Source organism: Pinus tabuliformis, chromosome 7, assembly GCF_031772625.1.
Source record: "Pinus tabuliformis cultivar Carrire ecotype Pingquan chromosome 7, CPIR1, whole genome shotgun sequence".
NCBI lineage: Eukaryota > Viridiplantae > Streptophyta > Pinopsida > Pinales > Pinaceae > Pinus > Pinus tabuliformis.
This window is the reverse complement of record NC_142293.1, coordinates 1526344335-1526416423: the sequence shown is the minus strand read 5'-3', so window position 1 is coordinate 1526416423 and position 72089 is coordinate 1526344335. Positions and strand designations below refer to the sequence as shown.

The window sequence follows — 72089 nt, the reverse complement described above, 5'->3', positions numbered from 1 at the left end:
ACACAAGATTGTCCATACAAAGCTGAGCTCAAGAGATTCTTTAAAAGTCCAAAGAACCCAGCTGTGTTGACTGACCCGTTTCCCAACCCAGGTCAAAATATGGTTGATAGTGGAAATGCTTCCCCGTCACAAGTACTGATGTTATCGATCTCTAAGCAACAGAATGATGCTTTGATTTCGACAAGGAACAAAGATTACGGGAATCCGCAACTGTCAAACGAAAAAGGTAAAGATCAACCTAGTAGTTCGACAACGACTTCGACAGAAGTTGTCCCACCCATAATGCCAGAATTAACAATAAAACCACCTAAGGGTGTAGTACACAAGTCGACGTTTAATCCTCGTGCCAGAGCGGCGCAGCATTATAACATAGTAGAAGATTTGGCTCAATCGCCATCCGCTATGTCGACTCTAGAAGTACTACAAAATTGTCCATCCCAAAGGCAGGCATTGTTATCGGCAATAGGGGGGGTTGATCCTAAGGATTCCAATCTTGTGTCCTTTGATCACAAAGGGTATGACCCTCAGTTACCAGCTCAATTAGCTTTCCTTATTCAAGTAAAGGCCCTCAACAAAACTGTTCACAGAACAATTATTGACGAGGGGGCATCGACATGTATTATGTCAATGAGCTGCTGGAAAACACTAGGGTCACCAACCTTGTCGAGATCTTCGACAACACTAAAGGCTTTCGACGGTAGAACATATACCCCTTTCGGTATCCTGAGTAACTTGAACGTTGAACTAGGTGGAAAAACAGTAGAGATTGATGTTGAAGTCATAGATGGAAATCTGGATTACAACATCCTACTGGGAAGACCATGGATATATGCCATGGCAGCTGTCGTGTCGACTTATTTTAGGAAGATCGCTTTCCCGTTTGAAGGAGGGATTACGGTCGTCGACCAACAGAACTTCCTCCTTAATGGTTCACAAGTTACAGGAAGCATTCCCATGATCCATGAAAGCGACCATTCAATTCAAGATATAGGAGTAGGCCTGTTGAAGGACCCCACGATGATGGGGACTTTCTCGCTACCAAATCATATGTACATAGGAAATGTACCATTGGTGGCTACCTGCAACATGATATCTTCCACGAAGGTCGCAAAAGACAAAGTCATCATGGATCGTGCAATGGTTTTGCACCCAAGCCCGATCGAAATATTGTAGCAATCAATGTTTCAGGCATGGGAGGCGAGCCCAAATCAACGCTCGTCAAGCATTTGGGTAGATAGGTCAGGAGAATGTGGAACCCCTTTGGATCCTTGGTCACGAGTGCATGCAAGTGACGAAGGAATCCTGCAGTCAATGATGATTGAGGGGGCACCATGGGATGATAACCACCATCGTTCCCTTCCAAAGGAAGATACTCAAGGCGACCTGTATCACCCTTCAGTATTTGAATTCCTAACAAATACTGTAAATACGGTGGACTCCGAGAGAAACCTATCCAATATAGAAGAGACTATAGCCATAGATATCTCGACAAAAACAGACATTGTAGAGAATATTTATGTCGGCAAAGGTTGTTCCCCTTCAGAACAAGAAATATATAAAGCTCTTTTCCGCGAATTTAGAGATGTCTTTGCTTGGTCATATGATGAAATGCCAGGCATTGACTCGAGTATCGTTGAACATGAAATTAAGATGTATCCTGATGTCAAACCAGTGAGACAACGGCTTCGGCAGGTACACCCCAAGAAAGCCGCTGCTATTAAGGCAGAAGTTGAAAAACTCCTCCATGCTGGTTTCATCTACCCGGTTCCTCTAACCGATTGGGTATCGAATATTGTCCCTGTTATGAAGAAACAAGGAACAATACGAGTGTGCGTCGATTATAGGGATGTAAATCAAGCTTGTCCAAAGGACAACTACCCTACACCCTTCATCGACCAGATAATTGATGAATGCGCCGGATGTGAAATCTTTTCGTTTATGGACGGATTTTCCGGGTATAATCAAATTAATATCCGCCCACAGGACCAGTCAAAGACTGCATTTATTTGTCCGTGGGGCGTATTCGCTTATCGAAAATTACCCTTTGGTTTAAAAAACACAGGGGCGACGTTTCAGAGAGCAATGAATTATGCTTTCCATGACATCAAGAACATCGTTCAACCTTATCTCGACGATCTTCCGGCTCATTCGCAAAAGCGGACTGATCATCCGCAGCATTTAAGAGCGATATTTCTACGTTGCAGACACTACAAGATAAGACTCAATCCGCACAAATGTGTGTTTTGCGTCGGTTCTGGTCGTTTACTTGGCTTTATAGTCTCCAAAGATGGGATTCGTCTCGACCCTTGCAAGGTGCAGGCAATCATTAATTTGCCTCCACCTTCGAACTTGCTTCAGATTCAGAAACTCCAAGGGAAAGCAAACTTTCTGAGGAGGTTCATTCCAAATTACGCAGAACTTGCTAAAGGTTATACCCGTCTCCTAAAAAAGGATGTACCTTTCGTCTGGGACCAGGTTGCACAAGCTTCCTTTGATGCTTTGAAAGAAGTGCTAGTCAAAGCATCATTAATGTACGCCCCAGACTATCTAAGGGATTTTAACCTGTATCTGGCTGCAGCAGATACGACCATTGCAATGGTTTTAGTTCAAGAAGTCGATGGAATTGAACACCCTATATATTATTTAAGTAAAAACTTAAATGATACGGAAAGTAGATATTCTCATGTTGAAAAGCTGGCATTGGCCGCTGTTCAAGCGATTCAAAGATTTCGACATTATGTCCTCTTTAGGAAGACCACTATATTGTCAGATTGCAACCCCATGACTTATATACTGTCGCGACAGTTGCTTGGGGGCAAATATTCAAAGTGGATAGCTATCCTTCAAGAGTTTGATCTGGAATTTGTGAAATCCAAATCAAAGAAAGCTTTAGTTTTCGCAGAATTGTTATGCGATATCCCGTCATCGTCCAACGATGAAACGTCCAGAGAATCGATCGCGGACGAGAGTTTGTTTCTGATATCAGCAAGTGATGAGTGGTATGGAGATATAATAATTTATCTCCAAACCCAAAAATTTCGGCCAGACACCTCCCACTCAGAACAAAAACGTATTCGATACCAAGCTAAAGACTACATGATCGTCGGTGATACGCTTTACCGTCGTGGTGTCGATATGGTTCTGAGAAGGTGTCTAACCCATGAGGAAGCCGAAAAAGCCCTGAATGAATGTCATTCAGGCACCTGTGGGGGGCATCAATCTGGATATGCTACAACACAAAGAATCTTACGAGCAGGATACTTCTGGCCAACCATGTTCAAAGATTGCATAACCGCAGTCAGAAGTTGCCATGCATGTCAAATTTTTGATAGCAAAACCAGAAGACCCCCCGCTCCTTTACAGCCAATAATAGCTGTGGGGCCTTTCGCCAAGTGGGGCATCGATTTCATGCAATGTAACCCCACCTCGACCGGGGGGCATGGGTATATTATAGTCGCAGTTGACTATTTTACCAAATGGGCCGAGGCGATGCCTACATTGGATAATACTGGTGAAACAGCAGCCCTATTCTTTTTTAATCATGTAGTCGCCAGATTCGGCATACCACAGGCCATAGTAACAGATCATGGGTCGCATTTTCGCAATCACATGATGGTTGAATTAACTGCCAAACTAGGATTGTCTCATGACAGCTCTACTCCGTACTATCCGCAAGCTAACGGACAAGTTGAAGCAATCAACAAAGTCCTGAAGCGCATGCTGCAAAGGATGGTGGGGGTTCACAAAAGAAGATGGCATTTGATCCTGTACTCGGCTTTGTGGGCCTACCGAACGTCGGTAAGGAATGCCACTGGGTTCACACCGTTTCAACTGGTGTATGGCCTAGAAGCAATCCTACCAATCCAGTGTGAAATTTCGTCCCTTAAACTCGCAATTGATCTCCTCCTCGGAACCTCAGAAGAAGAAGCTCGTTTCTTGGAGTTAATCCAGTTGGATGAAACCCGTCGTGATGCCGCCTTGGCCAACGAAGCCCATAAGAAACGAGTCAAAGCGCAGTTCGACAAAAATGTCAAACCCCGTGTCTTCTCGGAAGGTGATTTGGTCTTGCTTTATGACCAAGAATCCGATAAATTGGGAGCTGGAAAATTCAAGTCCTTATGGATGGGCCCTTATATTGTTAAAAGTGTGTTAGCAAAAGGCGCTTACGAGTTGGTAGATTATGACGGAATCCCACTGGCGCAACCCCGCAACGGGTTGTACCTTAAGCGTTACTATGCCTAATAGTAACCTGTATGCTTTTGTTACATTTTTGTTTTCGCTAAAGCGTTTTTCCGGTTTAAGTAATCCGCTTTTTACACTTATTGCAGATGTCGAATCCATTGGAACCGTGGGTTGGATATGCTGACGGAGCGAGTCGTAGTTCGAGGAACCTATCCTCTGCAGCATGGGCCATTTTTAACCCAAGCGGCGAGTTAGTGAGTTTCAGGGGGATATGTATTGGTCAATCAACAAATAATATCGCTGAGTATAGCGCGTTGATAGAACTCCTCTCTGATGCCATCACCCATGGCATACGCCGGCTGGTTGTCAGGCTAGACTCACAGCTCGTGGTACTACAGCTCAATGGTACCTACTCTGTCCGAAATCCAGCTATTTATCGCAAGTTCCTAAGAGTTAAAATCTTGGAAAGACAGTTTGATTTTATCCAATATCAACACATTTCCAGAAACTTAAACACATTAACCGACTCATTAGCAAACTATGTGTTAGATAGACATTTGCAAAATTGATAAAAAGAGAAGCATCACCAATGTTTCATACATGGATCACATAAAAACTGGAATAAACCTCGAAAATAAAAAATATATATAACTGTTTACGGTTTACATGTAATGTTCTGTAACCAAGACAAAATCGGTCATATGACCCCAAAACTCAAAAATGGCTGGGGGGCACCCTAGCCTAGTGATGCTCATGATAACATGCCACGGCCTGTGCAATCATGCGCAGAAGACGAGACCATCGTCTAGGAACACCAGCAGTATGTCGCTGCAATCGTAAAGGCAACTCGTCGATCCGTACATCCGGAATCCCAAAGGTAAGACCCTCGACCTGTTCCTGCACAGCTGTAAGAGTCTCGGCCAAGTCAAGGTCACGGAGAATAGCTCTCCCAGGAGCCTCCCCTGCAGGGGCAGCGGCCGGAGCTCTCGGACGAACTGCTGGACGGATGGGACCAACATCTGCATGCATACATGAGTTTGATTAGCGTCTTGATAGAGTAAAGCACAAGAACATTACAAATAAAAACAGTAAAACAGTGATAAGGTCAAGATTTTACCAAGATCACCCCACTGCTCGCCATCCGGTAGCACCAAATCCGGATCACCTCGGAAATCCATGCCAATATATGGATACTCGGAAAAAGCCATATCCTGCCGCTCGAACCACCTAAAGAAGGCATCAGTAAAAGTAATCTGAGATTGACCTGCATGTCTGGACATGTGGTCAACCCACCTCTGCATGCGTGGCTCAGTAGGGGATGGCAAGTCGAGAATGATATACTGAGGTTGCATCAAGGGTATCTTCTCCAAAGCGAAGGCAGTCAAAACTGAACCGAAGCCAAAATTCTTCAGTTTCCCGTCCTTTACTTTGGTCAACTGGTTTTTCATCTGAACCAGTACTGCATCACTCCAGTTGAAAACTTTCGGCTGAAGACACTCAAGAGCGTGCTGCACATAAGACCTGTTGGCAACATGAGGGGATGCGCTGCCAGCCATCCTACAAATCGTGTACAGAATGGACCTGAGGGACCTGTCGGTGATATCACGGATAGAAACCTTGCCGTCTCTGCTCGGCTGGGATCCTTCCCTACAATACTGACGGATATAATCTTTCACAGAATCGCTCCCTCGGGCCGAACCAGATAAGGAAATGGGGGCACCCCGCCTTGACAACCCAGTCAAGAAGTAAATGTCCACTATGGTCAAAGGGATGGACTTGCCCCTAATCTGGAACACTTGGTTAACAGGATCCCAAGCATCAAGCAGGTACTGCAGTAAACGTATATGTGCCCTCATGCTAGATATACGGAAGAATTTTAGCAAGCCACAGTTCCGCAACGCACTCACGGTAACAGGATCATGGAGGGCAATCATGTCCTCCTCTTCATGCTCTCGTTCTCGCCACGTAAGAGTCATTCTGCTCCAATAAACTCTGCAAAACAAACAAGAGGAGGAGTAAGATCCCTGACTCAGCAAAGAAAATGGCAAAAATCTCATGAAAAAGAGTGCAACCAAGAAGTTTTCTGCGCCCAACGCAAGTAGAGAAGGGTCTACCTGCGTTGGGGGACAAACTGCCTTTGAAAATGAAGGCCCCAACGCAGGTTTCGATATAGGGCACCTGCGTTGATGGCAGAGCACCCTAGACAAACCCCAGGGGCTCATGGGGGCAGGAAAACAAGCATAAAACTGAGAAATAAGACCATAAAAAGATAGAGCTAGGGTTTAGCTCCTACCTGGTGGAAACGGCGCCAAAAATCGTCCGCAGAATCTCCCGGAATCAGCTGGTGAAAATCAAGGGTAAGAGGCACCTCCAAAGCTCCAACAAACCAAATGCACATGAAATGGTAAAATGAGAGGTAAAAACATCTTTTAAATTGCTTTTTACGTAGTTCAAAGTAAAATATTAGTATTTTTACTTCATGGTATCCGTTTCTAACAAGTTTGTTGCAGCAATTGATGAAAACAGTACTATCTCTGGAAAGGAAAAACTAGTCATGGTAAAATATGAATTTGACCTTATCAAACGAGCAGTTTTGGCATAGTTCATGCTCGTTAAAAAATAAACGCAAAACCGAGCAGTTTTAACGCGGACTTCATGCTCGTTAAAAAATAAACATAAGCAAGTGAGCAAGCTTCCCCCCAGAGTTCAAGCTCATCCAGAAAAAATGAACTGGTAAATAACCATTTGAGACCGTAAATTCATCAGCCATAAAAGCCTTGGTCGTGTTTGTGCACCGTCACCTCCACTTTTCATTTGGCCGATCATTCACATCCACTTGATTGTTTACCTATTTTGAGGAACAGCTGCGAAGAGTGATCTCACCTAGCCATCCTTGTAATACTGCCGTGATTGGAAAATTCCAACCTGTACCTGGAATCTGCAGCTATCCCTGTTTATCACTCGTTCCTCAAAATACGAGTCTTCTTTGAGCTCTTTTCACTGACTCGTAAAATATGAAAAGTTTGCCGAGTTTTGGCCTTCCAGCTCGTTAAAAGGACCGGAAGAGCTATCCCTCCTCTAGATTTTAATCTTTTTGGACCTGAGGGATTATTGCACAAAAAGATCGAGCGCTTGTCTAGTTCGGCTCGATAAAGCTATCGAACATTCATCCCTTCTGTATTGTTTTATACTTTTTCGGACTTAAGGGATTAGGTGACGAAAAAAGGGCCTTTGGAGTTAACTTTATGTACCTTTTTAGACTCTCTAAAAATGAAAAGGACCGAGTTGTCTTTGTCGCTAGCCTCGTTAAAAAATATTAAATAGCGACAAACTTGTCTTTAGACGAGAACGAGTTTCCCTATCGCTAGGCTCGTTAAAACATAGCGATGGGCTTGCCCGAAGGGCAGGTTATAGAACAAGCAGATGTTATCCTCCTCAAGCTTGACAAAAATAAAGAGGTACTGGTCAGAAATGACTGGGGAAAAATTGGGAGAACCTCAAAGCTTAATGGTAGCAAGTCGCTCTTGAACATGACACTTTTGCCTCCGTAAATATCGGGTTGGGTTATTATCATTCACTGGTCCCTTCACCATGGTCTCGCCATACCATCCATACATGGGGTAATGCTACCAATCCATCACATCAATGTCGTTATATGTTCAAGAGATGTCATTCAGAAAGTGTCAACCGGGTCCCATCCACTACCATACATCATCTTTCATCCTTCCATGACCGCCACCCTGAATCATATTTCACAGATCGTTTTCACCATCATCACTAGCTCCGTTCCGTGTCAATGATGTGGGATTCATTAAGGCCCTCCTTTGACGGATCACTTCTTGTCGACATCAGCTCATTATCCAAGAAGTTGATCTAGGAACACCCCCTCAGTACTTTGAAGCTTGCATGCCTCAATGGAAAGTTTCTCACTTCCGGCGATAGGTATACATTAATGACCTTCGACCAGGAGACTTTGCGTGGTGTTCGACGTCAGATCCTATATTCACGCCACATGAATTGTGCTGCAGTACCTTGAGGGTCATCATCATTATCGGTGATTCCTCTCGCACTTGTTAACAGTTTACATTATTGACTGGTAATCAAGCGATGTCTTTCCATGTTCGACTTCAAGAAATTCTCACATGGATCGACCTGTACTTAGAGTGAAGATCGGACAAGTTTGAAGACCCCGGATCTAGTTTCATCCATCCGGGCTGCGACATATATTCAGGAGATAAAGACATAGACATGTGCAACAGATGATCATCCTACTAAAAGGATGATAATTAAAAGCAGAGAATTATCGGTCTATTATCAGACAATCGTCTGTTTATGTACAACAAATGTATTTATAAAGCTGAGCGTGGGAAATGCCCGCATCAGCTAGATCATGAAAAGAAAGTATGAAAAGATAATGTATTGTACTGTATTTTGTTACAGGTCACCTCCCGACGATTGAATGAACTTCGGATCCTCCTAATAAAGCATTTCACCCGATAAACGACCTCATACTTTAGGGGGCAACTGTTATAGACATTTTTGTGCCTTACAGCATGGAGCATGAAATGTCAATAATCTGAGGGATCCAAAGTCCCTAAAAATGTTGTTCTTACCCTTGGAGGAACAAGGTCAACAAACCACAGCACTGCAAATCAGTTCTCCACTGAAAAACACTCAAAAACTGGTCAATTTTGGATCAAAGCAGCTGCTCCACTAAGCATCTGCGCTGCATAGCAAGTGCAACAAAGGCTACCTACGTTGCATAGCAGGTACAACAAGGGCTACCTGCGTTGGGCGTACTTTGACATGTGGAGGAATCTTTTCTCAATGTGCCAGTGCCCAGGAAGCTTCCAAAATGACACTTGGATCAAAAGATTCGCCTAATGATGAGTTAAGAGCTTCTAAAACTTCAAATGAAAGGTAGAAACTCCGAGTGGACTCAAGGACTGAAGAACAACTGGAGTTGAAGAGGACAACAAGTCACACATCAAGATGACTTACCTTCACTCCAAAACTCTATATAAGGATCTCATCCCATGGGATCTAGAGGCCGGAATTGAGTGCAAAGGATTGTTGTTGGTTTACAGTTGTGAGCATTGGGTGATTGCTTGAGGGAGGTGAAGAAGAGATTTCTCTCCGTCGGGAAGGTGATGCTGGATTGGACCTCTCATGGTTGTATCACCGCCTGAACCTTACTTCCATATATTAATAAAGCATTTGAGGTTCTTCTATTCGCATGTGTTTCAATGGTGAATTGTCTTACTTGCGTCTTTGATTTATGCTAATCCTTGAATTGATTATGAATGCATGCTTCTTGTAGTTTCCTTTTCTTGTCTTATTTGCAGGATCTCGTGTAGCTGGGCCCGTGAAAAGACTTGGAGCTGGGAGCAAGCGACAAACAAAGGAGATTGGATCGACCATTTGCGCAAGACATCGGTAAGTGGATCTCTCCCTTTTATCTCTTTGCATGTCATAAAGAAGAAACTTTAGATAGCTTTGCTTTCAGCTGTTGCTAAGGAACTGTCACCCTTAGAGTGGGTTAGGGTCATTCCGAGTTGGATACTTTCCCCCACAACAAGTATCCAACCATTTACAAGAAACTTGAAGACAAAAAACATAAGTACTGTTAATTACATACGAGGTGAGGTGAGTAAGCTGCTTCACCCAGCAAGAAAATTACTTTCTGTATGGCTGATAAGAGAAAAAAAACAGAAAGAGAACAATGATATGAAAATTGTGGGAATTTATGCTCTTGCTACCCCAAAAGGAATGTCCCTGTAAGGCCTGTGAAAGAATTCATAGGCCTGTCCATTATTTTGCTCCATTATACCCACAGTCCTTGGTCCATATCAAGGCCCTCTTTTGGGAGGCGATTGGTTTCCTCTAGAATAGGCATGAATAATATGTTCCTGCATACTTGTGTTTTGTTGAGACAATTGATTGTGAACATAGAGTCCCTGAAAACATGAATCTGAGTGCATCCCTTTTCAAGAGTGAAAAGCATCAAGTTTTTATAGGACAGAAGCTCTTCCTGATTGTTGGTCCCTTGGCCAAAGCCCATTTTAACTTGAAAATCGTGAGCATCAGAAAGAAAGAGGATGGAACCTCCTCCACTTTGCTGTCCATCTTTCAAGAGCATCTTGAAATTTAATAATCAATTTTTTGCAACTTGATAGGGCATAACTTTTTGTCAGTAGTTGCAATTTGTATTCCTCCAAATGCTTCTATACAAATGTAAGTTTGATCTAGGAGCAACCATATTAAGGTATTATATCAATCAACTAAGGAAGTTAGCAGCTCACAGAGGCGGGGGGGAATCTGTTTTATCAATCAAACTTGGCCAAGGATCATCTTGCAATGCGGTCACGGTTGTTTGTTGTATTGCTTAGATGGTGCTATGCAACTTGGCTTTTAGTTTTACTTATATCTCCCAGTTTTGCATTATGAGGTTGTTAGTTTCCAGTGCCTTTTCCATCCCATCCCTTTTGTTTAATATTTTGGTTTCACGTTTTTGTCCTTTCATGAAAAGCCTTTGTTTTTCTCAATGTAAATACTAAATAGATGCAATGTGTGTTAAATGCCTAGGATGTTGGTAGCCCAATCTTGCTGAATGGATGTTGTGAAAAACTCTAATATACATAAGCAAAATTATATAAATAAGCAAAATTATACAATGGATTTGTGTTGATTTATATGTGCAGTGGCAATGTCTATCCGCTTGTGATTGCTGCACATCCATCAGAACCTAATCAGTTTGCCATTGGGTTGACTGGCCGTTGTCTCAACACCAGCTTGTAGAAGTTCTTCCATGTTCACATTGTCAACATTGTTATGCCATCCATGTTTGAATAAAAAATCACTTGATTCAGATGTAATTGTTAATTATGATTTAGTTGTAACTTGTTTCTTAATACTAGATGCCCAGCTTGAAACTTAACAGATGCTTTGGTGAACATAATGCTCACTGCTTTCTCGAACTTGGGCGAAATCCAACACATCATCATATTCAAAGATTGGGCTAATTCTAGAGAGAGCACAGAGTCATCTACAAAGTGGATTTTAAAACATCTTGTAGGCACCTGATAATGATCATTCCTTCGATTTGCACTTGACTCTAGCTAACCTAGAGCATTAGCTGCGATGAAATGTTTTATTGGACAAAGAAAACCCTTTCTGATGAACCATTGCAGAATAACTTGATTGGTTAGCTTCTCAACGTTGTACCTCATTGATTTTTTGACCTTAGGATACCAATCCATGTCATCATATCTGAAGTAATATACCATTTTAATTTGTGTATGACTTTATCAAAATCAATCTTGAGGAGTAGATCTTCTTGATGAATTTCTCCAGCCCACTAGATAGTTTTCAAGATTAATGTTTTTGTGGTTAATGCTTCTGCAGGAGTCTTGTAAGCCACGTAAAGTAGAATGATTAGCCTGGGATCATTAATTGAGTTCCTGTTGGCCGAGTTGTGGTTTATATTGATGATGCCTGCATTAGTTTGTTTTGCAAGTGGTTCTAGATGAAGAGCTTCCAAGCACACATTTAAAAGGTTTCCCAATGGTGTCTCAGAAACCCTTATAGAATTTTAAGGGGAGACCATCATTCCTTGGATGATGTGCACATTCCCAACACAAATTCCACTCAACACAGCCAATAGAACAGGGAAGTAAGTTACACATTTTCTAAGTAATTTTTCCTGCACTCCAATGGCTTGTGGCTACAACTCTCAACCTTACAAAAATATTGACTGTGACAGAAGAACTGAAAAACTGACTAAATACCTCCATGCATACCAGGTATTGATGATATAGCCATGAATGAGTAGACACTAAATTGAGAGCTTCCATGAATGAGTAGACACTAAATTGAGAGCTTCTATAATTTGTCTCTTAATTTCTTGATTAGAAGAGGCATGGTTTTCTGTCAACCACTTGGCCATCTTTCATCCACTGTTCATAAATAATATAGTGTATATTACAGCCGATGTAATTGAACACCGAAAACCTAAAATATGATAACTGAGATTCAACTTCAAAAAGAAATTAATGACCGTCACCAACTTAGAGAAAACATCAGATAGGCAGAGAATTTAATAAATACAGAAATCCTATAGTCATTGCACGTTTTTCCAAATGAAATGTACAAAACACCCAGCTGGGGACTAATGCTATACTAACTACAACATTTTTGAATAAAGGACAGGTGCTTGAGCCCTTCCAAATAGGATCTACTATGTTCTTGTAAGCTTCAAGCCATTTTGACTCCAGAATAAGTTATTCGTTCCATTTTTGCTCCGATTCATAAAAAATTACCCTACTCTCTATTGGAGAGACTTGTGCCAATTGAAACACATTCATCCTCACTGTTTGGGCACTGAAGATGAACAGTGCTGAAGTAATCCTGAATTACGAATGAAATACTACTGTTGGTTCCATATGGTCTTGGCAGTTTCCATTAAGATTTCTCTGTGAAGTTTTTTTAAAGCAATTTCTGTCTTGTTTTCCTATATGTACCATTTTATTTCCTAAAGGAATAGTGATGGTACTGTTTTTTATTTTTGAAAAAAAAAACAACTGATATACGAGGTTGTGGGCAGGTAGCATAAGAACTATTACAAAATACAAGGGAGCTTTCCCATCATCACCTCACGAATCAAGAAGAAGGTTGAGAACCCTCTAGAAGACCAAAGAGGTAAGTACAATTTCAGTCTAGCAGAAGAACCCATAACTCTTGGAAAGAATTCAGAATGGAACCAACCCAGGTTACAGCATCTCTTCCGTCTCTCAACTGATTGTCCTCTATCACACTAGCATATCTTGCAAAAAAACAATTACCTTTAAATGGTCTTTTTTATATTCCTTAGCCTCTGTTACCTTAGCATTTCTTGCAAAAAAACAATTATATTAAGTGGTCCTTTTAATAGTCCTTATGAATATTGTAATATTACTTAATACTTTCATAGTATAGATGTACAGTATGCCAATAATTTTTAACTTCTCTTCCCACATGCTCTGTTATATGCACTACTCCATCAAAACACTGCATCTTATTACAAATTTTAGGAAAAATAAGGAGATAAACAAACCTAATACCAAGTGGAAGCAAATCTCAACGCACAAGACCAACTAAAATTTAAATTGAAGAAACCAACAGCTAACACTTCACTGGAATTAGCTCAGTCATCGCCTTGCAAAGGCCAATTTTCATCACTCTTTTGCTGCTACACTGGAGAGAAAGAACAAGTGTAAAAATTTGTTTTCAAAATTTGACTGAGGACAGCTGGAGGCAAACCTTCACTGATGGCTGAATCATAATCTGTTTGTGCTTTTCAGATAGTGTTATCTCCTTTCAAAAGGCAGGGCATTTTGATTTACTTGTTGGACTGTCTCAGAAACCCTTGTAGAATTTTAATTTCATTCATTTGAGAAATTTAACTTTGTTTTACTTGTTGGACCAAGTGTAGTGCCTGTCATGGATCATGTGCTTTTGCTTCCACTTTATGTCTACAATATGAAGAGATTAGAAAAGGGCATTCGAGGAATTTTTTGCCTGCCATCAATGAGAGGAAAGAACCTCATCTTTAACACCTTCCCAGTTGATTGTATTCAAACCAGCTCCTAAAAGCCAACTAATAGCAGGTGGGGAGTTATCAGCTATCCATAACCACAAATGGCTCCTTTCAAGGTGTGTTAGGAGAATATCAATGGAGCTGAAATCCAAAACACTAGCTGAAATAGTAGTAATTATATAAGCATACCTGTTTTCTGGATCACAAAAGGTGATAATGCCCATCATAGTACTAACACTAAGGTATGCCATTGATAATCGTTGAGTAATACAACCCTATAATATCTTGAATACAGCTCGACTATGATGCAAAGAATATAGTGAAAAAATCTTCCGGCCATATACCAATTGTTATGAGAATAAGAACAGCCAATAAAGCTGGTGGATTTCTGGAAAAGCTCAAAATTTTTGACTGTATTATTTTTCCAAGAAAATGTTACGACATCCCCAATCCAATAAATCATTCATGGGAGTTTAAACACCCTAAGTAGCTAGAAGCTTCCATCTTTGACAGGCTTCTCCAATCCATGAATGCCTTGATAAGCATTTCTTCTAGGGCTTCATCTTCCTCAACTTCTTTGGGGAAACTCTATGTTCCGCTCCTTATTACTCACATAATGAATATATGTTGCATCACCAATTCCCTACATCCAAAAGCTTCTTTCAATGGTGCATGCAGAATTGCTACCAAAGGACAGGTTAGATATGTGTTCAACAAAATAGCAACAAAGACTTCATTGGCATGTATGCAGAGGATCTTTAATACAGAATAATGTTGCTTTGGGATCGGGTTGGAGTTAATGGAGCCGCACCTTTGGGACATGTTAATCGGATTGGGTTTGGAGTTAATGGAACTGCATTCCTAGGGCATGTTGCTCTGGCATTAAGTTGGATTGGGCCTAGAGTTAATGGAACTGCACCTTGGGACATGTTGCTCTGTCGCAGGGGCATCAGGTCGGATAGGGGCCAGGACATGTTGCTCTATTGCAAGGGCATCAGGTTAGATTGGCGCTGGGAGTTGCTCTGTTGTAGTGGCATCAGGTCAGATTGGGGTCGGAGTTGAGGAAACTGCACTGCTGGGACATGTCGCTCCAAGGACTCCTAAGTTGTTTCCTCACTTTTAGAAGCAAGTTGTTAGGATGCCTAGATTCCAGTTTCTTGTTCAGTGTTGGTTAGATTACCTCCTCATCTTAGGAATTCGACCCCTGAGGATGGGAGGAGGTTGAAACAATGCCTATATATTCTTCTTCTTTCTCATTGTAAAGGGTTGGACTCAGCTGGATGCTCAGACCTTGATTGTACATCATTTTGTAGCTGTTTAGCAGGAGATTAATAAGAATTGCAACTATTTTTATGGGATCCATGTGGTATGGAGTTTAATACAGTTTTTCCTCTTGTGATCATATGTTAGTATGTTTTGTTTATTCCATTAATCATTCCATTGCTTCTAAGTGAATGCTTTCAAGTTGATAGGCAAAATTCATTACATCAGTGCTCTATTTTGGGAAAATATTCACCATTTCATGTTTTTTACAGTTTGGGAAGGATCCATGATAATCACATGCTCTTCCTAGCCTCTCACCAGTCTTAAACACCTCACCCATCAAGCCCTAGAGTGCTAAAACTTATGCCTACCTTGCCCCAACACCCTGCAATTTTGACCTAATTCCCTAGACCTAAACTGTCCAACTCCTCCTCATCCAACAAAATCCCTTCAAAATCCAAATCAAAACTTCGTGCTACTATACCTAGCCTAAAATCCTTTTCCCAATCCAGTCATCTTGGCTGAGATCCTTATGGAGAGAGCCCTCTCCCGGCCTAGTAGGGCTAGCCACTTGGCTAAGCATGGTTTGTGGTTACCCTAGCATTGTCTTCCTTCAGCCTGAGGTTCAATCCAGGGGATAACAGGTTTCCTAGACAATTCTGTGTTTTTGAATTGTGTGACTGTTATTTTTTCTGTTCCTATTCCACTGCATCTAGTAGAGAATTTTTGTGTTTATGTGAGAAGTAATTTTATTTCAGATTGTTCATATTAGCAGATCAGAATTTCGTGGATTTTCTACACCAATTGACAAGAATCGTCAGTCAAGCAGATGCTTAATACAACATGGTTTGTACACAGTACTCAGAAAAAAAAAATTACTTCTGCACTGCATTTATTTTGATTCATAAAAGGAGCCAGTCCTATGTTTCCAACAAGGCTTTTGCATATCGACTAAGAGAAGCTATTTAAACAGATTTACAAGAGATGTTACATACCACAGTGCAATAGAAATTTGAAAATAAACATTCAATATTAGCGATCCCTTGCACTTTGTCCTAATAGATAACATACAACAAAAGCCTTGGGTCTTTGTATTATCTTAATCCTGTGAATAGCATTGCACTACATATCACCCATCAACTATAGGAATTTTCTGGTACTCAACTCTGTCTCTGAATTTCCGAGGAACAACACACCTGCCTCCAAACCTTTGTTGCAGAAAAACAAGCAAAGTAAGGAGGAGTGCTCCGCAAGGAATCACAATATCCCAGGCAATCGAGTAGAAATCCAAGTCCGGATTGGCATAGAAGTAAGAACTGCTATACAGTGGTATATACCGAATAACCCGGTATGCATCATATGCATGTGGAATGGAACGTACCAATGTGATTCCAATATAAAAGTATGGTACCAATATTATATCTTTTATGTCAAAGAAAAAGTTTCTCAGAACTTGTGGTAGCAAAAAACCATCGAGGATGAGGCCTGCATAAGCCCTAAAATCTTGCCAGAGAGCATGCTTAGTATTCTTCTGAAAGAAATGTCTGCTGTTAGAATGTGATGCCCCAGACAAATGAACAATACAAGCTATTAGACCTCCAAACACATATAGAGGCAGACAAATATAGAGAACCTTTCTTTCCCAGAACCATGCAGTCTTCTCACCTGCCACAGCAAGCCTGGCAGTCCAAACTAATTGAAGAAGTCGAAGTTGCAAAAGAAATACTACCATTGTCATTATTCGAACTACAACTTCATTCACTTCTAGCCACCCTCCCCCCAATTGCAAGACATTCTTACCTTTCTGGTTCATGAAAAATGCTTCAAAGTCGAGCAACAAAGGAATCATATGCCCTAAGGTGAGCACAATGAGCATCAACAGAGAGACAAATGGCAGTACATTTGGATGTCTCCTAACATGCACGAGTTGGATATAGATGACAGCAGCCGTTAGTGAAAGAGAGACAAGTCCACTAATATGCTCTTTAGAATGTTGCTCCGGATTTAAGGAAGCATACTTGACCTTTATATGAATTTGACAATCCATATCACCTTCAATGTCCCTCCCCGATGAGCCAACATGGCGACATCCAATCATGCACAACAATCCTGTTAGAGGATTATATATGCCCTCTGCTGATATAGAAGAGAAATATACAAACGATTCAGTGGCTTGAGAGGTTTCGTCCCACTTCTGTCGAAAGGGCATCCTAAATTTTAAATTGTAGCTGACATTCAACGGGCCACCCCCATGATTAAATCCATGTGTCGCAACAACTCTGTCTAAGGGGCAACAACTCTGTCTAAGGGGCGAAGCTGCAAATCTCTCTCGTATCTATTTCCAACGGTAAATGGATACGCATAACCTTGCATTCTCCACTTCCCAGAATTCTCAACGGAAACATCAAAACCCAGATCCCCAAAGGAGGACCCATCTGGGTACCTTCTTACCTGATTCTTTACCAAAGACATCTCCCCTTCCGCGAATGTCTTATTACAAACCTTCCTCACCTGGTCAAGTTTCGTATACTTGTACTGCAAATTGGGCAAATTCATGATAGTTCCCATTACTCGATCGATTCCAGCAGGACCTTTGAATGTAAAATTCTTAAAATACATAGAATCAATATTACCCTTCTGGCTCTGAACATGACCCACAACCATATACCTATCCACAACGGTTAAAGTCGTCAGAAACTGCATTGAAATGCTGATACCACAATCCTCCTCAGAAAGCTTCTTCAATACTCTTCCGCCATTTTCAATAAGGCAGGCTACCATACACAATTGACCCTTTTCAGCATCAAATACACCCTCCCCAGTCAACATGATCTCTGGCAAGGTAAACCTCAAGCCTGAATTCCATAGATTGGAGAATCGAAAAAACCCATGCACTTGCCCTTGTGGAGTACATTTCAAATTCTCAATCAACATACTATTCGGAAGCGATCCTCGATCACTCACATTGAATGGACTACAATCCCTTCCACTGCACTCACGGTTCCACACCAAATCTAGAGGCCTTCTCAACCAGCGCAAATTACAGAGAGTGCCACTTTTCAAGATATCTTTATTGGCATCCAAAACATCAGGCTTCCTGACTGAACAAACCCTTTTGGCATCCTCAACCCTAGTGTACTCATAAAACCCATCATACATTGCATAAATTGATATGGGCTCGAAGGAATTCTCTTTATCTAAGCTCTCTACAGTCCCATTGATCAAACCACTCACAAGGGTGCTCGTTTTGGAATAAGAAAACTTAACAGAAGCCAAGAAAGTCCTAGAAGAACCGTTCAGAAAATACCTCTCACCCAATCCAAGCATACATATCCTTTGCGATGAATTTGAGTAGAAACCCTCTGCAAAGATCACCAACACTCGACCTCTCGACATCCACCGCGGCGGGCGAGCGAACTTGAAATGGGACGGTGGCCTCTGAAAGTGACGATTGATAGCAGCTGCTCCATACCTCTTGCTTTGAACCATTAAACGCCCCTTGAATTGGAAGACATCTTCCCGCTCGGTTTGCCACAGATCAGAGACGGAAAACGAGACGGAATTCGACCGTGTGAGGTCACTCTGGTTAAAGATCGGATCTCCTCCCTCGTATGAAGCGTGGTAAAAGGTCAATCCGTGGGCTTCTTCGTTGAATAAGCCCCCCTCTTTGTTGACGGCTTTTGGCGCAGGAACGAATTCCTGGCATTGTTTCGAGTACAATTCATGGTCCAATGACGCGTTTAGTGGGTTCGCTCCGATGGCAGCCAGTAGAATCAAGATCACCCGCAGATCATTTATTGACAAAACAGGAATAGCTCAATTCAGCCCTGAACTCCTCTTTGAGAACCCAGTATACATCCCTCTCCTCAACTCTAGGCTTCAGCATTGAGCATCCACAGCCACATTAGAGCCAGCAGGTCTGGCTACAGCCCAGGCTGTTGTTCCTTTGTTATTTCCATCCGCACTGATCTCAGAATTGCGTCCGCCATGATGAACACCACGAACCTGGACTGCTCAGCCAGAGCCGACTCGGCTTATACCCTCTGCAAACAGGATTGTATCTTTGCCAACTGCACACCTAGAAGTAGACAGCGACTACTCTCCCACGCCGCTGCATTTCCCACTCCCATGTTCCATCATCCGCGCTCGAACGCTGATCAAGTGAATATCGTGAACCGTTCCAACTACCTTCCATTGATCGAACGATTAACAATCATCTAATCGTCTAACACAACGGATCAACGACTCAAAACATTACACGGTGGCATACAGGGAAGTTAATCCCAAAGGGAAACGCCTTACGGCGTAATAACATAATAAAACCTTACAACATTTACTTAGATCAAAAACATTTTAAGGCAATTAAAATTTTAAAAAGTCTAGTCCAAAATAAACACAAGCCTATTAACATTATTAAAATACCTTAAAAACAAATTATAACATACTAACCAAATTTACAATAACTCTTGCTATATGGATTATTTTAATACCACATAAAAAAGAAGAGAATTTTATGAGGGTGGAAAGCATTATATGCTTTTCAAAAGAGATGTAGAGAGAGACAAAGTTATGAGATTGGAAAATGATTAAAGTGCTTTTTGGACTCTTAATTTGTCTAGCGATATTATATGGGTGTGACTTGTGGGCTAGCAACACCCCTGAAACAAATTTAGAAAATATAATATTGAGCAACTCCCATTGAAGCAATCCAAAAACGCTTGTCTTATGAGATACTGTTGAGCAAATCCCATCGAAGCAATTGCTATGGTGACTCATAAGATATCTAAAAAGAATTGAGAAAACGGGCCTAATGTTATCTTCAATGAAGGCATGAGTGAAAGAAATAAAACATATGGTGTTGCTCATAAGATATCGGCTCATAAGATATCTAAAAAGAATTGAGCAAATGAGCCTAATGTTATCTTCAATGAAGGCATGAGCGAAAGAAAGAAAACATATGGTGTTGCTCATAAGATATCTAAAAAGCATTGAGCAAATGGGCTAATCTAAAAAGAATTGGGCAAATGGGCTTAATGTTATCTTCAATGAAGGCATGAGTGAAAGAAAGAAAACATATGGTGCTCCTCATAAGATATCTAAAAAGCTAGCCCCAAGGGTTAGCCCAACTGGTCAAGTCGTGCCTCGCCAAAACGGGAGGTCACAGGGTCGATTCTACCCGAAGTCCTTGGGGTTAGGTCTGTGATGGCCGAGGGGTTTGATCCTAGAGATCAACCTTAGAATTTACGTGGCCGAGGGGTTTGATCCTAGAGATCAACCTTAGAATTTACGTGGACGTAGTGAACCACCGGGAAAAAAGAAAAGAAAGATATCTAAAAATCATTCAGTAAATGGGCTAATTGCTATGGTGTGACTCATAAGATATCTAAAAAGAATTGAGCAAATGGGCCTAATGTTATGTTCAATGAAGCCATGGGTGAAAGAAAGAAAACATGGATGAGACAAGCCTAACGTTATCTTCAATGATGCCATGGGTGAAAGAAAGAAAACATGGATGAGACAAGCCTAATGTTATCTTCAATGAAGGCATGAGTGAAAGAAAGAAAACATGGATGAAACAAAACTACACATGGATGCAAAAATAGAATCTCTACCTCAATGCTTGTCTCAAGGAGCTAAAGAATTTTGTTATGGAGAGTTTCGTAAACGGGGGAAAAGAGTTGGGTAGAAAGAAGTACTACATTGAGGAATTCAACCGATCTCCAACAAAAAAAGTACATTGGAGCTAACATTCAGTGGATGGCAAAGGTTCTTACTGCGAAATTAAGAACTAACTCGCATCAACTTATATGTGAAAGGTTCTTATTGCTAAATTAAGAACTTCAGTGTGAAACAAGAGAGTGGAAAAGGCCTAAAGAAACTACTGATCTCCAACAAATAAAGTACATTGGAGGTAACATTCACTAGAGGGCAAAGGTTCTTATTGCTAAATTAAGAACCAACTCGCATCAGCTTATGTGTGAAAGGTTCTTATTACTAAAGTAAGAACTTCAGCGTGAAAAAAGATAGTGGAAAAGACCTAAAGAAGCTTGGGAAGAAACAATGTGTACATTTTGCACATCTGGGCAAGTGGAATCGGGAAAACATTTTATTTTGGAATGCGATGCGTTCAAAGGCATAAGAGAAAGTTAAGTTATGAGAATATGTTAGCATGTGTTTCTTGGCATTGTCTTTCAGGGAGGGGATAGTATCAATTTAAATAAGAAAAAAATATAAACATAAAAATATCATATAAATATGATTTCCTATCCTTTAATAAAATTTGTTACATTATCCAAATTACCCAATCTCATCGATGAAAGAATTCATAAAGAAAGATCCACTCTCGCTACATGGATTATTTTAACACCAGATCAAAATATAATGAAGTTTGTTCCATTGTCCATCTCATTGGTGAGATGGATCATAAAGATAAAGAAGAAGTTTGTTCCATTGTCTATCTCACCAATGAGACGCATCATAAAGAAGGGCAAGGGCTAACGACTCTGCCATAGAGTATGTCCGTTCAGCGGCCATATTTAACACGCGCGCGGTGACTTTCTGAACACTCCGTCCCAGCTGCCATATTTAACACGTGCGCGGTGACTTTCTGAACACTCCGTCCCCACCTCGTGTTATATGGCTAACGAACTTACAGCTGAACAGGGATTTAATGCCCTATGGCAGTGTCGTTAGCCCTTACCAAAAGAAAGGCCAGGACGACAATTAATTCTTAAATGTAACTGGTATGAGTTCACATTCTTGCATATCCCATCCCCTCGCTCGAAAACTAATGCCGCTTAAATTCAGATAGGAGGACAATTAATTCTTGAATGCAACTGATATGAATTCGCATTCTTTCATATCCCATCCACTCGCTCAAAAACTAATGCCGCTTAAATTCAGATAGATTGAGGACTGGAATGCACAGTTCTTTCAACAGAATATCCGCTGTACTGTAAGCATTTCATGTCATCTTTATTACTCAATAATGGAAACCTAAACAGGCATGCAACTCTACAAATTCACTTTGCCCTGCCTTCATTCTCAAGCATTGTTTTCTGGGAAGAAAGCGCATAGAGATTTCGGTACCCCTTAGCCATGGCTGAAAAACAGGAGCACGCCAGGTCAAATCCCCTAGCCACCCAGTTCATGAATTTCACAGATGTGAGGCCGGGGAAGTTCATGGAGCTGAAACCCGCTGTAAACTCAGGGCGCACCTTCTGTGACTTCATGGAAACCACGCCGAAGGAGACGGTCATCGGCTTCTTCAGGGAAGTCATCGACCACATCGAGCAGGCAAGAGGGATCCGCGACTATCACCTCAAGGTCAAGGGCTCGAAACCCGGGGCCGGCTTCGTTATACACGTTTTCTACGGCGAAGACAGGGAGGGTCCCGAGAAAATAGAGCCGGGCTCCTGCATTTCCTGCCATGGCGATGCCCTTCTGTTCCCTGGCGTCGAGGGTTCGGTTCTTGCGGGAGAATGTGTGCTGGCCGAATTCAGCGAAGACCAGCCGTATGTACAGTGTTCCATGGACACCAAAGCGAGAGCGGGCTTCATAGTGACGCCAGTCTGGCATGTGGAGACAATGGGGGCTTCGGAAGATGAGGAGCTGTACTGCCTGTGGAGGGTGAGCGTGAGGGCTCTGAGAAGCGAAGGGTTGCAACCGGTGAGCATGATTGTAAATCATGGGCGCTACAGGAATTTTTCGCACCTCCACTTGAAGATCTGGGTGGTCGATAGGGTGCATCGGCAGGCCGGTTTGAAGTGGACCGACGACAGGAAGAGGGAGCGGGCGAGGCTTGAACGCTTGACCTCCTCATCGCTGTCCAAAAAGCGTGTGTTCTGTCCGGGATTTGAAAGGCAGGGTAGGTGTAAGTTCGGGGCCAGCTGTAGATTTCGCCATGGAGGAGATGGTGCAAATTAGGCAAGCTCTTCTCATTTTTCTTTTATTTTTCGTCTATATTACCGATGGCAATTTTGAAAACCTAGTCTGTAAAATGGGCAATTTTGAAAACCTAGTCTGGAAAATGGGATTTACAGAGGCCATTTAATGGTTTATGGGAATATTGCATAATTTTGTACTCATGACGATTGCTGTGAATATTTTGTATGTAAAAATGGCATTTCATATTGCTGATACAAGTTAGAATGAGAAACAAAATTGGTTTATGGGAATATTGCATAATTTTGTACTCATGACGATTGCTGTGAATATTTTGTATGTAAAAATGGCATTTCATATTGCTGATACAAGTTAGAATGAGAAACAAAATTTTGTTTGCCGGTGGTGTTATTCATTGAAATCAAGTTTTTTGTTATTATTTTTTGTGAATATTTGGTATGTAAAAATGGCATTTCATATTGCTGATACAAGTTAGCATGAGAAACAAAATTTTGTTTGCCGGGGGTGTTATTCATTGAAATCAAGTTTTTTGTTATATTTTTTTTTGGGAAGAAATTCAATTTTGTTTATGAGTTTTGGATAGAGGGTGATCGAGTATTTTGTTAAGGCTTTCCTTGATGTGAAATAATTTGTTTAATTTCTTGCTTGTCTATAATGAGATTTTTTGGAGTTTCTCGTGTTGGAATCCAGTGGAAAAATTTGAGGTGAAATATTCATTTGTATTATTTAAAATAATTTTTTAACTGTATATATGGATTCAGCAACATTAAAAACCCCTATGGCACTTCTATTGTGCAAGATTTACATATCAATCTTGTGATTTCAATGAATTGCAGTCAGATTTTAGAGAAATTAAACTGGAAAAATATACCGGAAATCCACCAAAAAAAACTTCCAAAAAATCGAACTAAAGGCAACTCCAATTTCATATACTGTTTATTAATTAAAAAAAATTGTGTAATATGTATAAAATGATCTTTATTTTTGGTAAACGTTTCACAGCTTAAAGTAGTGTTTTGGTGTTTTGATCCTGAATACCTCTTCCCTAATACAGTGTTTTCCAGAACCAAAATTGACAAAATATATGGAATGTCTGCCATTTCTTACTTAATACAGTGTTTTCCCGAACACAAATTGCCAATATATAAACTACCATAGTTAATTAATTTACATATATTTTTACAATAACATACACTGGGTTACCTTTTCCAAGGTCTATCTATACCTTTTACTGGGCAGCTTCATTGCCATTTTCAATTCCCTCTCATTATTCCTATTTCAAGCCCAGTTTCTCATGAACATCCCCAATTTTCTGTACTAAATGTTCAAGGTTGTCCTCAACGACTCCTGAAACAACGTCCATGATTGTGCATTCAAAATCAATAGTTGCCTTGAAGACCTCGCTCCGCGCGAACGTGTTCAGGGTGAAAAAAATGAATAGTGGCCTGCAAGAACTTGCTCCGGCCGCTATGTGTAAGTGTGAAAAGATGAATGGGCAACAACAGGTTCCCTTTTTTTTTCTAGTCAAACCCTCAACTTCAATTTTGACCTGGGTTAAGTTAACCTACTCAATTTCAATTCTTCAACTTTTTATTGGTCATTGATTGAAGTAATATATTTTTAACCTTTTTAATTTTGGTCATTCATTAATTTTGGTCATTCATTGAAGTAATATATTTTCAAGCTTTGTGTTGGTTAAATTTATTTTATATCGTTTGAGTGGGTTTAGTTGTTAAGTTGTTAAGAGGTCACAAGTTTAAAAATCAGAGAGATAAAACCAGATTGATAAAATATGTATGGTTTTTTAGACTTAAAAGTTAAATCACGGTATAGATAATAATACTAATAATACATTGAATTTTTTTTTTTTTTTTTTTTTTTTTTAAATCATTTTATAACAAAGTCATTTTTTTAATAAAACTATAATTGGAAAAATAAGAAACCATACATATTTTATCAATCTGGTTTTAAATCTTTTATTTCTATTATAAATTTTAAATAATTTATAAAGTATAAATTAATATATTTCGTTACTAAATTTAAATTTATATCATATTTATTATTTATATTTATATTTATACAAATATATACATATACTTTGAAGTCCAGCCGAAATTTTACATGCTAAATTTTGGAGGGACACAATTGGGGCATTAGTTTATATTATGAATACAACTCAACTTTGAGCAAACAATGATAGAACTCCATATGAACTATGGAAATGAAGGCCTTCCTCTATGAAACACTTCAGAGTATTTGGAAGCAAATGCTTTATAAAGATTAATGATGATTCACTAGGAAAATTTGATTCACGTGTTGACGAAGGAATTTTCCTTAGATACTCATTAAGAAGCAATTCCTACAAATGCTACAACAACCGTTTGCATTTAGATGGTTGAAAGCATTGATGTAAAGTTAGATGAGACTTCCAATTTTTTTTTGTTCAAACCAATGAAGAAGACCCTATCTTTGCATATCCAAAGGAAAGTGTTGCAAAGGAAGAGGAGGAGTTGGAAAATAAAAAGTAGGAACCATCTCAAACACCATAACAAGCATTCTTAAAGTTTGTGCAAAAGCATCATCCAAAAGACCAAATCATTAGAGATGTGGATGGAGGAATACAAACTTGAAGAAAGATAACAAACACACCAAAAAGGAGTGATACTGCTTTACTATCCCTAGTTGAACCAAATGATTTCACTCAAGCAAGGATCCACATTGGACAAAGGCAATCGAATTGAAAAGAATGGAACATGGGAATCAGTGACTCATCCAGAGGATAAGAATTTCATAAAAACCAAGTGGGTATATAAGAACAAAATGAATGAAGATGGACAAGTCATAAAAAACAAGGCAATATTGTTGTGCAAAGGATACACTTAAATTGAAGGAATTGATTTTGAAGGTACTTCTGCTCCTGTTTCCATCTTAGAGGTTATATGGGTGCTTCTAGCATTTGCTTGTTCAAAAGGATTCAAAGTCTATCAAATGGATGTGAAGTCAGCGTAAATGGAGATATGAAAGAAGAAGTATACATGGAACAACCAAAACGATTAGACTTGTCAAAAAATAAAATTTCATTTGCAAGTTGAAGAAGGCCTTGTATGGATTAAAACAAGCTCCAAGAGCTTGGTATGGTATACTAGGTCAATATCTTCAACAATGGGGATTCAAAAGAGGAGTTGTAGGAAGCAATCTTTACATGAAGATGGACAAAGACAGTTTGTTGATCACATTGGTCTACGTGGATGATTTGAATTTTGGCAACAACAATGATGGGATGAGTCACAAATTTTCCCAAGAAATGTCAAAAGAATTTGAAATTTCGATGATTAGAGTTTCCTTTCTTTCTTGGACTAGAAGTAACTCAAACCAATGTTGAAATGCTCATAACACAAACAAAGTACCTTAAGTAGATGCTTAAGCAATTTGGGATGGAAGAATGTGTTGTTGTAAGCACACTTATGATTGCAGGTTGCAAGTTGATTAAGGACGATAAATCCCCTATAGTAGATGCAACTATCTACAAATCAATAATTGAAGAGATTTTATATCTGACAACTTCACAACCAATCATCATGAAGAACAATGGTGGCAAGGTTCCAGGCAACCCCTAAAGAATCACAAATGCAAGCAGTGAAAAGAATATTCAAATATCTAAAGGGGATTCCTGATTTAGGACTATGGTATCCTAAGAGAAAAATCTCATTTTGACAACATATAAATTGGGCAGGAAGCATTGATGGTTGAAAGAGCACTAGTGGGACTGCATTCTTCTTAAGATACTATATTATATCTTGACTAAGCAAGAAACGATCATCTATATCTCTTTCCATAGTTGAAGCCGAGTATATAACTAGAACAAATTGTTGTACACAAATCCTACGGATGAAGGATGCATTGAAGGATGTCAAAATGGAAATAAATCATCCTATTACCATCTATTGTGACAATACATGTTCCATCAATCTCTCCAAAAATCCAGTCATGCATTCAAATATAAAACATATTCCAATAAAATATCACTTTCTCCAAGAACAAGTTGCAGAGCAGAACATCAAATGGAGTATGTCAACATTAAGGAATGAATTGAAAATATCTTCACAAAACCCCGACCTCAAAAATCATTTGAATATCTTTGTCAAAAAATAGGGGTCATTTCTCTTGCATCCTAGTAGAGCATCCCTTTGCTATTAATGTCAAAGTGGGAGAACATGAAGACAAGAAGAGTAACATGATGATAGGGGGAACAACACCATGAAAAGGGGAGAAACACGATGATGAATGTTGCCATCAATAACAAAGGGGGAGTTTGTTGGAGAAATTAATTGTTATTGATGTCAAAGGTTGTCCAACTGAAGAAGAAAATTGCATAGGCTTAAAGAGGACTTTAAGCCCTTTCCAACGAGTACTTGCATGCCTCCTAACTCCTCGTTGAAGAGAAATTGAATTTACAAGTTGAAAAATACTTATTTTTTGATCTCTGTCAAGTCAGCCTACGTAAGTACAAGTTAACCCCCCCACTCAACAATCGTGACGATTTAGCGTGATTAAACTTGTACAAATATAAGTCATTCCTCCTCCATTCAACCACCATCTAGATCAAGCAAGCACACAGAGTATTCAACCCTGTGGAAGAAGAAAAAGGTTCATATCTCATGAACCTAACAACACGGTGAAGGAAGTACTTTTTTGGTTGCTTGGTAAAGGTTATTGACTTTCTTTTGATAAGTTTCGTTGGGAAATTACTGAGCTATTTTTGGCCTTCCTTTACTGCCCAATCATACCTCAGATCCCTGCCTCTCAAGTATAAGAAACTCAACGTATGGAGACCTAAAAATCGAACTGTGGAATTGACTTCGGACTTGTGATCTTTGTGATTTTAGACCTATGATCTTTGTGGCTTCAGACCTATGATCTCTGTAATTTTGGACCTGTGATCTTTGTGCTTTTGGACTTGTAAAAGACTTGGGACTTAGGCCCAAAACTTGACCTTTTTGACAGTGTCTCAGGGTCTATATCTTGACCTCATGTTGGCTTATTAGGGCTTGACCCTGTTCAGAGTTGATTTATCCAAACAAATCTCGGTACTACTAGCCATTTCGGCAATATTCCGCGGAGCGCAGACTGAGGTCTCACCCGAAGTAGTATGGCAGGGTGTTAGAACCAGGTTTCCGCACCCTGGAGATGTCTGCTGAGTTCAAGTGGTCTGTGGTTTGACCCTGCGCGCAAATCGCTATGCGCAATTTCCCTTACCTCGCAACTTGATATACTGTCTCCATGCAGCCCTACTGAGGGGCTGAACGTCGCGCTTTGTGTTATTACCCAAGACCTCAATGGTATTCCGACGTTAGTTAATTAACTTTGCCTATCTGAGTGTTTTAATCATACTTAATAATATAAACCATTCATACAGGTGCGCGCAGTAAATAAACAATATATTTGCAAATCATGTCAAACATGCATTAACCCAAGAACAGATACACTTAATTATGATAAAACTTCTCTTTATTAATTTCTTCCTCGGTTAGAGACTTGACACCGCCATGCGCACTCCGCTGCGGACTACTAGGCCTTTGCGCACTCAACTGCAGATTCTTCTATTACTCTACGACCCAAAGACACACTTCAGTTAGTTACTTTCTCTACCATTCTCTATCTTTTACACTTAGAGCCTCGCTTTATTTATATAATCCCATGGTCCACGGACCATGGGTAGGTCTATCCAGCCGACATTACATTACAAAACTATGGTGGACAACCCTGTGACTATCATACTTTTGCGCCATATGCTCGCAATTCGCGGAGCTTTACAACAAAATTCGGTTAAAACTTGGGCTTTGAGCCCCAAAACACGTCTTGGGGGGATTCCATGCCCAACAGGCCCTCAACACAAACATCGTAACTCGCCCTCAAGTCACTCTATTGGCACGACGATCTTTGCACGGAGTCCCTCCAACTGTTCTCGAACTGTGCGGAGGTCAGCGATGCACTGAGCTGTTGCTTGCTGGATCTGCTGCATGCGCTATTCCGAGGCCTCTGTGTCTGGAGTGCTTCTCTGCATTAATGTGTGCATCCCCTGTATGTGCGCGAGCTTGCCTTCGATGTCTGCCATGATGGTGAAGGCCTCGTCGATCGAAGGTTGGACGCGCGCTTTGAGAACTGCCTCCTTGTGTTGTGTCGTGCCCACCTGCTCCTTTAGTGCTTTAGCTTGCTGCATCCTCGCATGCCATTGGGTGAGGACCACTGTCTGCACAGTTCCTTGGACATTGTCATACTACTGTTGGAGTTCTTGCGCCTCTGTCTCTAAGCGCTGGATATTGGGGTCCTGCAGAGTTGTGAGGACATCAAGTGATTCTTCCAACATGCTGGTGCAGTCTCGTACTGCACCTCCAACTTCCTCCAATCCTGTTGTGATGGTGCTAGCGCGTTGTTCTCTGACTTCTGGGGGAGTGGATGGCTGCGCCTTTAACCGCAGCTCGGCGATCTAAAGATTCAGCTCCAGCTGAAGCTTGGTCGTTTCTTCCCTGGCCTCGCGGACTCCTGCTGCTAGCCTATGGATTTGCACCTGCACTGGTAGATTCGCTGGGATGGCCAGCTTCGAGACGCTTCGTCAAGTGTTGCCTATCACCTGCACCAATGGTTGATTTTGCGACACCAATTCGTCGCGCTACAAGCTGAGGAGTTCCATATTTATCTTCTGCTTGTTGAGGACTTGGAGTGCGTGGCTCTCCTTAGCGCGCAGCTCTGCCGTTATCCCATCCTGCAATAGATATAATGTCTCGCGCGAAAGGGTAGCTAGATTAACCCTGAGACCTTTCATTGTGCTAACCGAAAGCCTGTCGTCCTCATTTGATGTCACTAGAGCCCCTTCCGGCAACACGATTGTGTTTGTCATCCGCGCGCGCAACATCTGCTTTATTGCCGTGGATCCGACTGCGAGGTTGGTTGAAAGGGTACCAACCTGAGGGGGGCGTGCCTGTAAGTCCTGCAACTGTGCTTTGAGGGCCCCCAACACAGTCTAGTGCTCTTGCATGAAATCCTGAAGAGTCTCATTTTTGATATCGCACACCGTCTCGCCAATGTCATGCAGATCACCGTCAGTTAGGGTGATCAGGTCAATGGACAATTTCGAGGCCTTGACCTTCTTCCCTGATCCTGCTCGGCTGCTTTCTGTGACGCTTCCTGGGTTGCCCGCACTTCTGCTGCTGTTGTTTCCTTTCTTCGTTTTTTGGCCAACTGGGCGATGCGTAGCTTGGCATCGTCTTTCTTCTTTTGCGCTGCCGACTTATCGAGTTCTACAATGTTTGGGGCGCGCCATTCCGGAGGCCATACCTCCAAGACATTGAAAATGGCGTCGTTAGTGGCTACAAAAGTTAGCTTCATCCACAACTTTGTCAAATCCTTGTGCGCCCTGATATAGATGTTGTGCATGTCTGCCTTAAATTTTGCAAAACTTTGTAGAATGTTGTAAACCGTGGGTGAAAACTGCAGCTTACGGTTGATCCATATTCGGATGGTCGTCTTCATGAGCACCCAGAAGATTTTGCTGTCGCGTATCCTTGTAGTATCCTTCGTGGCCCAGAGCGAAACATACTTCGCGGCCTCCAGTAAATCTTTGTCAATTATGGGGAATTGATTGTCCTCCGGCGATTCCCCAGCTATGAGCACTATGGACAGTAACAACCATGCATAGTGGAAGGTTTTAGCCTGTTCCTGGGCTTCGCGACAATTCTCTAAGAATTCCGTGCAAAGGAATTTGGACCAGTGAAACTGGATCCCCCCTTCGCGCACTGATCGGCCAGTGCGACCACCGACGTAGGTACTTCGTCTGCGCGGCATTTGCATATAACTTTTCTTGCCAGGATTTGGGTTGCCACGCATACTGCTTTGTCCTTGACGTTGGAGATGGCGTAACCCCTCTTCTTTTCCAGCTTGTACTTCGTCTTCATGGCCTCCGCGAGGGCCAAATCACTGCCCTTCCCTTCCGATATGGTCGCGGGGTCTTTTCCTTTCTATGGAAGTTGAGAAACGTGATGAATCAGGGCTGCTGTGATGGGGATGGGCTCCTCCAGCCATAAATACCCATCATGCACCAGGTAAAACAATTGCCTGATGACGAAAATGGTTATTGGGGCGCAGTGGAAATGCGACACCCATAGTAGGTTCAGCAGCCCGACCTTTTCTACACTGCGCAACCACTTCTGCGGATCTAATGTTGTTATCATACCCGCGGTGTTATGCGTCATGAGATTTCCGGTCTCAAGGTGAGGGAACTTCTCGCGGTCAGCGAGGTCCCAATCTTCAAATTTCATGGTCGGCACGTGGCCCAGGGGCGTGCCTTAAAACATAATGCCATCTGGGAGGAGCGGGGTCTGGAGCGAACTCTTGGTCTCGTCCAAGTCTTTGGGCACTTTGGCCTTCGCTTTTCGTGGGGGGACATAGGCGGGCAGTTTTGTCGCAGAGAGCGTAAGTTGAGTTTCCACCTCCATGCCTTAGTCTTCTTCCTCTGCGATGATAAGGGCCTCTGCGATGATAAGGGCCTGCAGATCTTCTTCTTCGTCTATTTCTATAGTGACAACTTTCCCTTTTTCCTCCATCGACAGTTTGCTGCATAGCAGGTTCTGCGGGACATGCATATGGGAGCCATTGCTTGCTTATCCTTCTTGGGTCTCGGCGTGCGCGGTGATTTCAGTATCTCTGCCACAATCCTGACACCTTCTGGAACATCCTCCATAGTTAGGGCCTGCGCAGCCTCGCCGACGATCACCTTTTCTATCCCCATACCATCCTTAGTTGCTCTCATTGTAGCTGTGCATCAACCTATCACTCACGAATTCAGGGGCTTAATCAACGCTCAATTCACAATATTTAGGCCCTGCTCAATCGCTCAATTCGCAAATGACCAAGTGTTGTTTGCTGGGCAGCCCTTTGTGTTTTATAACGCTTTTTGAATTCGAATTCGATCATTCCCCGCAATTCCGATTCATTAATGCTTTCTTGGTGGCATATTTTCCCAAATCTTGCCCATAAATTGCATCTTAAATGCCTGTTGCCTGCTCCATTTGGCCTCAAGTTGGGCATCCCATCGTGAATAGTGACTTCAACGGTCACTTTCTAGCTAGCGCGCGCGACAGTGCAGCCCCTCGTGCGCGGTCGCGGACCTTGTGACTCTTTGCTTCTACGCGCATCTCCAATATCGCGTAGCCCCCTGGTAGAATAATTTATAGTTTTGTGCTCCCTTCCAATTGCCTGGAGCGCTAAGACTGTCCTTCCCTTGGCTAGTCAAGTGGTCGCACCACCCTTGTGGAGTTCCATCTTGTCCTTCGTCATGGTTCCTGGAGAATCCCCACATTTTATTGTTATGGTCAGCATCGCGCACTTCACCATTTGCAACGCGCTACCCTGGTCACTATACTTAGCAATATGTGGTCCAAGCCAAGGCATCAGACTAATCAATTCACGACGATAGTTCTCAAACTCATCAGTATGATTGTACACACCTTGCCTTACCATCCTAGTTTTTTCGGTGAGAAACTCTTCCTTTATCTCGTCCTCCAGCTTCTTGACTTCCACGTCCACTAGTGCGCTTTTCTTTCTTAACCGTACCCTGTCTTCTTCAAGTTCTTGGAGTCTAAGGTTTCCTTGTTGGATTTCTTCCTCAAGTCCCATGCATTTTGTTTCTTGCAGCTGTGTGATTGTTTCTTTCCGGGCTTCACGAACCATCATATTTACGGGTGCTGCTATGCGCGAACTAGGCTTTGCATGCTCCATAGGGATTACAACTTCTGCGTCATACTTCAGCTTCGGAAGTGCTCGCGCGATCATGGTTTTGCCCATGCTCTGATAAGCCCATAGGACCGCTGGTACGCACAGGTCCCAGTCAGTTCGCTTCACATGGTGGACTGCGTTTAGTGCTTCGCGTATTTTGTCAAAAGCTTCTGCGTGATTATGTTTCTGCATGCTTGGTCTTACCATACTTCCTGGTTGTCATTCGCGCCATTGCCTTCCCCGTTCCTGCTAACCAATCGTGTTTCCTATCGTGCGAATGGTGTACCTTCGTGCAGGTTGCGCACCATACGCCTGTACCCATCTGGACAGGTGGGCGTGCGGGCTGTTTCGTCCATCATACTTGGCTTTCATCTGCATCTAAGGCTTCCCAAATCGTAGGCGCATCATTCTTCTGCATTCACACCAATGTTCAAAATTTTGCTGGTACCCATTTCAAAGCATCGAATCGTTGTTGTTTCGGCGCTTATTTTTCAAATATGTTCAGGAAATCATCCACCTCTGTCAATCTGTCATACATAGGCAGATCCCTTACCTTTTTTGTCACGCAGCGCAGTGACCTTATCATCATGTTGTAGTTGAGCGTGGTATTGGTTACCTCATGTAACTGGTTCTGCCATCGTTCTATTTCCTCGTCTGAATTTGAGGTGCAGGAGCTTTCGTGTTTCCACAAGAGTCTGCCATCTGCTGTTGGATTCACCTAGTCCTTCTCTTGTGTGGTTATCTTGTAGATACAGTCTAGATCATTGTCGCTCTCGTAGTCGTGCACCAGCTTTGTGTAGCGCGATCCTTCCGCAGGGTCTAAGGGTACCACTACGCGTAGTGATTTTTTTTTGAAAATCATTTTGCGCTTTAGATTTATCACTCTATTCATGTTAGTGGCCCAATCTATTCCCAATAGCGCGGGATAGGGACAACAATCTCTATCACTTCGAAATCGCGCTCGCACCTTCGATATCTACCGTTATTCTTGTAATCTTCCCATAGGTAGGATCTTTTGTTAATTTGCCATTTGCAATTGAATAGGAGACCATTGTAATGCAGGCCTGCCCATGCGCTCCCATGTCTGCTTTGGAAGGATGTTCGCGTCCGATCTTAGATCCAAAATCACTTGATCCATTTCATGTTCCCCGATATCTATGGTCAATCTCATCTCTCTTCCTGTTCGGGTTGTGTGCTTCCCGAGCTTCTGGACTATGCGCGGTTCTCCTGGTGCGGTCCCAACACATCTAGTGATGAGTTCTTGTAGCCCCTTTACAGCCTTGCTGTCGTGCAACAACTTTATGCATGTCTCCAAAAAGGTAGTGAGCATTGATGGGTCCATTTCTGGTTCCAATTTGTCTTTACTACCTGAAGTGGAGCCCTCCATGAAGCTCTTCTTAGCTTCCATGAATGTCTCCTTAGTGCACTCCAAATCAAATTCTGGTTCCTTGGTTGGAGCCTTGCGAACCCAGACACTCTCTTTGGGCTGCTTGCCTTTGCCATCTCCGGTCGTGGTACCACATCAGAGCACGATATTTACATTCGGGTCTTCCTCGCGCAGCTCAGACTTCATCATTTGCAGGTTTTGAGTTAGGGGAGGTTGGAGTGTTCCTTTATCGCGTAGCTTCGCTATCACCATGGGAGAGTCCTCTGTCTCATGATCAAACTGGGCACAATATAAGTATGATGCTCTCGTCGGATTTGTACAATCGTGGGCATAATTCCCTGGCTCTCTGCAATTGTAACAAATCAGCTGGCCGCGACCTCTTCTTGGTCCCATTCCACCTCGACCTTGTCCGCGCTCCTGAAATCCGGTGCGCTCCATTCCTGCATTTTGATCGAGGGCCCGAGTTTCGGTCTAAACTGTATAGGTAGGAGTCCGATCCATCATCAGTTCATAACTTCTACAGGTATGCTCATTGTGGCCTACTGACCTGCAGAAATTACAGAGCAACTGCTGGGAACTCTGCGTATACTTTTGTAATAGATAGCAGTTATTTGTAGCATGCTTCCCTCCTATGTGACAAATCGCGCACCATAATGCAGGCGCGGCGCTCGGTTTCGCTTGTGCCTCTGGTCTTAATGGCATTGGTTCTCCTCCCACCAGGTAGTTCGCGAAGACTGTACAATGGTCCTTGTCATGTCCCTGGCCCTTGCACTTTACGCACCATACCTCTTCGCGCGCTTGTAGACGAGTTGTCCTGTCTTGTTTCAAACTCTGCATCTAAAGACACAAGTTTTTCAACTGCGTGTGGATCTGTTGAACTCCCAGGTTAGGATCTTGTATCGGGGTCTCATGCAGTCTCATTGTGATCTCCAAGTCTTCGGCCTGAGTGGATAGCTTCTGCTGTGACAACGTGTACCTTAGATGCGGCGTTAGCGATGCTACAAACCATGCGTGGTGTTGCCCATCTGTCAAGGTCATGTTGGCTTCACGAATCACACCCTTCAGTCTCTAATCTAGCTCCCAGGGGTCTCTCTCGGAAGCATCACGATTTCCTTAAATCCAATAATCCAATGTGTCTCTGATTTTGGCCTCCTAAATTCCCTATTTAGCGCAGCATGGATATCTGCGATCCCTGCGTTTGGGTTGTCATTGGAATGCGTAATGTACCACATCAGTGCGCGATCCTGCGAAGCGCTGAGTAACGTTGCTTTTTTTATATTGTCCCCTGTGACTCCCTACGCTTTCCATACAACCTTTACCACGAACCAAAACTGGTCCAGATCTTCATTCCCTACTCCTTTGAACACTGACAGTTTTATCGCGCTTGCCATATTGAACTGTGATGGTGGCGGAGGTGGTGTGGGCGAAGACGGGTGTGAAGATGGTGAGATTGGCGGTGGTGTAGGTGGAAGTGGTATGCGTGGAATTCGCTGCCTTATCAAACTAATCGCACTTCTTGGTGAAACATTCGCGAGCTCTTCCTCGCTTTCCCGCGGAGGTGAAATCAAAGGGCTAGTTTCTAGTTCTGCGCTATTTTCGTTTCTGTAGATCCTCCCACTTCGCGTAGCCTCTAACATCAATTTATTCGCATAACTCGCTTTTCACACAGTAGCATCTTAATCCAAGTGTTCAAAGATTTTACGTACTTACCTTGCGGTCCTTTGAGGAAGCATTGTTCCGACTTGCTATAGTTGACTGAAGTATATACATCGAACTCGGTGATAAACTCTTCTATAATTCGATCGAGCCAATGGTCCACGACGCACGTGATCTTATCTTTTGATGTTTCCAGTCTGCACACCAACTCTAGAGTCCACACAATAGGTTTGTCGAGCCTACTACATCTTCCCTGGCTATCTGCTAGCTTCGCGATCCACTCGTATAACTCAGAGGGGAAGGATGCAAAAAAAATTTCGTGGATTTCCGTATATATGTAGCAATCTAACCACTTTTCCTTCGATAATCGCGGATCCATGTTTTCCTGCGTCGCGAACCCGTGAATCTTCCTGTCCAACCACTCTTCAATTCCTTTTTTTGTCGGATTCCAATGATATGACATCAGACATCTCTATGCAGATCCTAGTCTCGACAACAAAACCATTTGTTGGCTTATTGGGGCCTGACCTAGGTTCAGAGTTGATTTAGCCAAACAAATCCCGGTACTACTGGCCCTTTCGGCAACAGTTCGCGGAGCGTAGATTGAGGTCTCACCCGAAGTAGTATGGCAGGGTGCTAGAACCAGGTTTTCGCACCTTGGAGATGTTTGATGAGTTCAAGTGGTCCATGGTTTGACCTTGCGCGGAGTTCAAGTGGTCCGCAGTTTGACCCTGCGCGCAAGTCGCTACGCGCACTTTCACTTACCTCGTAGCTTGATATACTGTCTCCGTGCAACCCTACCGAGGGGCTGAACGTCGTGCTCTGTGTTATTACCTAAGACCTCAATGGTATTCCAACGTTAGTTAATTAACTTTGCCTACCTGAGTGCTTTAAGTATACTTAACAATATAAACCATTCATACAGGTGCGCACAGTAAATAAACAATATATTTGCAAATCATATCAAACATGCATTAACCCAAGGACAGATACACATAATTATGATAAAACTTCTCTTTATTAATTTCTTCCTCGGTTACAGACTCGACTCCGCCCTGCGCATTCAGCGGAAAGGGTCCGCGCATTCAGCTGCGGACTACTAGACCTCTGCGCATTCAGCTGTAGAGCCTTCTCCTACTCTACGACCCAAAGACACGCTTCAGTTAGTTATTTAGACTCTTCCTTCTCTACCATTCTCTATATTTTACACTTAGAGCCTCGCTCTATTTATACAATCCCATGGTTCGTGGACCATGGGTAGGTCTATCCAACCGACATTACATTACAAAACTAGGGCGGACAACCATGTGACTCTATCATACTTTTGTGCCCCGCGCCCGCAATTCACGGAGCTTTACAACAAAATTCGGTCAAAACTTGGGCTTTGAGCCCCAAAGAATGCATTGAGGGGATTCCATGCCCAACACCTCATTTGGACAGAATTTGTTGACCCTTTAACGCTGAATTCAACCTTGTGGAAGAGAAGACTTGACCTCAGTTTCAGAGCAGTCCTTTTTGCAAAGCTTGGAATTGTTTTGAGCTAAATTTGTAGACCTTTTGGAGCTGCTTCTAAGACCATCTATGGAGCTGAGTTGGGACCATCTTTGGAGCATTGTTGAGGACTCTTGGAACAACCTTTTATGAGACAACTTGAAGATATGTTGTGGTATACTTTTCAATAGTCTTGTTGACCAATTGTTGAAGCAAATTTGAAGGATCTTTGGACAGAACTTGGTAGTAGACTTGAAGACATCTTTGTGTTGGGTTGTGTTATATTCTTTGGACCCTATATTAAGTGGATGTACCTACCTATGGTTTTGTGCATGGTTTTCGCACATGGTTTTGGGCGCGATGATTTTCGGTCCATGCTATTTTGTAGATCCGGTCAAAGGAACTATGGTTATGTTCTAATCCAGACTTAATGGATTGGGATTTATGGATGCTTCGACATGTATATATATATGTATTATAACATTGAAAGGAACATAATGAAAAATCAATCTGGTAGTTCCGGTTTTGGGATTTAGGGTAAAATCTCTGTTTATATTTGTTTTATGTGTTATGCTCTTGCCATTATTTATTTAATTTCTGTATGGGCTTAAAACCTACACTTTGTGTAGCAAAACATGGAATAATTCTTTGAAGGATTTGGTGTAGAATTGAAGGCATCCTTGAGCTAATTTTGAAGCATCTTTAAAGTTGACCTTGAAGAGCATTTTAAAGCAAATTCTTGGAGAATTTGAAGTAGACTTTGGAGAGTTTTTTTTATAAACATAAAGAAAGTAGTATATTGAAAGTGTTTAGGTTGGAGCCTAAGAGGATTGGTGTCCTCATTGAGACCAAGTTGGAGCTTGAATTTGTGGCTAAGGATTGGAGTCCTCATTTAAGGATGGAGCCTTGAAGAAGTTAGAATTCTTATTGTTACGGTTGGAGCTTGAATTTTTGTATAAGAGGATTGAAGTCCTCACTATCTTCATTAATAAAATTAGTTTCTTGTTCTACTTCTTGTGTTCTCGTTTAATTTGTGATAAAATATTAACTGAAATAATATAAAAATTGAAAGAAATATTGCTTCACCCCCCCTTCAGTGTTTCCAATAGTTAAGTGAAAAATAGGTCTCCTTTGCATCTAGAGATGGAGAGATCTTGATGAGTTTGTCCTTGGAACACCTTGCTAATTATGATATGAGAAATCATCATGCTTCTTTGTTACCCATGAGCACACGGTAACAAGAAGACAACCCTACTTCTCTAATATGTCCATTTTCTATTCGATCTTGAGTTGTTTTGATTCTCTTGCGACTAAAACATGAGCAATGAAGGTTTTAGTATGTTAGTTAGTTCAATTGTCTTGTAAAACTTAGTATCTCTGGTGTCATTGGTTCCTGGATCTAGCACAAAGTCTTCGACTGATTGGTTGACCTAGTCATCCATTTGGTTTGCACACTCCACTTTGATATGCTTCTTTGGGGGTATGAGTTTCTTCCTAATTGTAGATAGAAATGAGTGTTCAAAGGTAGTTGTGGCAATTGTTCCAATAGTATCTTCCTTGGTTCAATGCGTAGGGGATTTTCCTTGACTAGTAGAACAAGGAGCCATAATGATCATAATAAACAATATACCAAAAACAAGGGAGTCTAGAGGGAGGCATTTACTGGAACAAAATTTGACAAAGATATGCATGTTAAATTTGTAGAGAGGCCTTAGTTAATATCGTCATGTTGTGTGGGAACCAAAGGTATATGATGGACTACTTTTTTGACATATTGAAATCTCCTACCTAAAACATCATTATCATTGTGTCTTGCATCATCATGCGAACAACTTTGCACTAACAAAAGCCTCTCATCTTGGTGACCTCTGTTCAAGCCATAAACAACCACTTCCATGTCACATGCAGTAGGTTGTCCTCAAGCCTACATGTGTTTACTGATAAGAGAGGGCTAGCTCCCATGTATGCAATTGGTATTGTCATACCATTGATCACCCGATACAGAGAGTTGTTGTATACTCTTGTTAAGAGCACGAATACTATGTAATATATTAACCATTTGTTTTTTTTTCACTTTCTGGTTCACGGATACCCGGGTCAATGGGTAGCCGCTACATCCAGGGTTGTTCAACACTGAGTGGACGCACCCGAAGGCATCAACACCCCTCAGCCTATTTACTGACCTAACCCCAAGAGCTTTCAGGATTCGACCCTGTGACCTCCCATTGACAAGGCACTTGATTTGACCGATTGAGCTAACTCTTGGGGCTTATATTAACCATTTGTTAGTTGTTGAGTAATACATTAAGCATGCTTTGGAGTGTGAGATTTTTTCTCTTGGAAGAGTTTTCCTTGTGAAATTGTGTTTTTTAATGGGTGTACATTTTTGTTTTGTTTATTGTAAATAGGTTTATTTAGATTTTCCACACATTCCTTTTTCATCAATTAGTGTAGGAAGTGTATACCACTATGTTTTCTTCCATTTGTTATCAAAGCTTGATCACCTTGAACTCAAGGTGTTAGGTATGAGGTTTTTTGATCCAGTATTGGTTTGAGAGGGAGCTTGCATAGAAAGAAATCTTCTTGTACAAAAATGGTGAGCATGTCTACATTAGAGTTGGAAATTTTTTATGGCTCTAACTTTGAGTTGTGGAAACTCAATATGGAAAGTTTTCTCACAGATTGAGATCTATGGGCTATAGTATCTATAACCAAACCCATTGGTATGAAAGATGAAGAGTGGACAATTTTTGGAGAGAAAGGAAAGAAGTTTTATCAAGATTTGTTTGGTTGATTTGGTGTTATTGAACATTTTTAAGAAAAAATCATATTAACTCTCTAAAAGAACTTGAGGATTTCTAATAGACTAAATTCCTTACCAACAAACTCTTTTTATGGAAAAAAATATTCATCATGAGAATGGGTGTTGGTGATTTTGTAGCCAAACCTATAAATTATTTTATTATTATTGGGACCTAATTGATCTAAGTTGGAGTGAATAAGGACAAGGAGGAACATTGTATGACCCTTTTGTTTTCCTTTTTAGATTCACACAACACCTTAAATGGCCATTAGAAGTGATGTAAATACGTTGGTGCTTAATGAGGTTGTGGTTGCTTTGCTTTCATAGGAAATGAGATGAAAACCTTCAATATCCACCAATGAGGCCTTGGTTGTTCCTTGAAGATTGAAGGAGAATAGTAAGAAGAGGGAAAATTGTAGATCCAAATCTTGTGGAATGCCTAAGTCTCTTGGAAAACCCAAGGTAAAATATTGGAACCATGACAAGAAAGAGACTACAAAGAAGAGAAAACGAAGAATAGGAAGGAAAAAAATGATTATAATGGAGTCTAAAAGATACTTTTAGACATATGGAGGAGATGCCTTTGTTGTAGTTAGTTCTAGCAACTCATTTAGGGTAGAGTGTGTGATTGATAAACTACAAAGCTTCCTTCCATATGACTTCCCATCACGATTGGTTTTTAGTCAATACGATGGTGGGATGGTATATTTTGGTGATGACTCTCTTAATAACATTGTTAGTTGTGCTAGATTCTTCATCAAATTCCATGATGGTAGAGTCAAGTGGATCAATGGGGTTTTTCACATTCTTGATTAGACACAACCTATTATTAATAAGTAAAATTAAGGAAATGAGTGTGCAAGTTTTTTTCTTTGAAAAAGGGTATAAGACGACCCAAGGAGCCATGGTACTTCCTAAGTGTGTTTATGTGATTGCTTTGTTACAACTTGCCCCGTGGACAATTCGATGCAACAATTATTCAATTTATGTAGCCAAGAGATCTATAGAATCTATACATTCGTAATCAAAACTTTTATCTACCTCTAATGGTCATGATTTTTGGGTACCTAAATGAGCTCTTGCTTTAGAAAAAAAGTTACTTGTAGATAATACAATGTTATGGTATTAAATATTGGGCCATAAAGGCGAGAAGAGCTTACGAGCCTTGAAAAGCAAAGATCTTGTTGATGGATTGAAAGATTATTCTCTTGAATTTGATTTTTTCAAGCATTGTATATATGGAAAAACAAATTGTGCTCAATTTTATTTTAGTTTTGACAAATCCTCTTAGTTGTTGTACTTAGTTCATTTTGATGTACTTGGTCCTATGAAAGTTCCTTCAATTTCTAAGGATTTTTGTTATGTCTCATTTTGATGATTATTTTAGAAGGACATGGGTATATCCTCGTAAAAATAAACTTAAGGTCTTTAGTCAGTTAAAGGAGTTTAAATCTCTCTTAGAAAATCAAATTGGTAGGAAGATTAAGGTATTGAGAACGGATAATGTCAATGAGTTTTCTTCTGTAGATTTTGATAAGTTTTGTGAGGAGAATGTAATTGAAATACATAAGAAAACTTCATATACCTCTAAAACAAATGAAAAGGACATTGATGGAGATAGTTAGAAGTATGTATAATGGAGCTAACTTAGAGGATAAATTTCAATCTCCCACATCGACTCTTTTGGATAAGACCCTTATGGAGTTATACATGAGAAAGAAGCCCTCCATCATCTTTGTGTTTTTTGTTTGCGAGGTATATGCTTATGTGCCTAAGGAGAAACAATTGAAATTGGATAACGAGGTAGTGAAATATATCTTCATTGACTATGGTATTAATGTGAAAGGGTGCAAGCTTTAAGATCATGTGCTAGAATATTTTTGTGTAGTATAGATTTTATTTTTAGAGAAGTTAAGTCTTATCCCATAGTGGTAATTAGAAGAGAATGAGAAGAAGTCAGTGATTTAGCTACTGCCCAACATTGATAAAGCTAAACCAAAAATTGAAAAAAAGTTTCATGGTGGACCTCAAACTTTAAGGAGCTCCACTAAATAAAGAAGGCAATCAAACATGCATAATTATAGTTTTTCTAATTTTAAATGTATATTTACTTTATATACTAACACTAATGATCCCATAACTATGAAAGAGGAAACATACATGGAAGATAAGGATTTCCAGAGATTGGCCATGGATAAGGAGAATGCTTCACTTTGAAAGAATGATATATGGGACTTTGTATGATTTCCTAATGGATGGAAACCCATAAGATATAAGTGGTGGGTAAAAAATAACATTGATTTAGATGACAATATTACTTTGGAATCTCAATGACAAATTCCAACCATGGTACTATATTCCTCTTTTCGAGAGGACCAATTTTGACTATTGAAGCGCTCAATTTGGAGAAGGGAAAGTGTACTTATGAAGAAAAGCCCACATATGCACATTTGGATTGGTTGACCAGGCTAATAGGAAATTGGTCACCCTTGGAAGCCTATAAATACAAGTGACCTCAAGCCCATTGGAGATCACCAAGCATCTTCTTATTTTCCTCTTCATTGATTGGTTCGTACAGGTTTGAGATTAGGTCAATGCAAGAGGTTCGCATAGGTTCGAGATTATAGGGTCTGAAGCTCGCACGTGTTTCTAGGGTTTTGGGTTACATTTGTAGGCTTGTTAAAGGAGAATTTCGATTGTAGTTGCAGGCTTACAGGTTCAAGGGAGCGATTGAAATCTCTCAGTCGCACACATGACTCTTCCTTCATGCGACTAGAAACTAGGGCAAAATTTTGATATTTGACCGCAACTGACTGCAATCGACCGAAGACGGGAAACATTGGCTCTAATATATATTGATACAGGAAACATATTTCTGAATGTTATTGGGTTAATTTCGCTGGATGATTTTGGGCTCATTGTACTCTCTGCTGAACAGTGTATGACAATCTAATAGAAGAAGAATTTTCAAAGGGTTTTCCCCCATGTGGGGTTTTACCTTAGTATTTTTGACCAAACCTGGTGTCTCTTGTTGATGTGTTAATTGTCTCCTTTATCATTGTATTTATTGTTCTATCTTTAATTATTGCTGATGATTGGAAAGATTAATTTTTATTGAAATAATTGAATAATTGAATTTGGCTAAAGTAATTGAAACAACATAGAGCAGTGTGAAAATTAACATCGTATCAAAGCTAAGGTGAAGGACAAGCCCAAAAGAAGATAAGTATTGAAGCAATCATCTTTGGGGAGTTGAAGGAGATGATCTAGTCAAGTCAAGATGTCTTCCTTCTTCAAGGAAAATGAGAAGTTGGGTGACTCATTTAATTTTGTTGCATGGATAGTCAGGTTGGAGATCATAGCTGATAACAATGATGCTTTGGATTACATTCAAGGAAAAGTGCCTGAGCCTTCGAAGAATGCTTCTGTTGCGGTAAAAAACAAGCACAAGAAAGGTGAGTTAAAAACAAAGCAAATTATAGCTGATAGTTTACAAGATAATTTACTTACATATGTTGGAAATTTGAGGAAGTCTAAGGACATGTATGATAAGATAATTGGCATGTATGAAGTCAACAACTTGAATGAAATCATCTCCTTGAAAGATCAATTCAAAGACATGAATATGAACAAGGGAGAGTCTGTGAAATCCTACGTTATGAGGATATCTCGTCTTAGAGATTAATTGCAAAGAGTTGGAGAATATGTGTCTGATATGGATTTGGTGATCGTAACTCTTAGAGGTCTCCCTCCTGTTTGAGAAACCTTCATCACTACTATAAGCAACAAAAATTCCCTCCTCTCATTTGATGAAATTGTTGGAAAGCTCACTCAAGAAGAATTAAGGATGATATCAAGAGGAAGGATTCAAAAGCATGAAGAGGGAGAGCCGACTGCATTCATCACTCATGAAAAGAATAAGAAGAAACGAAAAGGAGGCCCATCAAATTCAAGAAAGCCTCATCCTTGAAATTCAAATAGAAGGAAGGAATAATTGCACATTGAGTGCTTCATTTGTTATAAAAAGGCCGCTATGCTCGAGATTTCCCCAAGAAGAACAATGGTCCACGCTAAAACACTAGAAGCAAGAATAACAAGATTGATGATCGAAGAAGAATAGATGATCGAAGGAATGATCACAATGGAAGAGATGATCGAAGAAGAAGAGATGCTCCAAGTGACCATGAAGAAGACCTCTGTCCTCAAAAGAAGTCAAGATACTCCAAGTATGAAAGTAATGTTGACAAACAATCTGAATATATTCTTATTTCTTTCCTTACTAGTTCCTGTTCTTTGGATTCATGGGATAGTTGGGTGATAGTGGGGCCACTCATTATTCCTCTGGGTATAAATAAGTTCTCTCTAATTTGGTATAGAGGTATTCAAATTTGAAAATTATTCTCATAGAGAACTCCACTCATCCCATGAAAGGATTTGGGTCCGTCAAATTTCATTTGGAATCTGCGGAATCTATTGTGCTCCATGATGTGATGTATGCGCTTCGTGATGGGATGAGAGTTAAAACTCAGTATGATAAAGTTGTCCGTCCTCGGGTTGGCGACCTTGTCTTAGTCTATGACCAAGACAAAGACGCCCTGGGGGCAAGCAAATTCAACTCTGTGGTATGGTCCCTTTGTAGTCAAGCGAGTTTTGGGGAAAGGCGCCTATGAATTAATTGATTTTGAAGGGAACAAGGTGGCAGAGGCTCGGAATGGGCTCTACCTTAAAAAGTATTTTTCTTAGGTTTTGGCCGAGCAATTGCTTGTTTGTGTATATATTGTATTTTTGTACATATTTGTCTGGAATTTTGTGATATCGACATTTTTTGATCTGCTTTGGCAGGCTGAATTCTGGTGAAGTCCTCAATTTCAACAAGATTCTTTCCATACACTTAATACATTTCGGCCATCATGTACCCCTTTTGACCTCATATATTAGGGGGGCATCTGTTATAGCACCATTTATGGCCCTTGGTATTTGTGATGCTTGGTTTATGGCCTAGGGCAACCCCTCTTTCTAGACTTGGTCCAAATATATTAAAAACAGTGTTTTATTCTCTGTACACTACGTTGCCCTGAGATAAAAGAGTGTACATGCGGGTTAGTCAATACCCAACCTGCGTATATGTGTTAAAAAACTTAAAAAAATTAAATTTCCTTAATTATGGGTGGAGTTCATGGGTTTTACCTGTTGGTTACCTCTTATTGTCCGTGGTCCAACTGTTTCCCAACTAAAAAACTAATTGGGAGAAGTATAAATAGACTTCTATGGGAAGGCCTTAAGGAGGAGAAGAGATAGAGTTATTACACTGAGATTATCCCTGACTGAGTCTGATGAATTCCTGTGCCTCATGCACTTCCCCAAACTTCAGGAAACCCTTGTTTCCTTGATTATAGACATTCTCCCTCTTGCTTGAGATATCATGGTGTTGGTTATGGAAGAAGATTGTCGAACGCTGGGATAGGACAAATCCGGAGGACGGTTTCGCTTGGAGTTGGAAGAAGAAGACTCAGGTGAATTCTCTCCATGATATTTATAGCTTACTGCAATAAAAGAAATCCTGTCTTGTTTCCGAAAATAACTTTCTTTATGCATCAAATTGTGTTGTAATTCATGTATGAATGTTGTTTTGATGTATAACTGATCATTAGTTTATATGATATAAAGTCAAATTTCGTGAATATGCTTTACTTCTATACTGCTGTGTATGTTCGAATTGAATGATTTTCAGATCTGAAGAAACATCGGGAGTTGCAGAGTGTCTGAACCCTGTGAGACCTACTCGAACGAAAGAAATCTGGGTACAGTCGCTCTTACGTAGTTTGTTTATATAAGCATTTTTCCTGAGTTATATGAGTGTTTCTTGTTGTAGTCTGCTTCTGCTCTGTTGGGGTTCTAACCCAAAGCCCTAGGGTAATTATTCCCATAACAATTTCTTTCATCAACAGAAAGGTTCTAACTCGGCCTGTTAGAATCACTTATGAAATATGCATTTACATTGGGATCAAGATTTGAAGGACTCTACAAGGTTATTTGAAGACCTCTCCTAGCATTGGTCCACGATACAAATCGTCTAATCGAGCTATGGCATTGAATATTAGCGCGCTTACATTTGAATAAATAAGTCTTTTGTATTCTGATGTTCAAGCCCAACATGATGGAGTATGTTCAGGTTGTGCTAGTGGGAAGAAGGCAAGGGGACCATTCCCCTCTAGCGAGAACAAGACAAATGACATCCTCCATCTCATTCATTCAGACTTAAGCGGTCCGATGATCGTACATTCTATTGGCGACCATCTCTATTACATCACCTTCATTGATGATTTCTTAAGAAAAACATGAATATATTATTTGAAGCACAAGGATGAAGCCTTCAAAATATTCAAGGAGTTCAAATCTTTGGTCGAAAATCAAACAAGGAAGAAAATCAAGATATTCAGGGCTGATAATGGTGGATAATACATATCAAAGGAGTTCATTGATTGTTTCAAGAAGGAAGGTATCAAGAAAGAGACAATCGTGCCCTATAATCTTGAACAAAATGGAGTAGTTAAAAGAAAGAACAGGTCTATTGTAGAAGTCGCTTGTGCTATGCTCCATGATCAAAAGTTGCCAAAGTTCTTTTGCGGAGAAGCAAAAAATGTTGTTGTATATGTTCAAAACATGGTGTCTCATCAAGCATTTGAAAACAAGGCCCCCAAAGAAGTGTTCACTGGTGTCAATCTCGATGTTATCCATCTCTGTATCTTTGGCTTCCCCATATATTTCCATGTACTGAAGAACAAAAGAAACAAGTTATAAGCCACAGGAATAAAAGGTACGTTTGTTGGATATTGTGAAATTTCTAAGGCATTTAGAATATATATTCCTCATCAAAGGAAGGTTGAAATTAGTAGGAGTGTAACATTCGTTGAAGACTCTGTGCTTGGAAAAGAAAGGGACCTTCCTCTGCCTCATCCATTTGAGAATAAGGATGATGATATGGGTCTTTTAGATGGTCATTCCATGCTTGAATCTGAGATAGATGTTGTTGATGATCTCATGGACCCTATGGATCCCTTATATCCTCCTCCATGTGATCCTTCTGCCAGGAAGAGGCCACTTTGGCTTCGTGACACAATATATGGTGACGAGAGACGAGTTCTCGTTTGAAGATCATTAAGAGAAAGTAAGAATCCATGCAATTACTAAGGATATGTTACAACCATGAGCACTATGTTCCAAGCCCAACCTCCCACCTTTGATATATCCGTGAGAGAACAAGTCTGCACGGATGCTATGGCCAAAGAATATGAATCAATAATGAAGAATGACATATGGGATGTCGTGTCGAGACCGAAGCGAAAATCTGTGGTGACTTCAAAATGGCTATTCAAGATCAAACATGGAGTTGATGATATAATTGAGAAATATAAAGAAAGGTTCATGGCCTGAGGATTCTCCCAAAAATAGGGAGAATACTATGATGACATATTCGCACCTGTGGCTCGCTATACAACCATTCATTCAATAGTTTCCCTTGCAGCAAGTTAAGGATGGACTCTTCATCTAATGGACATAAAGACAACATTCCTCCATGGTATGTTACAAGAAGAAGTGTACGCTGAGCAACCACAGGGAGTTGAAGTGGAGGATCGAAAGACATGTTTGCAGGTTGAATAAGGCATTGTATGGTTTGAAGTAAGCCCCCAGAGTATGGTACGCCCGCATAGATAGTTATCTTGTGAAGTTTGGATTCACAAGAAGTAATGCTGATGCCAACCTCTACTTTGAGGTAGTCCAAAATATGTTGTTGATTTTGGTTTTATATGTTGACGATCTATTTTTGACAGGTAGTGAGCCCCCGATGATCAAGTGTAAGAGGGAGCTAGACTCTGAATTCGAGATGAAGGACCTTGGACTCATGCACTACTTTCTAGGCCTTGAAGTGTGGAAAAGGCTCTGTGAGATTTTCCTTTCACAAAGAAAATATGTTGTGAAGCTGTTAGAGAGATTTGAGATGAAAAAATGCAAGTCCTTTCCTACACCGATGGAAATGAACTTTAAGAAGTTATGTGGAGAAGCTGTAGGACCTTATGGAAAATCCACCCAAGTATAGACAATTGATTGGGGCTCTGATGTTCTTAGTGAACATCCATCCAAATATATGCTATGTAATGAACACATTGAGTCCATTCATCACTGAGCCTCTCCATGCAGATTGGGTCATTTCCAAACACATTCTGAGATATTTGCATGGAATGATCACCGTTGGTTTGAGATATACTGACAGAGATGTTCGACTTGATGGATATGCTGATGCAGACTGGGCAAGAAACATTATCGGCAGGAAGAGTATGTCTTGATGTTGTTTTTGCCTTGGATATGCCATGATATCTTGGATGAGTAGGAAGCAGAATTTCATAGCATTGAGTACTTCCGAGGCAAAGTACATTGCCACTAGCATGGATAACTGCAAAGCAGTTTGGTTGAGGAAGCTCTTTGGAGAGTTATTTGAGCAGGTTCTAGACACTATAGTGATATATTGCGACAACAAGAGTGGGATCCGTCTAGCAGATAATCCCATATTTCATGACAAGTACAAGCACATATGGATTCAATATCACTTCATTCTAGACATGGTGCAGAGAGGCGCTGTTAGACTCCATATATCGACAGATGAGAAGATTACAAATATTCTCACCAAGGATTTACCAAAAGGGAATTTCTTGGTCTTCAAGAGACGCTTGGACTGAAAGATGTGACCCCTTTTGATAAGGGGCATCGTTGACCGAGGACACTGAGCTAGCTCTTCCCCCCTGTTTGAGCTCCCAGGGTGTGGAATTGAGATGGAGGGTTCCTCGGGTTGAGGGATCTCTGGAAAATAGGGTAATACCCCTATCTGTTACCCATAGGGTTGGATATGTTGCTCCCCCATCTTTGTATTTGCAGAGTATACCCCAATTTTCATCATATCCACACGCTGAACTTGTTGGGATTGTCCCTCCCCATCTGTCCAATTGGTTGAGGAGGTTTGGGGTCATGCGATCCTTACCTTTTGTTAAGTCGGGTATGTCTCCCAAGCTTAGATTATGATGTAGATGTTCTACCACATGAACTTTGAAGGTGGTTGATGGCAAGATCGGTAGGCAATAAGATGGGTTGAGATGTGCTCCCCTATATCACCTATTGCTCGATATAAGGTCGAAGATGTTTAGATCCCCCATGAGATTCAGGTTGAGATGTGCTCCCTGATATTGTTTCAGATTGATATGTGCTCTTCAATGATGTAGAGGGTGGTAGCTTTAGCTCCCCAGTGATTCTTCTTCTTTAGATTCGAAAAGTTTTCAGCAGATAGAGTTGAGCATAGATAGGACATGATATGACAACATGATACACATGACATGATGCAGTTGGAATTTATCCCTAGATGAGAGGGAATGTTAATTTGGAAACCCAGTGACAAATTCTAACCATGGCACTAGATTCCTCTTTTCGAGAATACCAATTTTGACTATTGAAGCATTCAATTTGGATAAGGGAAAGTATACTTATGAAGAAAAGCCCACATATGCACATTTGGGCAAGTTGACCCTAACGAGAAATTGGTCACCCTTGGAAGTCTATAAATACAAGTGACCTCAAGCTCATTTGGACATCACCATGCATATTCTTCTTCTCTTTTTCATTGATTGGTTCGCATAGGCTTGAGGTTGGGTCGACGAAAGAAGTTCAGATAGGTTTGAGATTACAAGGTCTGAAGCTCACGTGTTTCTAGGGTTTTGGGTTATAGTGGTAGGCTTGTAAAATGAAAATTTCAATTGTAGTTGTAGGATTATAGGCTCAAAGGAGCGACTGGAATCTCTCAGTCGCACACATGACTCTTCCTCCATGCAACTGGAAACTAGGTGAAAATTTTGACATTTGATTGAAGCTCACTGCAGTTGACCGCAGACAGGGAAATATGCCTCTAATATATATTGATACATGAAACATATTTCTGAATGTTATTGGGTTAATTTTGCTGCATGATTTTGGGCTCATTTTACTCTATGTTGAAAATTTTATGACAACTTAATATAAGAAGATTTTTCAAAGGGATTTCACCCTTGTGGGGTTTTTCCCTAGTCTTTGACCAAACCAAGGTCTCTCGTTGATGTATTGATTGTCTCCTTTATCATTGCATTTACTGTTCTATCTTCAATTAATGTTGATGATTGGAAATATTAATTGATATTGAAAGGATTACTAATTGAAGAATTTAATTGGGCTAAAGTAATTGAAACAACATAGAGCAGTGTGAAAATAATAGATAATGTTTGAAAAGTACAAGGTGTGATTAATTTTGAAAGGATATTCCTAGGTTGAGGGGATAAACTTTAGTGCTATTTTTTCCTAAGTTTCCGAGTTAAAATCTATTAGGTTTGTTTGTTTTATTTTTTTCTATATATCAATGACCTTTAATTTATGGATAAACCATATGGATGTGAACACAAAATTCCTATATAGTGATTTGCAGGAGGATATCTAGATGACATGGCCAAAGTACTATGCTGAAAATGGTAAATAAACATTGGTTTGCAAATTTAAAAGGTCTTTATATTGTCTCAAACAATTCCCTAGAATGTAGTGTTGGGCATAAGCCCAACTTGGCCCAAGTTTTGGTCAAAACTCCACATTTTAGGGAGTGAAGTGTGCGGTACCGCGGAGCTATGTACCGCACAATGTTTTAAGGGCTTAGGGGTGGGTCCAAGTCCCTTATTTTTGTAACAGGTTTGGGAAATAGTTGATTGTTTTAGGAGAACCATGGTATTTTGATGTACCCATTGATGTAATTAGTATATATAGGAGAAATATATAAGTCGAAGATATAATAGTAATGATATGAGCATAAGAAATTATCTCTGTAATCTGTGTTTTGGGTCTTGAAGGAAAGGCTCTGCAGCTGCGTGCGCGAAGACCTAAAGTATGAAACTGAGTGCGCAAATACTTGTAGTTGGGTGCGCAGGTCAAGCATTGTACGTTGTTTCAAGGAATTAATATAAGAAGTGAAATTTTGATAGACATAAATTGTGTATGATTATTGTGTATCATTTTCTTTGTGTTTAGTACTTTGATTATATTTTACTTCTGCACAATATTGTTTATGGTTGTTAATGGCATGGTTAAGTAGATAATCCAACCCTACGAAGTAATCTATGTATGTTAATGATACAAGAACATAAAATACCACATCACATCATCCCTCAACACTGCAAAAACCTGGTTCTGCATCCTCCCATAATCACTTCGGGTGAGACTACAATTTGCTTGTAGGTCATTGCTGAGAGGGCCAATGAATGAGGGTTTTGTTGGTGCGTGGTAAAATCCAAACCTGGGTCAGCCCAAACTAAGCCAACAAGTCTGTTGCCGGGATCAGGATTCGTTTGAGAGATATGTTTATGTGGCATCTGTCGAAGAAATAAATTCAGGATTGGGTAGAAGAGAAGGAACGAGCATTTGTAGATCAAGAGAATAAAAGCCCTTGTTTGTCAGCTGAAAGGTGGTTAGAGAAGTATATTTTTGAAGATCAATACGAAATATTCTTTGGTTCATTTCATGTTGAGTTGTACGAGTGGATATCAATGTTGACTGAGAGAAAAAAATTGTTTTAAAGGAGACGAACTTAAGGAGTGGACTCCTAAATTGATACAATGACTCAAGAACACAGAAAATAGGACCTCAAGAGTTGTGGATTTGTGGATTGATAGCATTTTGGGAGGATTCATTACCGAGTTCACGGTAGACTCAACTATGTCCTACAGTGAAGTAGAACAAATTTTTTTCAAAGCACTGCAAGGTAAGTACTTGAGATCTATGAAACTTTGGATTAAAATGATTTTATGTGAAAAGGGAGTTCTACGAATGCAGTCAGATTATTAGATTACTTATGTTTGGAAGAAGATTTGAAGAAGATATTGGAACAACGAAGTGGAAAAATATATATAATAAACATTAAAAAGAGATATCATGGCCAAGATCTGAAGACTTTCAAAGAAAATGACTATAGCCCTCTGCTGAGTGAATCTGAACGTGAAGAAAACCCCCCTGAAAACCCTGAGGTGACTCCGCAATATTCACCCTTCCATCTTGAAAGTTCTTCGAACCTTGATTCGAGTAATAATTAGGGAACTTTTGGTTTTCCCCACTCCCCTTCCCCCCGTACTCCCCATCCCCCTCCCCTTATGAATCCCCCTCGCCCTCCCCCTAACCATCTGATAAGGAATATGGTCGATGATATTAAGCTACCTGTTTTTAAAGGAACTGGATCAGAGGATTCGAAACAATTCTGGTTTTTATGCGAAGTAGTATGGACAACAAAGCAGGTCCATGATGAAGATATAAAGAAAGCACAACTCATCACGACATTCCAAGATCGAGTGTTAAAGTGGTACATGAAGTATTCGAGCAATCAGATTAGATCATTCGCAGATATTAAAACAACGTTGGTAAAAGAATTTAAGAAGTCGAAATTTGAGTCGTAGTGTATCACAAAGTTAAAGGAGATCAAATAGAGGCTAACTGAGTTTGTTTGGAAATTTGATTAGATATTAAAGGTATTATTGGATCAGGTTAGCTTCGACATAGCTCCGCAGCAACATAAGGAATGGTTCATAGCTGTGCTGCTTCCACATATAATATTGTCTTCGACACAATAGAAGATAGAAACTCAAGATGAAGCTTTAGAACTTACAATGAAATTATAAGCTTTACCCATTAGAGATACCAATGCAGGTATGCAGCATATTCAGAGTCAGCTGGAAAATTTGACTTTGCAGTTACAAGATATGAAGAAAAGTAAGGAAGTCACAGAGGAAGTGTGGTGTACGAAGTGAAAATCAAAAGGCCACTCTAAAGAGCAATGCTTTCTCTTTAGAAATTACATGGCTAGTGGAGCTCTAAACCCTTTGAATGCCAGATCCAACTTATGGTGTAAGATATGCATAACTAGAGGCGAACATCGCTCAGAAGATTGTCATTTGTGCAAAAATATGTGCAAACTCCAAATAATTTATATTTCAAGTTCTGTAGATTGGTGGGCCATGATGAGAATAATTGTCGAACTTATAAATTAATGATGGATCGCGGTGCTGACACATATAGAATGCAAGCTGAAGAGCATGGAAATGAAGGAAGTGTACAATGCGGTGGTCAAGGCGACTATCAAGGAAGAGGTCGAGGTGGCAGCGCTGGTAGAGGCTGTGGATAGATTATCTGATACAATTGCGGCCAGGCAGGTCACTTTGCAAGAGATTGTCAGAATCCTACTACGACATGTAAGTATTGCAAATCATTTGATCATGTAATTGAATAATGTTTGGTATTTATGGCAAAAATGTAAGAAAATAAAAATCAATAGCCAACACAAAAAATTCAGATGATGACTGCGAAACCGATAACCGATGAACCTCACATGAATATTGTAAGGAGGAGTGGAGCTGCGACTGGAAATAATAAAGCAGATGGAAAGAAGGAAGTTGAAGCTACATGGGTAAGAAATACTGCGGAGAAAGTTCCTTATTTCAATGTTCAAAAGGAGAAGGAAGTATTTATGGAAGCCAAGCGAAGCTTTATGGATGTTGGAGCTTCGACCTCTAGCGTGTAGCCAAAACCAATGCAGAAGAATAACTGCGACATAGTATCAGGTGTGACACAAGATGTGTTATGAAATCAGCTCACAAAAAGATAGCAAAGATATATCAACGCTTTAGAATTCAACCTCTTTGAGAGCGAAACATCCTTTACATTACATAAATGAACAATTCTTGGATGATTCAAATGGCAAAATCTCCTTTCTATATATAGGAGTCTAAGGGGTCACAATATAACCAAGTTGACCTAACAATAATAATATAAAGGCACAAAAATAACAATAGAGGGATTCTATGGGGCACAATAATAACAATATGGGGACAATAGGGGCACAACAATAACAATAAGGGATACACCGACAATAGTAATGGGAGAATCAATAGTATTATAGGGACCTAACATGCCTCTCTCCTTCAAAAAAGTGTTGTCCTCAAAGCTTAAGTAGTTCTGGATGATTTTGTATAAAATTATCATCCTCCCATGTGGAATCTTCAACGGGTAAGTTCTTCCACTTGATGAGATACTCGGAAATTGATCGATTTCGTCGCTGTCGAGTTCTTGTTTCTTTGACTGCTTAAGGTTCCAATATGATTTTTCCTTCCTCATCAAGTTTTGGCAATATTGTTTGAATTGGAAGCTTGTCACCTATAACTTTGTTTAAGCATGAAACATGGAAAACTGAGTGCACTTGGGAAGCTACAAGAAGCTCCAATTTGTATGACATAGTACTTATCTTTTGCAACACCTTGTACGGACCATAATACTTTGGTGATAATTTATTATCTTTCTTAGTTTGCTTGAGGGACATTTTTTTATATGGTTGTAGCCGTAGGAATACCCAATCACCTACATCAAAACTTCTTTCGCTGCGATGTTGATCTGCCTGCTATTTCATTCTATTCTATGCCAAGGTGAGGTTATCCTTTAAGAGTTGGAGAACTTGTTGCTGATGCTCGATGTGATCTTCCACTGCTTGAACCTTAGAATTTTCTCTTAAATATGATGTGATGGATGGTGGATGATATCCATAAAGTGCCATAAATGGGGTCATTTTTGTTGCAGTATGGAAGGAAGTGTTATACCACCATTCAGCCAGAGGCAACCATTTGACCCATTGTGTCTGTTTATAAGATATAAAGTAACGAAGATATCCTTCCAAACATTTGTTTACTATCTCAGTTTGCCCATCAAATTGAGGATGATAAGATGAGTTATGAGCTAACCGAGTACCAAGACAAGAAAATAATTCTATCCAAAAATTTAGAGTGAAAATGGGATCTCTGTCACTTACAATAATCTTTGGGTTTCCATGTAGCTTTTGAATTGTTTCGATAAATGCAGTAGAAACTGTACTCGCTTTAAATGGATGAGATAATGCACAAAAGTGTGCATACTTGGTAAGTTTGTCAACTACCACCATGATAACACTCTTTCCTTCGGACTTGGGTAAACCTGTGATAAAATTTATTGAAACCTCCTCCCAACGTTGGCTTGGAATGGATAAAGGTTGTAATAGACCTGGGGTCTTAATTGTTTCAGCGTTATTTTTTTGGTAAACCAAACATTCCGCCACAAAATTTTGAATATCCGATTTAAGGCCATCCCAATTTTTTTTTTTCTTAACCTTGTGGTAGGTTTTTAGAAATCTTGAGTTCCCTCTTAAGGGAGAGGTGTGAAATTCCCTAAGAATCTTTTGTTTGAGTTGGGAATTCTTACATAGGTATAACCGATCCTTGTACCATAACGAATCATTTTTCCAGCTAAATGTATCAGATGTACTGGGATCTTGTTGTATCTTTTGAATGAGTGCCTACAATTCCTCGTCATTCTTCCATTCATCACTTGTTTCGTTTATCCAATCCGGTTGGATAATAGAAATGGCGCAAATAAATTCTTCCACATCCTCATCCTTTCTTGAGAGTGCATTTGCCACAACATTTTGCATCCATTTTTTGTAGATGGTTTCAAATTCATAACCCAACATCTTGATGACCCATTTTTGTTGCTCTTCTGAAGATGATCTTTGTTCTAAAAAGTATTTAAGACTATCATGATCTGTTTTTACCTTGAAGTGTCTTCCTATTAGGTATGGTCGCCATTTCTTAAGTGCATGTAGTATTGCCAACATTTCCTTCTTATAAATAGCTTTGTGTAAATACTTTCCTTTGATTGGACGACTTTAAAAAGCAATGGGTCTTTCTTCTTGCATTAAAACAACACCAATTCTAGTTCTTGAGGCATCACATTCCACAATAAAGGTTTTTGTGAAGTCCGATGTAGCTAAGACTGGTGCTTGGCACATTGCCTCTTTAAGATGTTCAAAGGCCTTAGTTTCTTCTAGAGTCCTTGAAAATGCATCTTTCTTCAATAATGTTGTTAGAGGTGCTGCTATTCTCCTATAATTCTTAACAAACTTGCGATAATACCCTTTCAACCTGAGAAATCCTCATAGATGCTTTATGGATGTGGGGATTTTCCATTCTTTAATGGTTTTAATTTTGCTAGGGTCTACCTTAACACTTTCATGAGATACAATATGGCCCAAATATTCAACCTCTTGTACTCCAAAGAAACATTTGGAGTTTTCTGCATATAATTGTTTCTTCTCCAATAGTTTGAGCACCATGTCAACATGTTGGACATGATCCTTCCAAGACTTGCTGTAGATTAGTATATCATCAAAAAATACTAACACAAATTTTCTAAGGAAGGGTTTGAAAATGGAATTCATCAAACCTTGAAATGTATAAGGTGCATTAGTAAGGCCAAAAGGCATGACCAAAAATTCATAATGACCCTCATGAGTTCTAAACGCTGTTTTTGGAATGTCTTCAATCTTCATTCTGATTTGATGATATCCTGAACGAATATCCAACTTGGTGAAGTAAATTGATCCATGCAATTGATCCAATAATTCATCAATGACAGGAATGGGAAATTTATCTTTAATAGTGAGCTTGTTGAGCTCCCTATAATCTAGACACATGCGCCATGATCCATCATTCTTGTGAACCAATACTACTAGAGCAGAGAAAGAACTTTGACTAGGTTGAATTATACTAGCCTCTAGCATTTTTGCAACCATACGTTCAATTTCACTCTTTTGGACATAGGGATATCTGTAAGGCCTGATGTTTGGAGGAACACTTCTTGGGATCAAATTAATAGCATGATCATGATCACGAATAGGTGGGAGGCCTTTGGGAGTCTCAAATACCTTGGAATGATTGTCCAAGACTTTTTGGAGATCTGGAGAAATGAATGATTTCGATGTGGGAACCTCTAGTGAACATAATTATGCAATTATGCCTCGTTTATCTTTCTTTAGAAGCTTTGTCATTCCATTAGAGCTGATTAACTTTCCTAGTTTTCCTGCGATACCCCTTAATTCAACTTCCTTTCTTTTTGAAGAGAATTTCATGAAAAGTTCTTGAAAATTAAAAACTATTGTACCCAAGGATCGTAGTGATTGGACTCCTAGTACAACATCAACACCACCCATTGGAATGGAAAGCATTGGGCTATTCAATACATATTCTCCCATGGATAGCTTGATATTATGGCACTTTCTTGAGCAATTTATGGTTCCTCCACTTGCAACCATCACTTGACACTTTGGTGCTAGATATAGGAAGCAATTCAATTCCTTGGCTATCTTACAATGAATAAAATTATGGGTACTATTAGCTCTACTAGACAACGATGATTTCCTAAGGACAGAGATGAACTTGATATGCTGGGTTGTGCTCAAAAGGAAGCTCATAATGGTCACTTTCCCTTTTTCCTCTACCCCGCTTTCCCTCCGCCACCTCCTTTCCTCTATTTTCCTCCTAAACCCGACAAATAACCCCTTTGGCCTTAGCCCCAAGCACCAAAAGCCCAAGCCCTCATGAAACCCTGCCACATGCCCTCGCACGCTTGCTAAAAACCTTTCATTGTTTCCCTGCTGTTTATTCCCTCTTGCAGATCCAATGGCTCCCGTCGTGCCCGATAAAGCGACCCGCTCGACCTTTCCCAACTGTCCGATCACTTCCAAAAAGATTCGACGGCATTCGCTCTTATCGCGCCGTCCACTCAATCGAACATTAGCACGTGATGAAAGCGGTTTTTCTCTCTCATCCGCTGCTACGTGTCGATCAATGTGTGGAATCGGGTGGTCTCGTCCTGTTACCGCTTTGCGCTCGAAAGCGGTGCGATCAATACCATTACCACCCAACTAAACTGCTCCCGCCTGATAACGACTGCGTAACTTCGCCTCCCGATCATCGTTCGATTTGGCCGCCTAAGATCCAATGGCCCAAATTCAACTTGCTCCCACCTCGGCCGATAACCTCCCCCGAGCCATCTCTGCCGTCCGTTTCCTCAATCCGACGGCTGTTCTTTCCGCTCATCCGACTCGTCCACTCGCCCATGCAGTCCACATCCTCTGACCACTTTGTTTGCCCGAAGGAGGAAGGTGACCAGCGTGCCGGTACTAGTCACGATCGCTCCCCAACAACCATATTTAACAGAAGGAATGGCCAAGGGAAAAAAGGACAAGCACGAACTTGTAACCAAATTTATCAGTCATGGACTCCACTGGTGCGAGCACTCCAACAGCCGAAAAGGACAACACAACACCTAAGCAGATTAGATTCACCCACTGAGGCAAGAAAACACAGTCAGAGACTCTATCAGGTAGTTAAATGTGGTTGGTGGTCAATTATGACCCCTCCATACGTAAATGGCCAAGTGCCCTTGTAATGTAAATCTATAAATACCCAGAAACAAGATGTAATCAGGGTTGGTTGTTGGCATTTGATGCAAGGGTTCAACTTCTGGAGACTCTAGATATTTTGTCCCTTGCAACGTCTCGTCTTCATTTCCAGCTAATACAAGCTTCTTTTGCTGTTAACTACTCACTTTCCATTTTCCTCTGTTTCAAGCTTGTGCCTGATATGCTGTGTTCTTGATCTCTTGATGTTTAGCACTATATAACTGTCATCTTGTCTCTGTGTTAAAATCATGTATGCATCATTGAATAGGTTGCCCATGTTTTTTTCTATCTAATGCAGGAGAGCTATCGTCTTGTCTTTGCATTAGTAGATTAGATTTACAGGTTTCTTTACTAGTTGTAGCTGACCATCACATGGTCTTGTGCATCTGCTGATGTGGTTAGTATTCTTCATGTTCACCTAATATATAAACTGTGAGCCTTTGGTGGTCTAAAGCCTTGTAGTTTGAGGGTGTTCACGCATGTCTGGAGTGAAACAAAGTAGAAGTGGTTATTTGGCTTGAACCAAACCATCATTCCTTCCATTAAACCTACAACAATAGATGAATTTATATGTTACAGGCATCTCCGAGCTACAACCTAGGAGAGTTTCTTGGAATCCTAACATAATTGGCGGCGTCGTTGGGGAGAGGAGATTGAAGCTCAACTTCCATGGGAGAACGACACAGATCCAGCTTTGATGATAGATAAAACTTGGACACATTTTTGGTTGTAATCATCTATCTAGCGACCCTACTGGAGGACCAACCTTTTGGCGACTCCACATCACAGTTCTGGCTCAGTTTGTGAGACATACTCAGAGAAATCCTCAGAAATCACCAGCTGACCCAATGCCTGACCCTAAGAATATTGTCAAGCAAAGAAAGATATCACGAAAAGGAGCATCAGGATCAGGTAAGCCTAAACAATCGTATGTATCTCTGCAAGAAAGGCTTGTCGCTGAGTATGCACATGTTGAAAATATAGAGCCTAGCATTATCAGTGAAGAAATACTTTCAGAGATTAATAAAGCTCCTTGTCCAATAAGTTCCCCTTTGGATCTTAGTCCAAAGAAAACCTCCCTTCCAGTCCATCATGTTCCTTTAGCCCTGTCAGTCATTTCTCAACTCCCTACATTCCAAACTGCTAGTATCCTTCCATCTACCCTAGTCATGGCATGCCCACAAGCACCTACTAAAATGGAAAGAATCATAGCTGCTAGATGTGGACCCTTGGTCCTGCCTTTTCCTTTGATTTCCATGCCTGCAGGAGAGTATCAGAAATACATGCCTAAGTTCACTAGTACAGAGGGAGTAACAGCTGAAGAACATCTTGAGTCTTTTTATAGCTATGCTGATAACCTAGATATCAGTGAAGATGATGTGTGGATGAGGGTATTTTTCCAAAACCTAGATGGAGAGGCTAGAAAATGGTTCAGAGAATTAACCCCTAGGTCTATAGTAGACATTGAGGTCCTAGATGATGTGTTCCTAAAGCATTGGGGGGATAAGAAAGATCTGCCCTACTATCATACTGAGTTTGGGAACTTACAGAGGGAAACTGGTGAGCTGTTGTCTGATTTCAATAAGAGATTTAACCGCATGTACAACAATATACCGGCTGAACTGATACCCACCCCTACCTCTGCTAAGCTCAACTATGCAAATGCCTTTGACTCTGATTTCTGCCTGCTGTTAAGAGAGAGAAGATGTGCTTCTTTGGCTGATATGCAAGATGCAACCCTGGAAGTAGAATCAAATATCATGGCTGTAGAGAAGCTCAGAGGCAGCGCTGATAGAAGAAGGCAGAGGGGTGAGCACTCATCATCTTCAGATCCAAATATCGATAAAATGGCCAAGATGATAGAGTCATTAGCCTCTGAAGTTTCCAAATTAAGGGTTGAACAACATTCTGGGAAAGCAAGGGTTCCTAATACCTTTGCTCTTCCAAATCCAAATCCACATAGAAGAGCATATGAGCAGTGGCTGATTTTGCAATGAAACAAAGATGCCAATGAAGATCAAAGGGTGAAGCCCCTTTTTCAGAATATAGTCATGGAGGAGGAACAGTGTGAAGAAGATGATGAGATCCATGGTATGGAAGACAAGGGCAGTGCCCCTTTTTTAACCAAAGCTGCTTATGAGAGGTCATTATTCAAAGGACAAATCAACCAAGAGTGGGATAGAGGAGTTGTTCTGCAAACTGAAGATCAACAGAAATATAATTTGAGGCCTTTGATGGATAATGTCCAAGTAGCTCCTGCTCATAAATTTGTTGTCCCTGCAGAACAACAAGCTTATAAGTAGAAGCGACCAACAACGAATCCCATCATCCTCAAAGCTCCAACCATAGAGGTAAGAGGCCTTGACAGGCCCCCTTCTTCTTTCAGTTTTCAATCAGAAAGTCAGAAGCCAAGAATACGCATGTCTCTGATTGAACCAATGAAGAATGAGTTCCTCAAGAAATCTAGCCTTGAAGATCCTGAGCCTAAAACCAACGAAGCTTCCAAGGTTCCCCATATTGTGACCCCTTGTCATAATTGACAAGGGGTCACAATATAACCAAGTTGACCTAACAATAATAATATAAAGGCACAAAAATAACAATAAAGGGATTCTATGGGGCACAATAATAACAATATGGGGACAATAGGGGCACAAAAATAACAATAAGGGATACGACGACAATAGTAATGGGGGAATCACTAGTATTATAGGGACCTAACAAGATGTGGAACCATGTATTTTAAAGTCTTTCCTACAAACTTGCATGAAGCTGTTAAGAAACCAGGAATTTGTAGAAGGGTTGCAAGAATTGATAGATTCTTGTGATTTTAAAGAAGTACTGCAAAGCAACATGTGCACAGTTAACAATTTACATTGACACAAGAGGAGGACCGGTAAATTAATGAGGCTCATTACACAGATCAGAAAATACGACATGGATCAGGTTATTCTAGATTTAGGATCTGATGCGAATGTTTTACCAAATTAAACTTGAGAATTGATGGGTAAGACGAAGTTACAATGGTCACCAATTCAGTTGAGAATGGCCAACCAACAGAAAATCTTCCCTATGGGAGGTTATCTGGTGTTACAGTAGACATTGAAGGATTTCACACTATTGCAGACTTTGAAGTGATAGAAATTGTGGATGACAGTAACCCCTATCCAACATTGCTTGGACTGGATTGGGGATTTGATAATCTGGTTATAATCAACTTAAAGAAGAGACAAATTTGAAAAATATAACATGAGAGTAATTGTTCCATTGGACCCATTAGAAGGGGTGAGATATGCGAGCCTGTCAGAGATGAGTATTGCACAACAGATATAGACAACATTTATCAGATAACAACGAAAGAGGAGGAATGGATTAACCCCACTGCAGATGGAAAATTGAGTTGGGAGCATGACAGTTCTTGTACCTCAGATACATAAGGAGAATTGGAAATTTGGCAGAATAGGCTACACAAAGTGTTTACAAGGCGATGTGCAAGGATCACTAAATCACTTCGCTGTATTACTTTTGAGGTAGGTAACTTTCCTTACTATGATGGTTTATTTAATGTAAACACTTTCCTTGATGATTATGAAAAACAAAATACCAGAAGAAAGGGTTTTTCACTTTGGATGTGGCCCTGAGATCTACCCTTGCTAGATGGTGGGGTGCACATAAAAGGAATATAACAGACTGGCAGGAGTGTCGAAGATTAATGTGGATTAGGTTTGGGCCAGTAGATACAAAAATAGAGGTGAAATATGATGGTAAAACTGACCCTAGGGAGCATATTCACCGATGCACTACAATATGGGAGGAGATCCCACAACAAGAATGGGTACACAAGTTTATCCACACATTAGAGACAATTCCTATGAACTAGTACCTGGAAATAGAACTGCGCCATGGTACTGTAAATTGGGTAGGTTTGGTTGAAAGGTTTATATTAACATTCAGTTTTGAAGATGATTGCACATGCATAGACTCGACTCTTCAGATAGTCAGAGAAAAGATCTTTGGGAATGTGACCTGCTGACATGGCAGCAACCAGATTAGACTGCACAACTAGAACATTCACATGAATGCTATAACATTACTGTAGAAGAAGATGAAGGTCCACGTAATATCGACATAGAAGAATCAGAGGGACACTATAAAGTTGTTGGAACTGAGCCAGAAATACCAGATATAGCGAAGCCAATAAAGACTAAGAAGGTGAATATAGGATCAGAGGAGGAACCGAAGTTCGCAATGATTGGAGACTATTGGGACGAGGATACAGTTAGTAAAGTTACATAGCTGCTACATGAATACCAAGAGTTATTCCCTACAAAATTTTCATAAATGAAGGGCATATTAGGGGATATGGGAGTCATGAGGATTCCCCTTAAACCTGATGCGAAACTTGTCAAGAAAAGACCCTACAGATTGAACCCAAAATATAAGGAGAAGGTGAAAGAAGAGTTAGATAAAATGATAACAACATGGATAATTGAACCTATGGAGGAATTAGAGTGGGTAAGTCCTATGGTAGTCCAAGAAAAGAAAACTAAAGGAGAAATCAAGATTTGTGTGGATCTAAGGAAATTAAATGATGCATGCGTGTGTGATCACTTCCCTACACCCTTTATAGATGAAGTGCTAGATAATGTGGGAGGACAAGAGGCCTACTCATTCACAGATGGATTTTTTGGCTATCATCAAATCATGATTGCACCGGAGGATAGGAATAAGACCACATTTTCAACAAGGTGAGGCTCATATTAGTATACAATGATGCCTTTTGGGTTGAATAACACCCTTGCTATATTTTCAAGAATTGTGGTCACAACATTAAAGGAGTACATACACAAATTCCTGGAGGTATACTTTGATGATTGGTCAGTCTTTGGACTGTTGAAAAAACATGTTGTGAGCTTAAGGCTTATGTTGGACACATGTAGGCAGTACCAGATCTCATTGAACTTAAATAAATGTATATTTTGTGTGCCTTTTGGCATAGTATTGGGGCATGTTATGTGTAAGCAGGGTTTGATGGTGGATCTCGTGAAGATAATTGTCATTGTGAACTTACCTCCACGAAAAACAGTGAGACAATTGCGCACTACATTGGGACACAATGGATGTTACAGAAAATTCATTAAAGGGTATGTGTAGATCACTGCGTCATTGGAGAAACTATTAAAGAAAGATGTGACTTTTCAATGGAATGAAGAATGCCAGAAAAGTCTTGATATATTGAAAGAAAAGATGGTAGTTGCGCCTATCTTCGTTTTCCCGGATCGAATAAGGAGTTTCATGTTCATGTAGATGCATTATGCATAGCTTTGGTAGTAGTATTGGCACAACCTGGTGCAGGAGAAATCGATCACCCTATAGCTTTTGCAAGCAGGAAGTTGTCTAAAGAAGAGAAGAACTACACTACCACAGAAAGAGAAGGCTTGGCTATGGTATATGCATTGCATAAATTCAAACATTATTTGCTGGGATCACATTTTAAGATGTTCACAGATCATTCTGCATTGAAATATCTGGTGAATAAGTCTGTCCTAAGAGGGAAAATTTGTAGATGGTTGTTGTGATTTTGAAGTTGTTAAACCAGGAAGGTTGAATGCCAGACTTGATCATATATCAAGGTTAGAAACAGGGGAAGAACCAATGAAAATTGAAGATAATCTTCCTGGCGCACAATGGTTTGCAATAAGGATTGTAGATGATCACTTTGCAGACATTATTTAGTTTTTGGCTATAGGAATGGCACCTGCGGAATACAATACGCAGTAGAAGAAGGAGTTGGTGGTAAAAGCAACTGATTTTTCGTTGATAACAAGACATTTGTGTAAGATGGGACTTGATGAAATATTGCACAAGTATGCCCCCGAACATGAAAGACATACTATTTTGGTAGAAACTCATGGAGGCGTAGCTAGTGGACATTATGCAGGGAAGGCTACTGCGTAGAAGGTCTTAAGAGCAGTATTATGGTGGCCCACTCTACACAAGGATGCAAAAGAGTATTTTCAAGTATGTGATGTATGTCAGAGAACTGGGAAGTCATCAAGGAGGGATGAAATGGTATTGGTGCCACAGGTGACATTGCAAGCCATCGATAAATGGTCCATTGATTTCGTTGGACCTATCAATCCACCTGGGAAGAAAACTGGTGCAAGGTATATTATCAAACAAATGATTATTTAACAAGGTGGGATGAGGCACAACAGTGAGGGATTGCAGTGCATAAATTGCTGTGAAGTTCATTTTTTAGTATATTTTGTCCAGATTTGGGTGTCCAAAGGTCTTGATGAGTGATCAAGGATCACATTTTTTGAATAAGACCATTGAGGCATTGATTGAAGCATTCTAGGTGTATCATCAGAAGAGAACCCCATATCACCCTTAGGAAAATGGCACAGTCGAAGCTTTTAACAAGATTTTGGAAAATGCACTGACCAAAGTGTGTAATGTGAATAGAGATGACTGGGATCTGAGAATTCCAACGGTGTTATGGGCTTATACAACCACATGAAAGAAGATGACGGGCCAACCATCTTTCAGGTTGGTTTATGGGCAAGAAGCTGTGATGCCCATGGAGTATATTGTGCCAAGCTTAAGGATTGCAACGTTTACAGACATGGCTGACCCTAACATAATGGAGGAAAGAATGACGCAGTTGCTCGCATTAGAGGAAGACATATTTGTAGTAGGATTTCATCAGCAGGTGCAGAAAGTAAGAGAAAAATCTTGGCATGACTGACATATCAAGCAGAAGACGTTCCAGGAAGGAGATCTTGTCCTTCTGTATGACAGTAAATTTGTGAAGTTCCCAGGAAAGTTTAAAATGCATTGGTTGGGCCCCTATATCATCAAGCATATCACAGATGGAGGCACAATTCAGTTGGTGAAGTTGAATGGAGAATTGATACCAGGGAGGGTGAATGGTAGCAGGTTGAAACTATATAGGGACAACCCTGCCATGGTAGCTTCGCTCTAAAAAGAAAGGAGGAAAGTCTTAGTGCCACCTGCAGTTGAAAGTGGGCACTAGACTATAAACTACGTTGCAGAAAAGAGCTTCGACATAGGAAGGTTAATTCGTGACAGTTAGGAGTATGTCACAGTTCGTAAGAACCACGACACAAGAAGGATTGTTTGCTACAATGAAAGGTGTGTCAAAGTTTGCCAAAAATATGACCGTTAAAAAGGAAATTGGCCATTGGAGGAGTGGAAAATTGCATTTATGAAGACAGGTTGCCAAGGATCTAGGGATTGATATGCAGTTGATAAAAAATCCGAGCAAGATCTAAGATAATGATGGGTTTAGAAGATCAGGAGTGCTATAAAAGGCCGCATCCCACAAATATTTTGGCACTTTGCTGTCTGAAAGCTCAAAAATCGCTAAGTATTGAGAAATCAGTCACGGTACTTCATGAACACTGAAGAGATCATCCACATATTCGAAGAGATAGGTATAGAGGGAATTATGGAAGCTATAGCACCATTTGGTACACCTGAAACATCGCCTCTCTTGCAACAAAGATCGCCAAGGAATAAACTGACTCTAGCGCAGAGAACAGAGAAGAAGAAAGATAAGAATCTTGTTGAACCGAAACCAGAAGCTCAACCTGTAAGAGACAGTGAAGAAGAAGCAGAACAACAACAGATAGAGACAAAGGATGCAACAATTTCGTCCTCGCCGTTGCCATATTTACCGCCTAGGAAACCCAATGCAAAACCAGCGAAATACTCTAAGGATGCGTTGTATGGAAAATTTACACCATTTCTACTAGAGAAAATACCATTTGAAGGAGAACTGATCAGAACAATCCCACATTTGAAGTTCGAGGATAACGACTTCAATGACCATAACAAATACTTGCATTTCGCACCAAGAAGGTATCTAAAGTAGGTCCATTACCTAGAGAGCGGAGTAACAAGATTGGAACCACATCAGTGGGTGCAAGGGTTAGAGCAATCAAGCTTACTGAACATGCTGAACATGCCACACTTCGACATAAGTACACCTAACAAAGTCTGTGTAAGACAATTGCTCGTGCTAGTGCATGACAGATGCCTTTGGATGAGAAAGAAGATCCCCATTGACAAGACGCTAATATGGAAGATTACCAGGTTGCCATACCAAGGAAGGGACCATGCAGAAGAGTTCATGGGTAAGGATCATGACAGAGCAATAGCGTAGAACATGAAGGAGAAGTTCGACTTGATCAAGAAAACGCGAGGTTACGACATAAATTCGATCAATGACCAAGGAGTATGCTTCACCACACATAAATTAGCTGGAAATATTATGAAAAATGTTGAGCCAATGAGGTCCCCGCAACAATTGTTTCCCTAGCTGCGCAGTGCAACAAAGGGATCCAGTACAACTGGGCCAGATATTAATGTAAATAATTCCTGGAAGATTGTTGGGAAGCTTAGGAGGAAGGTAAGACCTTTCATTGAGCATGGCTACTTTTGATCATAGCATTGTTGGCATGGAAGGAGCTAGAGGATTCACAGTTTCCTTAGGTAGAAGCATATGTGTGTGAAGCCGCGCTGTATCCCTTGCTTTGGTATACCGAGGAGCCATCACGAGCACAGGAGAACAAAATATTATTTTTCTTATATCACATGGATTTACACATGGTGGTAAATCAACACCCTAGAATGTCACTAAGCTTGTACCAGAAATATAAGTCTGTTGCGAAGTTCAAAGAAGACTTTCATAGGATCTATATATAGGCTCGAAAGGATATAATGAAGACATGGCATCCTTTGCCATACTTAGTCACTGAAGATGATCTTGTGACATTAATACAACAGTGGCCCATAGAATGGATGACTGCGATGGAGAAAGATGTAGGAGATAGTGAAACAAAGGAAGAAACTTTGCAACATGGGGAACCAAGTGGAAAGGATAAAGACAAGGATGAACAGGAGCAAGAATAGGAACAAGAGTAGGAACAAGAGCATGATGAAGAGTGGACTAGGGAGAAGACATAAACATAAAAGGGAAAGAGGAAGATGCAGAGAGGAACTTCACCGAGGAGCAAAAAGAAGCAGAAAGTAGATAAATCCAAGGGCACAATGCCACTGGTCCTTACTGATGGGGACCTAGATGAAATTGGGGAGAAAATTCAAGAAGTCACAGTGGAGTCATGGATAAAAATAGAGGATCTTTACGACATGCTCCTGACAGGTGTTGAGCAGAGTATTACATAATTGAAAATATTGGCGCAAACATCTAGACAACCAGCATAGATAGGCCAAGGATTCCATCCACAAAGACTAATAGAGATGACATTTGGGATGAGGATAACTACAGGAGCTCTGTAGTTTGACTCTGTCGAAGTCAAGCAACAGGGAAAAGGTTGGGATCATGTCAATATGAACATGGCAACGCTGCCCATTCTGGTATTACATGACCTGCACCAAGGCATCATAAATGAGCTAAAGGAGTGCGAACAACACACCTCACAATTAAATATTCACGTAGAACAAGAGTGCACTGCACTGAAGAAACAACTCGACCAGGCCATTAAGGATAAGGATCAGGTAGAGCTACAACAACAGAGATTGAAAGAGGTGGTCTAAGCCACTTGCAGGGAAGTTTTGGACATGGATGTCTGCAAGGAGGAATCAATAGAAGATAAGGTCGCGAAGCTCGAACTTGTAGTCAAGGAATCAAAGAAGAAGATCACATATGTGTTGTTTGAATATGAAATAAATATGAGTGAGCTACAAATGAAGTTGCAGCTCGCCACGCCACCAGAAGTGCGCTAACAGAGGGAGATCGACCTAAGGACTGTAGTGACATGAATTTCTGAGACATTGGCAGAGTGTGGAAAATTATTGGATGAGACCGTGCAGATTTGGACTTCGTTGCAAGAAGATCCAAACATACAAAAGATAGAAGACAACATCCAAGAGAAGTAGAAGTAGCTAGAGGAGGTTCGAGAAATTGCGAAGACCTTGCCAGAATCAGTGAAGCCAAGGCATTTTAGAAATAGATAGAAGAACTCAAAAGGGAAGAGAAATTTTTGACGGAGAGAAATCAACCATGGCAGGATGAGGTTCTCCAGTTATCGTAGGAAGTAGATGGGAAGCTCCAAGAGCTTTGACAAAAGGAAGAAGCAGTGTTGCAGAAGACTGCAGGACCAATGACAGAGGCGTCAAAGGAAGTGTAACTAGGGTCGGTCTTCATAAATGTACTTTTGATATTTGTACTTATTCAAGAAAAGAAATATTATTTTTATAATATATGTCAATGAGTTTCTTTCTCATTGAAATAGGTCTTGCACATGTCAAAGTGCTATAGGTGAGTCAAATAGTCAAAAGAAAATGTTGAAGGCCTTAAGGGCATGTTACACCATGTATAAATATATATTTAAGTCAAAGGGATAACCTCCAAGCAAAGGCAAGTCTACTCTTATACAATGGAATCATCAAAAGTCCGTTCAAGCATGCTACACCACCATGGAAACTATCCGAAGTCTGCTCAACAAATCAGCCTCCAAAACAACCCTCAAAGTCTGCCTATAAACAAGGTGACTAGTCGGCCTAAATGGAGAGACAATCCTCTATTTATAGAGGTTGTCCACTCCAAATACAACGCACAAATTTATCTCTGAAATCCGCAAGAAAAAGACGACAAGAAGAATGAAGGAAGCCGAGGTAAAGGGTCTACTAGGGCAATGAAGTAAAGGAGGAAGAACAACAAAGGTTGAGGGATTGTTTTCTAGGGTATACACAGTCACACGTTTGAGGAAATGAAGGATAGTCTTCGGCTATCTCAGTAGTGAGATCATAGTTATATATTCCTTGTTTGGGCTAATGACTTAGGCCTATTAGGCCCCATAATCAAGCGAAGAAGAGGGTCTCTCTAGTGAAGGAAAAATGAGCTAAAAGCTTAAAAGAAACCTCCCACACGCGTGAGAAGGTAGGGCTGCAGTACAACTATATCAAGTCTGCACTATACATCAAGAAGAAGCTCGATTGAGTCAAGAGAAAGAAGGCATGCTCTTGGTTGAAGATATCACTAAGGATCAAAGATTAGAGTCTCTTCTAGAACTAGTATAAGAGAGCCTACTACAAAGGAGTAGAAAAACGAAGTGTTGGAAGAGGGAGGATGAAGTCCCGAAAAATAAAGTACTGGAAGAAGTGCCGGGGGATATGGTGTAGACTTGACTTGTGCTTGGGGGATGTCATTGTGAGGGGTCTAGGGCTTGGCATTGATCAATAGAAGCTTCAATAAGAGAAATTCACTAAAGGGTTTTCCTCTCAAGAGAAGAGAGGTTTTGGCCCTGGAAGAGAGGTAATATCTTGTGTTCTTGTTTTTATGTTTTGGTAGCAGTTTGATGAAGTACACACATATGCACTAATAATAATAATAAGAAGAATAAGCTAATAAGGAAAAGTAAAAATACTTCACAAATTGTTATCAAGTAACGAAGAACCACACTACACTACTTTGCCCTAGGTTCTTCGACATGGTATCAGAGGGAAGGTAACACATCAAGAAAAGGGAAACTCAAGAACACTCATAAAGGAGAAGCACCTACAAAGTTGAAGTATCAAGCCTAGAAGTCTCAATCACTTCAAGGACAAGAAGGGTCTACAATCCATAATTCATCAAGGAGTTCTACATAGCAAGAAGAAGAGCCTTACATAAAGGCACCTACAAAGAAGAGCAGATTGAAGTAGGACCTACATCAAGCTCCAAGTCATCAAGAAAATCTCATCATCAAGAAAGCCCACTTGAAGAAGGCAACTTGCAGTACATCAAGATCCTAGGAAGGCAAGCCATCAAGTTTTCAAGGAGGAAGCAAATCCATTACATCTCAAAATCTAACAAGTAAGTACATGCCCCCTTTTGAATATACATCAATGTCTTTTTGCAAGGAATTTCATTGTCCCTACTAAGGAACAAATTTAAGCCTTAGCCAAGTACAATAAGGATGAGACAAGAGCTCAAAGGATTTTGATAGAATCAATCAAAGACTCTCTCATTCCTTATGTCTCCAAGTTTGAGACATCAAAAGAAATGTATGATAAGCTAGTAGATCTATTCTTAGTTTCCAAAACCGGAGAATTAATATCTCTGAGGAATGAATTATACAAGATGAAGATAACAAAGGAAGGAATATCTCCCTACTTCATGAAAATATCTGAAATGAGAGATCAACTTCAAGAGCTTAGGGAAGTCATGCCTGACAGAGAGATGACAACTGTAGTACACAATGCTCTACCCGATGAGTGGGAAAACTTCACATCAAGCATATATGCCAAGAAGGAAGCAACCACTCTCAGTGAAATGTGGTTTCTATGTAGAACAAAGGAAACCAGACTTAAGGGAAACAAAGATGTGAGATCAAAGGAGCAAGCATTTGCTACCATGGCCAAAAGAAAGGGTAAATTTGGCAATATGGTCCACGAAGAACAAACAACAAAGACATGTCCAAAAGCCAATGTTTTGGATGCCAATAATATGGACACTACAAAAGTAATTGTCCTAAGTTTAAGAAGGACAACAATAACAAAAGAAAGAGGGAAGAAGCTCACATAACTCAAGAGGTGAAAGAAGAAGGAAAGAAGCAAAAGAAGGAAGATCCTATGGATCTGTACTATGACTAGGTCAAACTCTTTACTTTTAGACTTCTTTCAAAGTTATGAGTAGTATAGGAGCATGTAGGAATAAAATAATATTGCATAGCTAGAAACATCCTCTAGAATCTAGAAGCATGATATACATAGAGTTCTAGATACTTATGAAGATATAGCACTTCATGAGAATAAAATGCATGGGTAGAAATGACTTCTAGAATATAAGAGCATGGCAGATATAGCTCGAGATATTCATGTACAGGAAGCATACCTAGTATAAGACCCAATCCACGATGAAAGAAAAAATGATCATGATTAAGAATCTTAGAAGACCTCCGTCATCAAAAGAAAGGAAGCATTTGCAAGGAAAGGATCTTTAAGATCCTATGATGGGATGGTCAAAAGAAGGTTCATGGACCAACGTAGATGTCTCATTGGGAATCCCATTCATGGGATTCAAGAAAAGGATGATATGCAGGCAAGCTAAGATGAAGCAAGAAGGGCCACACCAAGGACAACCAAATGAAGCCTAGATGATCAAAGGAGAATCAAGATGAGGTATTTATGCATTAAAGTTTAGTCGTGTTATCATTTGTATATTATTGAGTCATGGGATAGTTCTATAACATGATCAATCATGAAAGAATCTCTTTCACCAAGAACATGCTTAGAGGCATGTACCACAATGCAATGAAGGTCAACAAAAGAATATGCTTACATAAGGAGTATAAGGTTGTTGACTAAGAAGAAAGAAGAAATGCTAACAAGTCCAGGGAGAAAGCAATGAAGGAATGCTCTCGCAAGAAACATTATAGAGTTGACCTGTTGGGTCCCTATAATACTAGTGATTACCCCATTACTATTGTAGTTATACCCCTTATTTATATTTTTGTGCCCCTATTACCCCCATATTGTTATTTCTGTGCCCCATAGAATCCCTCTATTGTTATTTTTGTGGCTTTATATTATTATTGTTAGGTCGGCTGGATTATATTGTGACTCCTTAGACTCCTATATATAGAAAGGAGGTTTTGTCATTTGTATCATCCAAGAATTGTTCATTTATGTAATGTAAAGGTGGTTGCCCCCTCGAAGA

At 40.4% G+C, this 72089-nt stretch overlaps 2 protein-coding genes across 2 annotated transcripts; one reads left to right on the top strand and one right to left on the bottom strand.

Annotated features, from left to right (window-relative positions):
* Positions 1-17302: 17302 nt before the first annotated feature.
* On the bottom strand, positions 17303-19149 carry LOC149253648 (uncharacterized). The gene is made up of 2 exons (XM_089454557.1): positions 19060-19149; positions 17303-18718 (listed from the first exon to the last, which is right to left on the bottom strand). Exons 1-2 carry the CDS (start codon positions 19147-19149, stop codon positions 17303-17305), a joined length of 1506 nt encoding a protein of 501 aa, XP_089310683.1.
* A 2580-nt stretch (positions 19150-21729) lies between these two features.
* On the top strand, positions 21730-53656 carry LOC149253647 (uncharacterized). Its single transcript, XM_089454556.1, has 3 exons — positions 21730-22886; positions 53155-53327; positions 53429-53656. The coding sequence occupies exons 1-3, from the start codon at positions 22118-22120 to the stop codon at positions 53654-53656; spliced, it is 1170 nt and encodes a 389-aa protein (XP_089310682.1). The 5' UTR covers positions 21730-22117.
* Positions 53657-72089: the final 18433 nt, after the last annotated feature.

Bases quoted from the DNA above. Each gene is read 5' to 3' on its own strand.
- LOC149253648 (XM_089454557.1), bottom strand. From the start codon at position 19,149: ATGGGAGTGGGAAATGCAGCGGCGTGGGAGAGTAGTCGCTGTCTACTT. The intron at 18,719-19,059 runs GTATAAGCCGAG...AAACAATGCCAG, and splicing joins TACAATCCTGTTTGCAGAGG to GAATTCGTTCCTGCGCCAAA.
- LOC149253647 (XM_089454556.1), top strand. From the start codon at position 22,118: ATGGCTGAAAAACAGGAGCACGCCAGGTCAAATCCCCTAGCCACCCAG. The intron at 22,887-53,154 runs GTAGGTGTAAGT...TGACACATATAG, and splicing joins TCCGGGATTTGAAAGGCAGG to AATGCAAGCTGAAGAGCATG. The intron at 53,328-53,428 runs GTAAGTATTGCA...CAAAAAATTCAG, and splicing joins TCAGAATCCTACTACGACAT to ATGATGACTGCGAAACCGAT.